Genomic DNA, 70,526 nt, shown 5'->3' with positions numbered 1-70,526 from the left:
TTTCAGATGGTGATAATCAGTATCTGTTACTATCCTAGGATACTCAGATGGTGATAATCAGTATCTGTTACTATCCTAGGATACTCAGATGGTGATAATCCGTATTTGTTACTATCCTAGGATATTCAGATGGTGATAATCAGTATCTGTTACTATCCTAGGATATTCAGATGGTGATAATCAGTATCTGTTACTATCCTAGGATACTCAGATGGTGATAATCAGTATCTGTTACTATCCTGGGATATTCAGATGGTGATAATCAGTATCTGTTACTACCCTAGGATATTCAGGTGGTGATAATCAGTATCTGTTACTATCCTCGGATATTCAGGTGGTGATAATCAGTATCTGTTACTATCCTAGGATATTCAGACGGTAATAATCAGTATCTGTTACTACCCTAGGATATTCAGACGGTAATAATCAGTATCTGTTACTATCCTAGGATATTCAGATGGTAATAATCAGTATCTGTTACTACCCTAGGATATTCAGATGGTAATAATCAGTATCTGTTACTATCCTAGGATATTCAGATGATAATAATCAGTATCTGTTACTATCCTAGGATATTCAGATGGTGATAATCAGTATCTGTTACTATCCTAGGATATTCAGATGGTAATAATCAGTATCTGTTACTACCCTAGGATATTCAGATGGTAATAATCAGTATCTGTTACTATCCTAGGATATTCAGATGGTGATAATCAGTATCTGTTACTATCCTAGGATATTCAGATGGTAATAATCAGTATTTGTTACTATCCTAGGATATTCAGATGGTGATAATCAGTATCTGTTACTATCCTAGGATATTTAGATGGTGATAATCAGTATCTGTTACTATCCTAGGATATTCAGATGGTGATAATCAGTATCTGTTACTATCCTAGGATATTCAGATGGTAATAATCAGTATTTGTTACTATCCTAGGATATTCAGATGGTGATAATCAGTATCTGTTACTATCCTAGGATATTTAGATGGTGATAATCAGTATCTGTTACTATCCTAGGATATTCAGATGGTGATAATCAGTATCTGTTACTATCCTAGGATATTCAGATCGTTAAAATCTGTAAAATTATCTGCAAGTTTGAATCAATATAAAACAAGATTTAACTGATAGTAAAAACAATGACAAGAATTGCTTCCTGATTCCTGTTACAATTTCTCGTACTACTAGTCTGGACGTTAAGCTCTACTAAGCCTTTGTTATCCAGTCTCATTATGCCACTAAGTCTCAATTAAGCTCAAACTAATCTCCATTTTATAAAGTATTAGATAGTTATTGATAGTTTTAAAATATTCTGATTTGTTTCATGTCAGAAAACATGTGTGGGATCAGTAACTGATATAAACTTTATCAGCAATTTAACAGTGAGCTGGCAATGACTGTACTCAGTTATCAGCCTCCCGAGACGAGGAGTACAAATAGGGGGCATACTGACATAATGGGGGGACACCTATCGAGATTGAGATTCAGAAAGCGGCAGCAATTCTTCCATGGAGCATCCATAAGGGTTCTTGCCAAGAAAATTTTTGAAATATAGAATTGATTAGGTGCATTCTGGCACATATTTTAGGACTAAAGGGTATAGAAATCGTATTTCTTAATTTGTAAGAAATGAAGTGAGAGTACAATTTAATGAATTACTATAAAATGTTGGTGGAAATCATATATTTTTGTGGATTTGTGCTCAAAAGTTGATTTCTAGACAACTAATTCTAATTGATTTACTATTCTATATTGATCGGCTAGAATAATCTAATTGTTTTTATAGCCATTTATCATCAAACCCACACAAATTGATTCATATAGTTAATTCAGAGGTTTTAGATTCATGGGGACTGATTGACCCCCAAAACCTTTAAAAAGTACCTTGACAAATCTAAATGATTTTACAGAGAGGCGCTTTTTTTCAGTACATATCTCATAAGATAATATATCATGTTAGAAAGAGGTCCATTTAAAACAAAAATTTAATTCCTACAATCCTTATTAGAAGTCATTTCTTAGAGGTAGGCCATTTTTTTCACCAATCATACTTTTGTCTCAGAAACAGGTATTTTTTAAGCTAAACCAATCAGTTATAGTGTTCAAAGTTCACCATTGAAATCTGAGCCTTCAAATCCATGTGTGTCTAGAATTATCTGCGATTGAAAGTTAAAATGACTTAACTTCAGTTAGACATGACTGGCAATTACAGCTTACATCAATCAAATGTAAATTTGTACATAATTTCTACTCCGTAACGCTCCTCACTCTCTCCTTTTTCACTCGATTATAAAATATACAGTCAGCAACGTCATTAGGGTGGGGTCTGTGGGAGTTGGGCCCCAGCAAGTGAAAATTAAGCCCCAGCAAAACGGTCTTCAGTTTAGCAGAGACTGATTCAATTACAGTGCCTTTGTACAAAATCAAAAACATACGGTTTTGGCACCTCAAAATTGTCAGAAATGAATTCTCTGGGCCTTTAATTCTTCATATTTTCTGAGTACAAAATCTGAGCCCCAGCACCAATTTATTCCTGGTGACAGGGCTGTATACAATATCTTATACAATATCTAACCTTTAAAACCTGAATGAGTTGTCTAAGTTTTAACTTTTATATAACTCTGAAAAATTGTTCAGGGAATTTTCTGGACAACTTGAAAGAAGAGAGGAAATATCAAAGTTCAAACTTTGCTGTAAACAAAAGAGGAAAGTGACAGATGGATAAGGTCAAAATATTTAACTCTTAAATTGAAACTAAAATTAAAAATAATGAATTACAATAATATAGCATGTCAATTAGACGTCTAACAAACTAAGATTTAGATGGGGGTTGAGGACAATATTATTACATGAAATAAGGATTCAAAGGTTCAGATAAACAAATTGTAGACTTAAGCAAAAAGTGCCTTTTTTCACTTTACAAGAGAAGCTTAAAACTGCCTCATTCAAATGCATTTCAATGGATTGTTAGGAACAAGTAGCTTATAGTAATTTAGCAACTCAAGACTTGGGTAAAATTTGTTTTTAATTTCTTCTGACTTAGGCAAAATTTGTCTAAACATCAGTGTAATGACATTCTAAACAATAAAGAGTTAAAAAATATCTAAATTGAAATTCTAGATAATTATTAAAATTTATTATGAAATAAATAAAACAGAGTTAAAGTTCATAATTTTCTGAAAATACTGAAGATGGACATGGTCAGGTAGTATGCAGTAAGGAAAATTACAATCCAAACTGCATAACGAAACCCAACATCTGAAATTACAGTTTGACAATCAATAAATTGATAGCAGCAATAACATCAGAAATAATTAATTGAACAAATAAATTGTTAAATCAGCAAGATACTCAATTCAATCAAGTATTTTAAGTATCATATAGAACACAGTATATCAATGTTAGCCAACAAAAGACTTCAAAGATTCAAGTCTGATCTGACAAAAATATATACCAACAAAAGCAAAAATCTAGCTCTGCTGAAAATCACAAAAACTAAAATCAAAACTTACAAATTAAGAATAACCACAAAATCCAAACACAATCTTGGTCACAGATCACCAAGTGTTTTTCAAGCTGGTTACAATTTTTGAATTGAAAATGTACCCATGAAATATTGTTTAAAACAAGGTACAAAACACTGTTAACACTCTAGTAAATGATATTGAATATAAATCAACTCATAATTATTGTTTTATATTGTTAACTCTGTCTTCGTTAAGTCCTTCTACGCTACCAGACTTCCCCAGATACCCGACACGACACTCAGCCTGCAGCTAGTCACTAATTAACCCTTCATACCACATTGTTTTACTATTCTACACATAAATCATATTAATTAACTCTAATTATGTCTAATTATCATGGAATAAATCCAAATTATTGTCATCTCTATCGAAGAATTGTTTATTTCCCTGATAGTTTATCATAATTTCATGATGATCATTACTTTTCTCTGCCAATAACTATGTTAATTCCTGGCCACAGAACAACAATATGGCACAAAAATAATATAAAGGTCGGTGGTGCAGTGGTGGAGTGATGGCCCCAGTGAAGGTTGTAAGTATCAATCCTACCTTCTTATCTGACACAGTGAAAAATATGATTTTTATATTTTTTGGCTCCAAAATATGTCAGAATGCAGCAAACCAATTCAATTTTTTAAAAGTTTTCATGCTGCAGAAACCTCTTAAACCCCCCGCAGCCTGTGCCTATGAAGCTCCAACAGTCTTCCCCCTATTTGTACAGGAGGCTGGCACTGCCAGTGTTAGCTAGTGATAGAAGGGGTCATGAACTGAAAACAATATGGTACAGTTTTACTAATGGTGGAAAGGGGTTGAGAGCAGATGTTTACGTTTCAACTGGCAGAATTCGAAATTAGATTTACTACCATTGCTGGCAACATTACCTAGCTCAAGATTCCCAATGCACCAATGACTGAAATTTCACAGTTGTTGTCAAATTAAATCTGGTATCAGTTGATCACTTTCATTAAATTTTGTTTTGTTAGTTCATTTGTCAAAGTATGTAATATAAACTAGCAGATGCTATGAATAAACAGTCTAAGTAAGTTTTACCATATTAATAGCATACTATACAATTTATAATGTAGAAGAAAATACCTGTATAAGTCAAACTTTCACTTAAAATTATATTATGCACCAGAGCAAATCTTAGTCTTGTGGCCATGGAAACCAAACATAATATCTCTTACAGCCCAAGTCTCTAGATGATTGTCCTCTTGAAAGTTAGGATTAAACCATCATCAGCATAATTTCTGTCCAATGATACTATATTGTTTATTATTCTTGAGGGACTTGTGGTGACACTCCTCGTAAATATATTGTCATTAACCAAGTCAAGACATTCATTACAAAATATTTACATTTCTACTATAAACAAGTTACAGCACATGACGTTTATTTTTCGATAAACTGTAGTTTTGACTGTTTATCATGTGTCAATATAGCATATGAATACACTCAACAATGATTCTATCGAAGATTTGTACTCAAAGAAATATAAGAAATAAACCTTGGTCTGAAAAACTTTATTGGCATAGCATGAAACTCTGAGTAACAACATGGTTTTTTGAGGTTCTGTTTTAATATTTCAAACTTTATTGTTGTGTAAACGCAATTGATCACGCAAACATATATAAAATTACTTCATCATTCATTCAGTTAGTCACGTGATCAACTGAGTTTACACACCAATAACTATTCAGACCAACGTTTATTCTTACATTATCTTTTTATCTACAGTTTTTTATACACATTTCCGTCAATCAGATTAAAATGCACAGATAGTTTTTTCATTTCCTGTTTTTTCTGACTGAGACTCTACTAGCAATCCAAGATTCAAGACAATTATTATGAATTATTATGTAACACATGTTACAGGTCATTAAAATATTGAAACAATCACATGCTGTGTTCAATGAAGATTAAACAGGTAATGTGAAATATTCGTTAAAACATTAACTTGTATTGTGTGACAGCTTTTAACCCTTATTATGACAATTTTTGAGACTACTGGGTTAAATTCGATTGAACATACAGGCAAGGTTGATGCCGTAAAAATTTATCAGAATAATTTTAGGGTATTGAATTTTAGTAAGGCAGACAACGTAAAGTTTTATCTATCTACCGTTAAAATAATTAGATAATTAAATAATATATCTTTATAATAAATATAGGACTATATACCTTGATCATGACTGAAGGACTAAATCAAGATGACTATTATAACTCAGTAATATTGAAGGTGAAGTATACTGTAATATTCAAATGTTTAGATGACTAGATAACTTCATTATATTTAGATGACTAGATAGCTTGGTGATATTTATATAACTATATACCTTTATTATATTTAGATAACTTTTGTCATATTGAAGGTTTCCAGTGATTGAAATCAGTAGACTGTAATATTTAGATGACTAGATGCTTGATAACTTTTTAAATAATTGTAAAACTTTATTTTAATGGGATGACTATATATCTCTTCAATATTTAGATGACTAGATAGTTTTAAAATATTTAGACGACTAAATAACTTTATAACATTTAGATAATTATATCACTTTATCATATTGAGATGACTATATAACTTGATAATATTTAGATGACTATATCACTTTATTATAGAGGTGACTATATAACTTGATAATATATAGACGACTATATCACTTTATAACATTTAGATAATTATATCACATTATTATATTCGAGATGACTATATACCTTGATAATATTGAAGATTTCCAGTGATTGAAATCAGTAGACTATAATATTGATTAGTCTCCTGTTTTATGACAATTAATAAACAATACATAAATATATTCTATTGTTCTTTAATAAAACTCTTCAACAGCTACTGTACTGTAACATCAAGCTACTTCCAACTAAAAATAAATCTAAATACTGTCATAACCACAGATCGCGGTGCAGACACATTGTTTTCAGTAGTGGCGACACAATATGGCATGGTTATGGCTCATATGATATTAAGTGCATGGTAAAATAGAAAACTAATACATGAATTTACTCCCAAAATGTGCTTCTATGCAATTTTAAAAAAACTTTTGGGAAGGCCCCCAACGGATTTATTGTCTATAGTAATAATAATTCTAATTTATGGCAGACTGGAGATGTAAGGTAGCTTCATAGAATGAAACTTGTTCAGCAATGAATGTAGCTTCAATATAGCTCCAGCTCTTGTTTTCTTTTTCAACATAATTATTGATGTCCCACAGGGAAATGTGGCTAGTGACATTAGAATGGTTAAAAAAGACTCTCTAGAAAAAAAGACAATAAAGGTTTGTTTATTTAGAAGAATCAATATGTGAAAACAGAGCGAGATGGTTGTATTGATATCGTGACAATCATATCGTTACTACATCGTGTTTCCTCCAGTGTCACTGACAATAATTCGATATCAAGTTTTTATTCCCAGATTTGATACTTGTTACATTCATATCATTCTGATGTCAATCTCAGAAGCCAACCTAGAGGAAATAAAGGGATTTTTAAGATGTTTTCTAAATTTTTAAGATGTTTTCTGTATTTTTTTAAGTGTAGCAGGAACACTTATCAAAGTGATTTGTACTATGCAAATTTCCAATCAGATGTCTGTGATTCTTTCAATTACACTTAAACTTGATGTCTTATGAAGTCATAATCGCAAGAACTGCAAATGATATATAAAAACCCTTTCATTAGTGACGTCATAAAATACCTAGTTTTAGTGGAAGGGTAAGAATCACAGACTTTTGACTGAAAATTTGAACAGTACAAATTGATCCTATCATCGTTCACATGAAAAATCTAGAAAACCTCTTTACAATACCTTTAATAAATTCAGACAAAACATCATCATGGCCATATTTTTTTATTCCGAGATTTGATAAATGTTACATTGTTGTTTTTCTCAAATCAATTCTCAATGTCAAGGGCTATAATTTCATCATAGCATTAAGTCAGGCTAGAGGATGCTAAGGGCCATAAATTTAATTGGATATTTAATTTAATATGTAGTCATTGTTATTTCATTTTTGCTAGAAGGCAGCTTTAGTATTATCAAGATAAAAGCTAATAAATTCAGTCAAGTCAACAGTTAAGAGCTGTAGTCAGATAGGACTGGTGAATACAGTCAAGTTAACAGTTAAGAGCTGTAGTTAGATAGGACTGGTGAATACAGCCAAATCAACAGCCTAAAGCAACAGAAAGACAGTAAATTCAGTAAATTTCCAAGTATAGAACTGTCAATTAACAACAGAATTAAAAAATAAAAATAAAACTAAAATCAAACTTTTTGTCCTACCTCATCTAATAATCCGTCCCACATTTTGGAATTCTTAGTCCAGAATAATCCAATTTAACACTTTGATTAATGAAAAATGTTTACCACTAACAATTATCAATAGGGTAACTCTAAAATATTGGATTTCTAGATGGTTGTTCTTTTCTTAAAACTGTCGTCTGAATAAATTAACTCTTGTAAGGATTTACTCTAAACTTAATTCCAAGTGAATGCGAAAAGGATGATTTGGATATAAGTTTCAACCATTCCTGTGTAACATATCTTTTTGGAACATGAATTACCAAACAATCTTTGTTACTTAACACTTTTGTTAACGTTTGTTCCTGATGCATCAAAGTACTATGATGCTACAGCTTTCTCCAGGTGAGCTATTACCAACTTTTATAGTCCCAATAAAATCTCTCAGAATTTACAGCAGAATATCAAGACTTTCTTTAGATGTGTTTTTACCAATGTCTTTACATAGAAAACAACAATTGTTCTTCTAAAACTGTATTCCAAGAATGTTTACTCTCTATAATATGTCATTGTTCTCCCGGAATCCATAACCTGCTTATCCTAGTCCTGATTAGTTTCCACACCTGCCTGTTCCTGACGTTCTAATTAACACTTTAGTCCTTAATATATCATGAGCTCAAATCGTAACATCCTTAAAACATCCAATACAAACTGTTCCTCAACATATAACACATATAATTTCCTTAGTATGAACGAACAGTAAGGAATTATACAAAAACTAATCCAATTGTTACTGTAGAATTTAATAATCAGCTATCAGGAATTCATCAAATTCTTAAAACACCCAATACAAGCTGGTTATCAAAATAATATGCCCACTACAAACTGGTCCTCAAATTATAACACATACAATTACCTTAGTACTATAGAGGAGTAAGGAATTTATACGAACATTGTTCTAACTAATCGAATTATAGTAATTTAATAAACATTAGAATTGTCACATTTGTAAAAACACCCAACACAATCCTGTCACCAACATGTTATTCAACATAATATATTTAGTTCAGCTCCAAATGCTATAAAGTTATAAAATAACTCAGTGTTAACACATTCAGATTGTCATATGCTACAGGTATGCAATTCAATACAGCTCATAAAACAGCTTATATTCCAGAAAGGTTTTTTTAATGAACAGAATGCCTTTTACTTCAGCAAAACACCTTTTATTTCAGCAAAACACCTTTTATTTCATATTTCAGCAAAACACCTTTTATTTCAGCATAACACCTTTTATTTTAGCAAAACACCTTACACCTTATATTTTAGCAAAACACCTTATATTTTAGCAAGATTCTGTCAGATTTAACACTGATACATCGTTCTATCAGCCTGATTGTTCGAAGTTGAATAAAAACATGTTAAGGATTGTTGGGATACCTGGAAGACCGCTGTCAACGTACGTCAATATCTCACTTAGTCTACCTCGTTACTAGTTCACCGACAGTTTCCTGTTCAATAATTATATTAACCATATTGTCTCAACTTTCTATTTCTATTGATAAATGATTTTTAACAAGGGAAGAGGGAGTAGGGGGATAATTTCTTGCAAATAAAGAATAAAAAGGCCAAAGAACTAACAAATTTTGGAAATTTAACCACATACCAAACCAACCAGTGACTTGGACTTTTGCTCACTGACATTTGGGTATTGACTTCAATCTTGGTATTAAGGTGTATTGAAATGCGTCTCAATGAAAGCACTTGCCTTGATCACAGATTAATAGATTAATTATGTGAAAATTAGTTAGTCGTTAGTATGATTTTAGACAAAGATACTGTATATAGCAATGGCACCAGTTCTGAAATGTTTCTGGAATAAGTATGTCCTGAAATCTAATTTAGAAACTGATTAATCCATTGATATAACATGATACATTTATATGAAGAAATATCCACTTATAGAATAAATGAGCATCGTCCAATGGTTCAAGTCTACCGTGAACCAGAAATTTGCTCAGAATTTGATTTTTCTTGTGAGCTACAACCAAATGTTTTGTGTATACATGGGGAAATTTGTTTTGAAGTTCTGAATAATGGCATTAGACTATTATGGAGGCTTTGTAGCTGTAGAATCAAATGTTGTTACAAAGGGGTTAATCTGGTTATTATGTTGAATGTTGAGTCCATTTGGAATCACAGAAGGCTGTTGTAATATCTTTAAAATTTTAAACCCAATTTCCCCTGTCATTGATGTAGGTCAGAGAGACTAGTCGTTGAGATGGGAAATATTGGGGCTCTGTATGTTACAGACTGTTTAAGATGACACTATTAACATTTCTCCAACATTTTTGCATTATTTGTTGTTTTAACGCCATGTTGGAGAATTCTTGGCAGGCGTAGACAGAATTGGTGCTTGTTGGAAAATGTTGATAGTGTATACAGGTGAAAACAAGGCTTCCAACTTTTCACCAACATTCTGCCAACCTCAGACTGGTCATGTGATTGACAATTAATGGCAGCCATGGAGATAGAGAAGTGTGACTGGAGACAAGAAAACACTGAGTTTTCATGTTGTTTGTATGTTGGAGAAATGTTAAAAAGTAGGACAAATATTGGTGAAAGTTGATCTATCTTTTATAGATTCATTGACAGTTGGAAATAAAAAAAATAGAAGTTTAATACCCCACACAACCTTATGGTGTCTTTATTACCCCAATCATATACAGAAAAGTAAGACATAAAACTTCTTCATTGTGATGTTCAGGTGTTAATATGAATTGATAATAGATTGACAATCCTTCAATAAACATAGTCAATCTCTAGAGAGACAGGGTCTATTGATTTTATGATCTTACACTGACAAGTTGATATATCCCTTCCTTGACAACATTTCACCAATGTCCAGATGTCCACTACTTCTCATATTACACAGCCTAGAAAGATCAGGTACCATAAAGCTCAGTGCATAGTAGGTAAAATCTTAGTTAGTGAGTTAGAAGTTTGCTCGCTTACCTGAAGGTTCAGGTCGAGATGATACCTTTGAATTTTTCAACCCAGTTTCCTTCTGTTATGATGCAGGTAAGAGGGGCTGACATGGAAAAAGCATTGAGTCGTTTGGATGGGACAAAAACTGTGGTCCCTTGTGCTACAGGCTGTGCAAGTTAAAAGATCCCTCGACACATGGAAATCGAAAAAGGACAGGCTAAATGGCAAAATTTCCCTCATTGTACCCTGCATGAAACTGCCCGTCTTGATTAGCCCAAATGGTGCAGAAAGTAGGACGTAAAACTTTATTCATTTCATTTCATTTAAATATTGTAACCAATTTGAAATTTTTATATTCTATGGGACATCTGCTTTCACCCATAAATCACAAATCAAATTCTGTTGTCAACAATTCAATGTTTCCTATATGGTATATCATATTTATCTCCCTTTATCTCCTACTATATCACATTAACGTCTAAACATATTTCTATTTATAGAACTGAAATGAAGCCTGCATTTTACACATTAAAAATACATAAAAACATACACATTGCTATATATATAATGGTAGTATAAACAAGTAAACACATTAAAGGGATAAAAATAGCTGTTTTTGAGTTCGAGTGATATATCTCTGTTATATTCAGGTTACCTACTTATAATTCTTTACATCTACTGTATTTTACAGGTTTGGACTTTCTGAACTCGAGGCAGGTTCGTTGATCTTAGCTGAATTAGCCTTCCTCGGTTGATAAGATATTTAAAATGTTCTATGAAAATTTTTGATCTATTTTTGAAATATATCACTTACAGTGACCCAATATACACTAAAATATTTATGACACGCCTCCAAATACAGAAATTAATTGTTAAGGTGCCATTGATTGACAGGTACTTGCCAATTGAAGAACTTTTGCTTTCAGCACATTTTTATAGGCTCATCAGAAAAACTATATGGAACTAAAGTGAATCTTTTTATCATAATGAGGAAATGAACACTGATTTATCATTTGACAAACCTTCATGATCTTCCTGAAATAAATATCATTGAAATATATTGTATTGACCAACATTTTTGTATATTAAATTTGTCTCCATTAAGTTATCTGTATCATGTTCCTTCTTTCATTGCGTTTGATAATTTTTATGATTTCTGTAGTTGATGTAGAGAGGTTGAATTTTTTATCAGCTGCAATTGTAAGTTTGACATAATTCAGCGAGCAGAACAATAGAAAATTTGGAACCTGACCAAAAAATTAGAGAGAGTAATTAGGCCTAATTAACTTAACTTCGCTAATTAACTAAACTAAAAAATCTAAATTACTATTTGTCTGGAGATGATTAAAAAAGATATTATAAAACAAAAAAAATAGATGCAGTATTTATTATCTTTTACTTTCTATTATTGTCTGAAGTCATATTTAACGGAAAAAAAATCACCTCTGCATAGAAAACTAAGACCTTAAACTGGTCCCCATTCCATCTAAAGCTTCATTTGGGTTCCTAGTTGTCAACGCTAAATAGACGTCTCGCTATATCCCGTTGTAAAATTTTGACCGTGAGATTTAGTCCATACCTGTTGTTAGTGTAGCGATAGGGGTATCAGTTTACTAAAACCTTTGATATATATAAGTTTACTAAAACCTTTGATATCTGTAAGTTTACTAAAACCTTAGATATATATCAGTTTACTAAAACCTTTGATATATATCAGTTTACTAAAACCTTAGATATATATCAGTTTACTAAAACCTTTGATATATATAAGTTTACTAAAACCTTTGATATATATCAGTTTACTAAAACCTTTGATATATATCTAAGTTTACTAAAACCTAAGATATATAAAAACTCATTTTCTACCCAGACCACAGAAAATATAACATTCATTTATCAGTTTCTGTTTAAATATATATTGATATTGCTCTACAATTTATGTATTGAGTTATTTTTTTAAAAGTGAAAATATTTTGTTATTTTAATAATCTTATACAGAAAATGTTTCTCTAAAAACTGAACTAACTAAATCAAAATCCTAATATGAAATATACAGAATTCAACCAAACAATGAGCTCTTCATACATGGAAGTGAAAATCAGAATTGTTCTCTTTACCAATGCTGAAAACTATCATTCATAGGACTTAACCCTTAACAAGGCAATTACATGTAAAACAGAGAACCTTGGTGGAACCCAGTTTGAAAATCTAAACTTTGCTTCATCTAATTAGAAGCTAGGTACATTGTCCATTGCAAGCTTCATATAAGAAAATTCCATGAAAAAAACACATACAAAAATTAATTCATATCAACAAAATCGTTATTTTCAGAAAGTTGATTAGAAAAAGATCTCTTCAAAAAACAACATGGGACAATGTTAGGTATATAAATTGTACATCCAAAGATGTGTTCCATTAACTGTACTGCACAGTGGAGAGCTCTTAGTAATAAACAACAGATTCTGTTTTCAATTTGTGATAAGAAAAGTGTATCCCATGAATATCTAATCTTGTTTCTGAACTGAAAAATTACCAATGCATTATATTCAACAAAAACAGTAATTCATTTAAATCTAAATCCCATTTGTGATGTTCTCATTTTATTTTTTGAAAATTTGGAATTCGAGATTTAAGAAAAAAATCTTTATCATTTATCATTATTTTACAGGAAATACAGGTAATATTTTGTTGAGTTTATGATTATCTGTTTACACTTCCTGTGTTCTGAGCTGTTACCCCATCTTTATCAGATTTGAACGACATATAGAAGCGAGGAGCACAGAAGTGTGTTATATTCCATAATATTGTCTTGTGTTTTTGCCATCTTTATCAGCCAAATCGGAATTAAAATAGTAGGGTGTAAAACTACAAATCATTTTCAGCTTCCGGAGCAGTTTAGTGAGAAGTAAAACTCTAATTTCATTTCTGGGCTACCCATCCATGGGCATTTGGAAATCAAGTTTTATATCCTTTTATTTGCTCAAGATTGAGCTAATGAAATCAGCATCATCATGCATTTTGCTATGAAAGAAATTTTGCCAGAGTTCCAGATTGGACTAATGAAGATGATGGCAAACACAATGTAGTAAATGATCAAAATCTCAGCCAACTATTTTCAGCATCTATCAGTATGGCAAATACTGCAAAAGATGGCAAATGACATGCTATATTTACTGAACACTGGCATTAGTTTACTCTTTAAGTATGGGTTCATTTATTTTCATTTATGAAAATGAGCAATCTAATACTTATATGAATAGAAAGTAGAGATGTTCTAATGACTTGGAAAAATAACAGTTTGTCCAACATGTCTATAATTAATTCAAAATTAGCTAAATAACAAGAATTACCAACAGAATTCCAAAGAGTGACCGGTCAAGAAAAGTCTTTTTTTGTTGTTTTTCCAGATTGTACATACATGGAGATTTATGATTGTTTAAAAATCTTAATCATATGCAATGAAAACATGATATGATTAAGAATTCATGATTATTCATTAGATACACTAATTAATCAAATAGTTTGCTTGATTTGACAGAAAAAATAAGGAAGCCCACCTTTGAATAAAAGATGTTTATAGATGATAGACGTGATTGGCAAATACATCAAAATTCTTAACTTTTTGTTAATCAGTTTTCAAATTGTTATTATAAACAAACCTTCAAAGAAATAAATAGGTGAGTTCACATAAAAAAAACAACTGCCCCACCCAGACCCATCCTTGTTAAATCACCCCAGGGAAAAGTGGCCAAGAAGATAGAATACGCCTAATGATCTACATATTATAACTAAGTTTATTTACCCATATAATATACTACACCATAGGGACTCAATACCTGTTTATTTACAAATATATTATATAGCAGTGTTTAGTTCCATAGGGGCTAGATAGATACAAAAACAATAGTGTAATCTTTGGTAACGTTCTGATATTAGAGTTATGATTAGAGACAGAAACTAACTCTTATATAGTGACTTGATAAGAGGGTAAAAATCATAGTATAATTTGTTGGTAACATTCTGATATAAGAGTCATGATTAGAATTGAAGTTAAAAACTATATATTTTTTTTTAAAGTAACATTCTGATATTGGAGTCATGATTAGCAACAGAAATTAACTTGGATATACTTACCTGATAGAGGATAAAAACTATTCATGAAAACATTCTGATATTAGAGTTATGATTAGAAATAGAAATTATCTCTAAAATAGTTACATGATAGAGATAAAAACAATAGTATATTTTATAATAACACTCTGGTATCAAGAGTCATTAATAGAGGTAGAAATTAACTCTGATATAGATATCTGACAGTTAAAACGATATTTTTTTAATAATAACATTCTGATTTAAGAGTTCTGATTAGAGACAGAAATTATCTCTAATATAGTAACCTGATAGAGATAAAAACAATAGTATATTTTATAATAACATTCTGATATTAGTGTCATGATTAGAAAAAGAAATCGACTCTGATATACTGGTTGTAATATGTCAGCGACTGAGTTGGGAATCCAATACCAGTTCAAATATTAGGCTACTATTAATTAATTAAACAGTAAGTTTCTTCTAATCAAAAATACAGATAAGATAGACCGTTAGTAGTTTAGCTCTACTGAGTGGTTGTGTCTGGTAGAAATATAACCTATAAAACATACTTGCAGAAGGAAATGAAGTAAACTTCTTAAGGCAGTTTGAGGTAATATCTGTATCAACCTACAGATTGCTCAGAATGTTTAGATACTGTAACTATATTCTCTCTATCTAGTAATCTACTACTAATTGCAGTGGGAAATGAGGTAAATTTCTGTAAACATTGTTAGTCAGTTTGAATTATTTAGTTCAGAATGTTTAGATACTGTAATTTTGGCTGTGTCTGCTAGAAATATCACCTAGTTATCACTTGCAGTATGAAATTAGGTAATATTTCTAAAATCAATTTGAGTAAGTTTCTCGATTAACCTACACCAAGTTCAGAATGTAATTTTATTGGCTGTGCCTGCAAGAAATATCAACTGGTTACCATCTGGTCTCTAGACGGTTCATTTCACCTCAACCTAATCTCTAGATACTTGACCCCAGGTCATCCTCAAGTGGTGGCCAATCAGCAGGTTGTGATATCAACAATCTGTTAGATGTAGCACCACAATACAACAGAAATATAAACAAATATATCAACTAAACAATAGAAGCTATGAGGGCAAAGATATGCTAAGTCAACAGACCTGAATACAAAACAAAGAAAGGATACAAAGTTGACAAACCTAAGAACCAAACAAAAAATATCAGTTATGGGGACCCTCTGAATGGGATGATGAGTTGACAAACTTAAATACCGAATAAACATATTAATTATGTGGACACTCTGAAAGGGACGTTGACAAACCTAATTACCCATCAAACATTATAAGCTATGTAGACTCTCTCAAAGGGATGGTAAGTTTACAAACCTAAATACAAAATAATCATATTTACCTTTGTGAACTCTCTGAAAGGGATGATGAATTGTTAAACCTAATTACCTATCAAAAATTACTAGTTATTTGGATTCTCAGAAAGTGATACTGCATTCTGCAATGCATTCTGCAATGGAGTTTTATATCTTACTTTCCTGCTTGTGATTAGGCTAATGACAGTCAACACTAGTCAGTGGGCAATGAAGGAAATATTTCCAGAGAAGTGGTATTAGTCTAAGGTTTTTTAACTTCCAACTGTTAAGGGATATTTAGTATGCAAAGCCTGTAGTGCACAGTGCCTTAGTGAGAAAGAAAATAGTCAATAAATATTCCAATAAGTCTCAGAGAACTGATTAAACCCAGTACATGGGGAAAAAAGACATCCCATTAAATTCTTTAAATGTCAAATAACTTGAGAAATAATGGAATAATATTTCAATTCTTAAAAAACCTTTTATAATTTCAATACATCACGTTTGAAACATTCATTTCTCTTCAAAATATTTTTATTTCTTAAAAACTAATCAAAACATGTTTTTCCAACATGCTAATGAAACATAAAATACTTTCAACTGCAAATAATTTTCTCAATACTTTCATAATGTATTTGAAGAGGTTGTTAAGAGATATCTAGATTTTATATTTCTTGGACATTCATGGTTACTATTTGCAGTATTCAAATTTTCTGTCCGATGTCTGGCTCATGTTACTATAAAAACACTAAAGTTAAGCGGCTTAACCATATATAGCTACATCACAAATCATCTAGTTTGTTTCAGTAGAATTTCAAGAACCACTGACATATAGGTATTGTGCAAATCGATGATAGTGTTCCTGATAAACATAACATGTTAAAATATTGTATTCCTTGTTCTTTGAAGTGTGTTATACTGTAATATCAGTAGCATATTAAGGGGGGCCACTGGGTCATGACCAATTATATCATCAACACTGAAAGAATCACTCATATTATAAATCTTCAATGGATCACTTATATTAGAAATGCTAAATGAACCACTCATATTAGAAATGCTAAATGAACCACTCAGAGAGACACCTCCACCTCAGGGATTTTCTAGATACGCCCCTCCATAATATATACTTAATTTTTTTTGTTATATCGGCTCTCTGCTTCTAAATGTCATTCAGATCTTATAATTAGATATTTAAAAATCAACCCACACACTGCCTCTTTCAAATAATTAATGTATAATGCTATTTAATCTGAAACGCTAGATTATAATTAATTCATAACGATATTTTAGTTGCCATGGTAATTACTTCCACAATCAACACCACGACATAAACATCAAACAGATTTTAAAAATTATCACGTTTTAAATATGTGACAGTACAGATATTGTTAACCATGCATAAATGTTTCATTTTTCTATATTCCTCTATAATTAATGATAAATGAACTCATAGGTTTGATTCCAGATTTCTGTAATAAATTCTATTTAATACAGTATACACTTTGTAATCCGTCATACACTGGGACAATTATGAAATATTCAACCTTCAGTCATACACTTCTCTTGAACTTATTAATATTACCAGGTTTTGTCAAAATCTGTCAAGAATTGGGCCTTCAAGAGTGTTTACAGGCTAAAAATTGAACACATTTTCAAGAACAAGGACAATAACCCATACTAAATATTACTCAATTTTTCTGATTTTCAATAGAGTTCATCCTGGGGTGGTTACTAACATACCAAGTACCAAGCTTCCTCTAAATCCATCAAGAATTGAACCTTCTGGAATGTTTACGAGCTAAAAAAAACACGTTTTTTAAAGAAACAAGGGCAATAACTCATACTAAATATTTTTCGATTTCTCTGATTTTCGATTGGGATCATCCTTTGGTGATAACAACATTCACACCAAGTTTTTTCAAATTCTGGCAATAACTGAACCTTTTAGAGTGTTTACAAGCTAAAATTGAACGTGTTTTCATGAACAAGGGCAATAACTCATACTAATTACTTTTTACGATTTTTCTTATTTTCAATAGGGTTCATCCTTTAGTCAAAAATTTTGCCTTCTAGAGTGTTTACGAACAATTGTGGACAGACGGATGGAAATGGGTGACACCATATACACCCCCCATTTCATGTGGGCGTATTAAAAGTCACAAGGGTTCTTTAAATCATAAGCTTTAACTTCTTTCAAAAAAACCTACTTATTTTGTAATATCATCAATACTCTAGTTTTTTAAGAAAAATTTGTCTGATGTGACATTTTCTGGGAAATAATAAATAATAAATAAACCACATAATGATCAATGTTTTCTCTACAGTGGAGAAAAATAGAAAATAGACATTAAATATTGAGAGGTTTTAAAGGTTATTACAATGTATTGTCTAGAAACAATGTATCACATCCTTCTCATTCTATTGTTTTATCTTTATTGTTTATTGGCTGTTCTTTTAAAGGTCACATATACTGATAATACACATGATCTTAAAGGGATATCTTTATTTAAAATATTTGCTTTACCAGCTGATAGAGCTGAAAGGGTTAGTCATTTTAATGTTTATTTTCCTAGCTGATAGAGCTGAATTTCAGCTATCTGTAAAACCGTCTGAATATCTAATTTATGAATATATTTCCAGCTCACAGAACTTGATTTCAGCTATCTGTAAAATCGTCTAAACATTTACTTTACTAGCTGATAGAGCTTAATTTCAGCTCTCAGTTAAACTGCCTAAATATTTATTTTACCAGCTGATAAAGCTCAATCTCAGCTTCCAGTATAGTCATCTGAAAATTCATGTTCAGTTGTCTGTAACACAATTCAAGTATAAGATGTGGGGGTAAAAGTTTAGACCATTGTCATTTCCGGGCCATAATAAACACCATCCATGCAAATATTGGTGACATCATAATTAGGTACAAAAATAATGAATTATTGGCAGATGTATATACAGTGAATGATTATTGATCTTATTTTGTTTCAATGCAGAGATATAGAGTGTAATGTAGGTGTGTCTAGCAGGGCTTATTTCAGGTTTTACAAATGGAACCTTTGGTTCTGAACTTCTGAATTTTATCGTGCATGCGTAATTCCAAATTCCTAAATTGACTATCTATATTTCATAAAAGAAAATATATGGGAATCTCTTAATATGTAAATGTTTGAAAAGAGATTAGTATTGGAATTGGTCTTATATTTAAATTAGCCCTGATTGTGCTGGAATGGTTATAAGGTCAACATTTGGATTTGTCAATACCTTGAAAAATGTTTTCATGTAATATTATGTGCAAAATGAACTGTGTAATGTAATTTGTGATGTTAACAGTGAGTTGTATACAATAAGGCTTACCTGAGCCCTGATGGCTGATAATTGCATACTAGCAACCCGTATTTCATTTCGCTTCCGACATAAATCCTCTTGAGTTTCGTATACTTTCGCATATTGATGATTAGCAAGATTTCTGTAAAAATAAAATTTCAAAATATTAAAATAAACATACCTTGTTCAGGTCATCACCTTCGCTGTGTGTACTGCGACTTTTTTTCACACTTCCTGAAGATTTTAACTTTCCTTTCACACTTCCTGATCGTGATTTAACACTCCCAGATTTCGACGTCCGTTTTTTCACGTCAGCATCACCAATGTGTTCTGCTAATTCCCCCATGTCACTCGTAGAATGGCAGCCAGTTACTGGCATGTCAAAATATACACAGAGAACTAAATTTTACATAAAATTCCTATTTCTTCAATGTCAAAAGATATTGATTATTTCAGTATTTAATAGAATCCAGAATTCTTCTGGAATATTTTATTGTGCTTATTTGATTATGTTCAATATATATTCAGATGCAATAAAACTATGTTCAAAATCTGTCAAGTTGTTCGAAAAATCAATTTAACACGAACAGGTAAAAACTGTGCTTGTTGTCAACTTAATTCAAAATAATAAGTGCAAAATTCACAGAATGGTAGTCCAAAATTGTTGAGTTGATCGAAACTTAAAGAAATATTCAACACAAAAATGTATTTGCGATCAATTTATTCCAAAACTATGACATCAATATTCCTATATAATGCTGTGTTCCTTTCTTTTCTTTTCCAGATTTTCAATTAAAAGTTAATTATAGTTATTTTTGACTACACATCATCCGAAAGCATAATCAAATCAGAAATTCTATTTCTAGTTCTTCATGGCCTAACATAATGGTTATATCCAACGCAAACTGTCCATTTGTGTATCTAATTCCTGCTGCTCTGATTGGCCTCGATCCAATATCTATCAGTCTGTGATTTAATCCAAAATAAAATATATCACACAAACTGTTTGAAAATAATCAGAAGTATATCCAAAACAATATTGTTCAAATATCAGTTTATGAAATGGTTATTGATATCATCTGAAGATGTTCTATAGAAACACCCACAACTAGTGTAAAATATTACTTAATCCGAGTGTTTATCAATTCAGAGTCCTTGAAACTTATTGCCGCATTAGGTTTCAAAAAGAAAGTTAATTTTTACAACATTTCAATTCATCTCTCGAAAAACATACACTTTCTAGAAGAAAAAAAAAGAAAGACGATAAAAAAAATGTTACTATTGACAGAAGAATTCAACAAGTCATTAAAATTTACAACTAATTTTTCGAAAAGGATCTTTACTTCAACACAAACTCAAACTTTTCAACATATATTTTTCAATTTACAGCTGTTTTACGAATTCTAGATGGAATCACAGTGGTAGAACTAGCAAATGGAATAATCACTTAATTACACTAGAAACTCTAAGTAAATAATCCGAATACCACTTTTCTTCAAGATAAGTTATATGCATAGAAAGAAGTAGGCTTATGACTTGTGGACAACCTTAAAGGGATTGTAAAGAGGTTTACTATATTTTTAATGTGAATCGGCCACTGATAGCGTTGATTTGCACCATTCCAATTTTCAATCAGACATCTGTGGTTCTTGCAATTCTACCAAATCTTAGCAGTTTTATGATGTCACTATCGCGAAAGGCCAAGTTTTAGTGGAATTGAAGGAACAATGTCTAACTGGAAAATGAAAATTGTACAAATTGACGATATCAGTGTCCCTGCTACACGTAAAAAAATTCTAGAAAACCTCTTTACAATCCCTTTAACTATTACACTAAAAACTCCACCAAAATTACTTCATTAACCAATTACACTTCAAGAATATATCAATTCAAAACAAGATAGAATTTAAAATAAAAATGGTAACTTTATAAACTCAACAAGAAACTGAAATCACAGAATTACACTTAACCTAGCCTGCACTTTTTATATTCTCGGTTCACTCTAATAATACAAAAGCTTAACAAAGTTACTTAAAAGTTAATTCAGAGCGAAAAGAACACCTGTTTTACAAAACTAACAAAGAACTATTAACAAATTAACTTTAAATCAGGCCAACGTAGAATTTCTATTTTCAATTTCTATTTTCACGTTAATTGGAGCTAGAGATAATATTGAGATAGTTTAAATCTTAAAAATAGTCAAAACATCTTTAAACAGTAATCTGAAACACTGACAATTAGTTCTTGGCAGATGTAAATTAGCTACAGCCAGAAAAACTACTAGCTTAAACTATATTTACTAGTGCTGGCACAATATATCGGTGAATTTCTACGTGTACCGTATCGCGAAGTCGTGTATCGATACTTGATGATACCTATCACTCCATAAAAAGTGGAGGTTGGTAAATAAAAACACATTATTTTTTTTACAGACTCGACTAAAATTGTTGAAACAGTGTTTAATGTATCAATTTTCTGCTCATTTTGCAAATGAAGATAAGCAATACCATGAAATTTTTGTGAAACACCGACTTTTTGTTTTCTGACTTGCAGAGTCTGTTTCACACAGAGCTTCTATATATTGTTCCATCCAAAATTGCCAATATATCTTTCTAGATTATCCTAGTTTTTCTTAAATCTCCATAAGACATGAACCTGGTTCTAGCTGTCTGACATCTATCACAGGTCACAAAATCAGTATCAGACTAATTTCATTTTGGTTATGCAACTTAATGCAATTATACATTCATGTTCTGGCTCTAGCTGGCTGACATCCATCACAATGCAAGCATCAGAGGGACCAGATAAAAGTCAGTGAGTTTCAGACTAATTTTTACTCTAATGAAACTACATACTTTCACTTTAGTTATAAAATCTTGTTGGCAGGGCGATTTATCGTAAAACCTAGTGATAACAAAATGTTCACTTTATTAAAACTCACACCTCCAGCTGTGTTCTGAAGATGTAACACATAAAAACATCTCTCACTTTCAAAAGATTTGTCGAAGTGAAATACAAAATAGAATACTGCATGGCATTGTCTGCCTTTATTAGCTCAATAAGGAGCAGATCAGAAATAGTATATTCATGTATCTTACTTATGCCTATTTCTATACGTCTTATAAACAGTACATATCAAGTGAGACCTGGCAACGTATTCTCGCAAACACCTTAGTGCTAGGATGTCCTAGTAACAGTGTTAGAAGTTAAGAACCTAGGATATCCTAGCACCAAGATCGTTTCGAGAATACATGGCCTGACCTTTCCTAATTTCAGTTTGTAAATTTTAAAATCCAAACTTTAACAGACCAACCAAACCAACAACTTACTTGTCGGCTTTTATCATTAAAATTCTTAAGAAATTTCAGATTCATAAAGTTTCTTCATCAATAAAATTATAACCAATCAATCAGACAACTTATTAAAAAAATATTGATAAATTGATCGTTAATTACATCACTCATGAAATCAACTGGGATAAATTTGTTAAAATTATGAAAAACACCCACTTTGAATTTTGTTTTGCATTTAGTTTAACATATAAGTTAGAAAATATTGCATCATTTGAAATTAAAATTGGATCACATTTGATATTCAATACAAAGAACTTGATCATCAAAAATCGTTGAAAAATTCTCAAAAAGTTAACTAATCAACCTAAACCAATTCACTAAAATAAAATTTGAAATTTAACAAACAGAAGAGGCAACAGGTCATCATCTAAAATAAAACTCGATCAAATAAGCAATTACAACTGCTAAAATCTAAAGTTCATCTAAAAAGCAATATCCGTTCAATAATCAACACAAGATTACACGTAAAACAAGTGGTAAATTGCACAACAAAAAATAGAAAACCTGTTAACGAAAATATCGTATTTCAAAACTTGAGTTCTGCCAGAAAATACATCAAGAGATTTATAACGTGTAACAAATCGTAAATAGCTTTCATCATTTAAATTTACACACTGAATTTAGTTCTTCAAAAAATAAATCCCCAAGATATAAATATATACTACTTGTTTTGATAATAGTAATCATATGCCAACAGCATCTGAATGGAATTTGGTCAAAATACAGAGAACATAGAAATACAGCTGATAACAGCAAGTGACTAAATCCATACAAAATTTTACTAGATGGTAAAATTTCTGGCATTCGAATAAACTTAAAGTTTCAAAATCATTGTTTTATGTGTTGATTGAAACTGAGAAACTGCTGACAACAGTAAATTACTACAAATGGGGTTCATTTCTATAGAAATCATTAGATCTTCACTTTACTTTAAACTGTCATCCAAGACAAGTTTGTTCCAAACAAAAATACCTGCTATCCACCGCACACAATACAATCCAAATAGTGTTTCATTGGTCAGTATGCTACATATATAAACACAAAAAAAATACTTCAAATAAATCAAACAAAATGCTGATTCACTGACATTTATATTTACAAGTTCCTTAAGCTAGTTAACAGAAACAATACTTCCTTTTCTGCCAAACTGAAAAAATGAACACAGAATTTCAGTTTATACCTTGATAACTATTAGAAACTGCTGACAACATAAATAAATCCAAATGGTGATTGACCGAGCAACAGGGTATATAAATTTTACATTAAAGTAAGAGAATCACCACAATTAAGTTCCAAATTACACTATAGTAAAAACAATGACTTTTCATCAAAAAATAAATGTAACTGCTAACAATAGCAAATAAATGAAATTTTTGGTTCAAAAAAGAAAGTCAGAAACACAATATCAAAGTTTTAAATGACACTGCAGTAAAAACCAAAGACTTTTCGTCAAAACTAGAAAGAAACTACTAAGAACAAATAAATACAAACAGTGGTTCAAGAAGACCAGTATAACTTCCCAATGAAAGTCAGAAACACAATATCTAAGTTCTAAATGACACTTCAGTAAAAATAATGAGTTTTCTTCATAAAAATCAAAAACAGAAAGAAACTGCCTACAACAGTAATAAATAAATCAAAACAATGGTTGACTGACTAGTAGACTATATAAATTCCAGTAGAAAGTGAGAAACTCACAATATTTAGTTTCAACTGACACTGAAGAGTAAAAACAATAGACTATCACTATCTAGATTGTTTAACTACCGACTCTAGAACAGACTTTAATACTGCTAACCTTTACATATTCTCTATACTCTTACTTGACACTTATACTGCTGTCTCAATCCAATATCCTCATGGAGACAGGTGCTTTGGAATTGGAGGTGTAAAAGGACTGAGCGAGGATAATCAAAGTAAGACAATTCACTGAACTTGATTGAAAGTATTCCACAATCATCCGAATTGTATAACTGATGTGGAATCTGTAACATACAAAGACTGTAGCATATATGGCCTTGGTTTATTGTACAAATCACATCACTTGATGCTATCATTCAGAGACCTGCATCACTATCAGAAGGAAAACTCTTTGAAAAATCTGACAGATACTATCAAATTCCAGACGTTTAGGTTAGCATGCTCAAAATTCAAAATACACCAATAGTGATAATCTCAGAAATCCTACATAAAATTCTTTTGAAAGTGTGCAGACTTTCACTTGATATTTGCACTTAGTTCAAAGCTTTTATCAAAGATATAGTATATATTTGTTCTTTTAAAATCTAATGACAGTGACAATATAAAAAAATTCTTTGCTCCACATGCTATAACCTTCATTATATTAAAATACATTATGATATAAAGCACAGACACATCTATTTTTCTGAAATTATAATCAAACCACAGGGTAAATCTAAGATCCAACAGAATGATGTTCAAGTTTGCAGACTTTCATTTGATTATCCTGTATTGTTATCCTATAATTCAACAATACTGAGACATGAAAAATTCAATAACCACAGTGACAGAATGCCTTTTAAAGTTTGTAGACTTTCACTTAGTAACCTTACCTGGTAATTAAATATTTTTTACTAGCAATATAAAACGCATGCCAGTTGTGCAGCGAGCAATGTCAACTCGTGTAGAATTATTGGAAAAAGATAAAATTATAAATCTCGTCAACATACAATAGAATAGAAAGATTGAAACTTCAATCGTGGTAGATTGTACTGCTTATAGCTGACAATTTACTATCAGACTATAGAAATTATAATTATAAAGGTATATAATCCTCTAGAAGTATATAGCTGACAATTTACTATCAGGCTATAGAAATTATAATCATAAAGGTATATAATCCTCTAGATATATATAGCTGACAATTTACAATCAGACTATAGAAACTATAATTATAAAGGTATATAATCCTCTAGATATATATAGCTGACAATTTACAATCAGACTATAGAAACTATAATTATAAAGGTATATAATCCTCTAGATATATATAGCTGACAATTTACTATCAGACTATAGAAATTATAATTATAAAGGTATATAATACTCTAGATATATAAAGCTGACAATTTACAATCAGACTATAGAAATTATAATTATAAAGGTATATAATACTCTAGATATATATAGCTGACAATTTACAATCAGACTATAGAAACTATAATTATAAAGGTATATAATCCTCTAGATATATATAGCTGACAATTTACAATCAGACTATAGAAATTATAATTATAAAGGTATATAATCCTCTAGATGTATATAGCTGACATTTTTCTATCAGAGTATAGAAATTATATACTCTAGATATTTTTATATTAATTATAATTTTTATAACATCTGTAGAAATTTATACTTTTATCTTGTGTGAAACATTGTTATAATCATTCAAATATTATCTACAAGTTTAAAGAATTTGAAATTAGATATTTGATGTTATGTAAAGGTATATTACCATCTAATTATTCAAAGTTTAAAGAATTCCGAATAAGACTGAAGAGAATTATAATCATATCTTGTGTTAAAAAATATAATCATCTTAATATTCATACAAGTTTAAAGAATTTAAAATAAGAAAATAAAATAGAATTTCAAAGATTTTAAATTTTAAAAAAAGACTGTAGAAAATTATTATCTTATAGTTGTTCATCTTAATATATTTTTCAACAAGTTTTAAGAATATTTGGTACCAGCAGACAATCATTGTATGGAAATATCATACAAGTCTTATGATTTCAGTGAAAAATATAATTATTTCACACTACATAAGAAGAAAGTACTAAATTATTAAAATCTGTTTTGCGGTTCTTTCCTGCTTTGATTGTTTTTCTAATTTGGTCTGTCACAAGTATTTCTCTTGATCTTTTTTTTTAAAGAAAATATCAGAAAAACTAACCATCATTAGAATCTTGCTAGAAGTAATTCTAAATTGAAAACTCAACAATAGTTTTTGTGTGGAAAGGACACTTAAAGAAGTTTCTATCTGGTACAAAGCCATGTAAAATTATCACGAGATTTCAGATTGTCATCCACATCTGAGTCTTTTTTCTTGTATTTTTTTCTTTTTTCTGTTTTTTTGTCTAATATGTCTTTAGGCATGTCATGCACTGATTTTCAGAATACCCGATGCCATTTTCGCACTTTTAAAACAAAATAAAGTGTCTATATTTTGAAAAATGTTGGTATCCTTCAGAGCATGCTTTTCTTCTGAAACACCTTAATCCACTCTGTGACTGGGGTTTTGTCAAATTGGCAATATCTTCGGAAAATCTGCATAATGCATATCTGCTTCTCTTGGCATCACTTTCAGAGAGTCTACATAGCTAATAAAGTTTATTTGGTATATTTACTCATTATCATCAACAGTTTTGCCAGTTATTTTTCTCTAATACACTTAAAGTGTTTCCAATTTTTTTTTTTCATATTTACTTATTTTTTTTAGAGATAAAACTAATGAGGTTTTTGGTCTTTGTTTTTTCACCTGATTTTATAAAAAGATAATATGAAGAAAGAGAAACCTGCCAACTGGCAACTATTGTTAGACAATAGTGTTTAAAATCAAACTAAATCAGAAAGAAATATGTTGAAACTGGTAAATAAAAATAATATAGCACTTAACTTGTTACTTCCGTGTCAAAATCATTTACGAAATTTAAGCCAAATCAGCACATTGTTAAATTTCACTCAGAACACTGTAAATGTTTTTATTTGATTGGTCTTAGAATGTCTTTGGGTCCATAAAAATATCTAGTTTCTTGATTTAACATCAGAATTAAAATTTTTGGGTCTGAATTTTCAAAAAACACTTATTTTACCAAGAGAAAATGGCAATAAATATATCTGAACCCAAATCTGCAAGTTCAAAAGCAGACAAAACCTATGAGAGCAATAAAATTTTTAACATTATCTTTATCATCCTAAACACACATGTAGTACTAGTAATGTTAAGTTGAAAAAACTAATCATGATATAAAACATGGAAAAACACTGTATGTAGGTGTATTAATCACAGAATACACCTGTTTTAAATTAGACCTGGACTCATTAACAGTATGATATTAACGAATCTACTGCAGGTAATAATTATATTCTATACTTCAACTATAGTCTATTTACAATAATATAAAATCTACTCACTCACAACTGACAGAAAAGAAAAATAAAAATTTATCCTATTATTAGAGTGCTAATTTCTGAAAAAGGTCTTGAAACATGTAAATGTTACAAAAATGCTTTGGTAACAAAAATTGCCAAAATTGTCCAAAATCACAAAAATTAAGGGAATAAAATGATCAGATCACCAATTTTTAAGCAAAAATTAATAAGCAGTGTTTATACCAATATATAAATATTACACTATATAAAAACACTTTTCCACCACCAAATATCAAAAATCTTTGAAAATCTCAAAAAAATTCACACAATTAAACACAATTTAAAAAACTTTTGTACCACAAAATCTCAAAAATCACAAAATAAGAAAAACTCCTCTAAATATCGTAAGTAGATTACACAATAAAATTTCCAACTGAAGACAATCTCTGAAATTGCAATATTTACAGAAGACATCAAAATAAAAACAAGAAACTAGAGATAACAACCACTGTAGTAAAATCTTTTTACACCAAACCTTGTATCTCACATTTATGCAACGCAAAATCGTAACAATCTGGAAAGAAATCACTAAAAAGTGAATAGATACAATAAAAAACACTTTGATATCACAAAATCTCTGTAATTCCCAGAAAATTCACCAAAAAATTAAAAAAAAGTTTTGAACCTCAAGATATGAAACCACCGTAGTAAAATCTGGTAAACTACTTTACTCTCACAACAAAACAACTGTGTTCTTCAGTTAGACAGTTGGTTATTTTCAAAACACGGCAATAATTTAGTACCGCAGCAAATCTTCATTAAAAATACTGGTTCATTATAATACTCGTAAATCATATGGGGAAAACTGACAGGTTGTCAGACAATATAACATATACCAACCATTATAAATGAATAAAAGATTATTAGCTAGTGGTCTCTCTCTGCATGGGGTTTCCAATTTAACTTAAAACAGCTTGTCAGACAATATAACATACACCAACCATTTATTACTTATAATATATTATTAGCTGTGGACACCCTGTATGAGGGTACATGTGGACAATGAAATACCATGACAGGTTGCCAGACAACATAGCATACACCAACCCTTATAAATCAAAATACCAAATGAACATTATCAACTTTGTAAACTCTCTGATTGGGGGTCAAAATAAACACTGAAAATCAAGACAGGTTGTCAGGCAACATAACATACATCTACCACTATAGTATTATAAACTATGTGAATTATCAGAATTGGTATCAAATTTCCTCAGAAGGATATACAGAGTTCACACACTTAAATACTAAAGTCAGTTATTCAGTCTAGGTAACATACATTCATACTTGCAGATATAGCATTGGAGATAAAGTCAAATCAACATTCTACAGCTCTAGATAGATATGACTAGTAAATACATTGCTGACATTATCAGACATGACTGGTAAATACAGTCTAATCAACTACCCTGAACAACAATTATTTAAAGTTGAAAGATGACGTGTAGTTAATTATAACAATTAGAAGATATAAACCAGACTGGTGCTGTGAGAGACAAGATATTCTAATTATAATATATCTAGGTGTTTTACAACATTGAACAGCACCTTCCTATAGTATAGTGCATGTTCTTTACAGTTAGTTAATTTCACCTCAATTTCCCCTTGTCTTTCATCCAAATATTGGAATCTTAAAAAAGCAACTCCAAGATCTGTTAGGAAGTTTAAAGATGAGAGTCAAAATATTAAAGAGCACACTTCTAATAGTGCAGCCATTACTAGTAAAAGTTATCTATTTTTTAGCAAGTTTTCTTTATTGATACCAAATCTGAATATTGAAATTTTCCAAATAACTCACAATAAGTAATCATAAATGTCATTAAAAGTCAGCATATTATACCAACAGTAAGGTCATTCAGCACGTTCACTAAGTTTTTGGTGGTTCCTCTAAACTTTTTGCAAAACTTACATTGATATAAAGTAAGATCTTTGTCTATCTTCTGATCAATTTTAATGGCAGCTGTTTTAGTTGTTCAGATTCTTAGTGTAACCTGATGTAAATGAGTATCACATACAGTATGCAATGAGGGAAATTTTATTATGCAGGCCACATAAGCCAACTCTTTCTGATTTTCTGTCAATAGTCTGTTCTGAACAGAGAAAAATCTCCAGTCTCCAAACTCCAAAAGCATTACTGACTGAGAGAACCATATAACTAATGCTGTTTATAATAACATTCTGTATTTGTATATTATCTAAAACAATGGTAAGTGAAACTACAGAAAACCTCCTTATTATGAGTATAATGGGATAATTTAGATAAATACCACAGAAACTGTTTTAATTTAAAAACATATACAAGTAATTAAGGCTCAACAATAATTCATACATATACTTCATGTAATAGCTTTAACAAGTTGTTCAGCATGAAACTTGAATAATAAAAACTAAGATATTTTAAAATATATTAAGTAAATTGGCACATACCCCCAATAAAGCTTTATTTAGAAGGGAAACAATGACGTGAGTTACGAGATGTGAACGTATAAATGTGGGACTGATATCGCAGACTAGGTAGTTGTTGGTAATGTCCGCTTTCAGCAGATGCTGATATTGCAGACTAAGTAGTTTGTTGTCAGATGACAAGTTAACGTCTGCTTCCAGCAGATGCTGATATTACAAACTATGCAGTTGTTGATAATGTCCGCAGATTAGGTAGTTTGTTGTTAGATGACAAGTTAACGTTCGCTTCCAGTGGATGCTGATATCACAGACTAGGTAGTTGTTGGTAGATGACAAGTTAACGTTTGCTACCAGCAGATGTTGATATCACAGACAAGGAAGTTGTCGGTAGATGACAAGTTAACGTTCGCTTCCAATGGATGCTGATATCACAGACTAGGTAGTTGTTGGTAGATGACAAGTTAACATTTGCTACCAGCAGATGTTGATATCACAGACAAGGAAGTTGTCGGTAGATGACAAGTTAACGTTCGCTTCCAGTGGATACTGATATCACAGACTAGGTAGTTGTTGGTAGATGACAAGTTAACGTCTGCTTCCAGAAGATGTTGATATCACAGACTAGGTAGTTGTTGGTAGATGACAAGTTAATGTCAGCTTCCATCAGATGCTGATATCGCAGACTAGGTAGTTGTTGGTAGCTAACGACTGCTTCTAGCAGATTTTATATCACTGAGGTAGTTGATGGTAGTAAGATTGGTTCAATTAGATTATTCTGCACTGTTAGTTTGGTAGATGATAATAGATAAGATAATAACCTACATCAAATATATACCAACAGGTGAGAAAATTGTAGCCTTGATCAATGTAAGAATCTACTCATCTCAACAGTTTTATAGTTTCATTTTCACCTTTAGTCAAGGTGAAATTTAGATTTACGTTCAACAGGTGAAGATTTTTATAAAATAAACCTCAAAAAACATTTTAGAAGATCAAATCAAAGAAAATAAGCTGAATTTAGAACTAACTAACCTTTTCCTTTGATTTGCAGGTATTACAATTTTGTGCATGTACGACTTGCAGCACATTCTAAGATTTTCTAATTGACTCAAACTGAGGTGGTTGTTCTGATCCTTATCATGTGATAGGGATTTTTGCATAAAAACTTGCACCACACATGTAGCCCGTTTCGATGTTTTGCATTGGACACACGCACGTAAAACAATGAATTATAGAAGACCTACACAGGATATTAAAAAGTCTCTCCCACTGAGATCTATTTCTTCATTCAATTTCATTACTTTAGAGATTTGAATAAATGTTTCACCGTCCTGTTTTTTTAATCATAAAAACATACTACACTTGGCCTTATCATGCATTGTTCATATTACAGTGCTCTGTTTCACCTTTATAATTCCACAAATTTTGAAATCAACCCAACCACTTAGACCTCAACATCTCTAATAAGTTCTAATATAATGGATTGTGGATCTACTGGGCCATCAGGTACTGTAGGTTCGAATCCTGCTCAAAAGTAAGAAATATTCTGATGTCTGTGCCAGTGCTTCTGAGAGTTGACTCAGTATTGGTTCCCTCCCCCCAAATAAACCCCACTCCACCCCTATTTAATATAATATACAAGAAAAGAAATAAAACAGATGGCTGTTATAATGAACAAAATTATCTATTAATCTTTTATCATATAATAACATTCAAATATTATTACTCTACACGCCATGCCATTTTAAAGCATAACTGTTTACTATCATATAACCAATGTATTCTTTCTGTATGATGGAATTTTTTTTCCATTTAAATATTATTAATTTAGACACTATAACATTTTAAAGTACAAGTGTAGACCTATAAAACATTATCACTTTAGACGCCACAACATTTCAAAGTACAACTCTTTCTATCATATACCAAATTATTTTTCTTTATGTACAACTTTATCATTAAAACATTATTACTTTACAAGCTATACCATTTAAAGTACAACTGTAGACGTATAAAACTATCACTTCAGACGCCATAACATTTCAAAGTACAACTCTTTCTATCATATACCAAATTATTTTTCTTTATGTACAACTTTATCATTAAAACATTATTACTTTACACGCTATACCATTTAAAGTACAACTGTAGACCTATAAAACTATCACTTCAGACGCAATAACATTTTAAAGTACAACTCTTTCTATTATATAACCATAAAGTATATTTTCTATATGTTGGAATTTCTTTTTCATTAAAATATTACTAATTTAGACCCTATAACATTTTATAGTACAACTGTTTAATTTAATACACAGTATTCTTTAAGTTAGAACTTTAGTTGGAAGGTCTTCATCATTAAAATATTATACTACTTTAATCACCATGCCACAGTACAACTGTTTGTAGACCTTCATCATCAAAATATTTAACTCCAGATGATTCTCCATGTTAGAGCAGGGATAATTACCTTAAGACAACTTTAGATTCAGTTCTTAATGGGATTCTTAAACATTCACAGCCTGTAATTTTCTGGGAAATTATTTTTGGATTTCCATATTTATGATCTATTTTCACTGCAGTCTTTACGTCACGCCATCTAAAACTGTCGCATCACTCATGTCAGGACTCGAGAAACTATTGCTTCTCCAGGCAATATTTCCGACAGCTGTCCGATAACATGTTGAACGTGTAGTGTATCACCCAATTACTTCCCCTATCCTCTCTGCCCAATCAGTGGAAACAACTTGTATCACATAACTTATATTCTTGATTGCAGCACAACATAATTTTTTTTTTTACACTAATATATTGTTATAGTTCATTCTCTTGATCGGGCTACATGTGAAATATTGAGCTAATAAATTAATAAATGGTGCATCTTTATATCTAGAAAACACTGTCTGTATAAACATGTAAAACATTGAGTTAATAAATTCAGATATGAATCTTCTTTATATCTAGATATTTAGTTATAAATTTAGAAAAGATTATCCATATATCTCGTGATTCTTTACTTATCATGCCTGTACTATAAAGATAAAATATCACATGATTCCCAAAACCATTACTGTCTATTTCTATTTTAGCATTGACGTCATGACACTCAACACTGTCGTGTCACTGACTGACTGACTTGGCATCTGATAAACTGACATCACACTGTTGACATTTGCCTTGACATTTGTAACGACAAAAGTAAGATGGAACAGACAACTGTCATTATCATCCAATTCTACAAGACCATTAAGACAAATTAATGAGTTTTATGTCCTACTTTTTACCACTTGGTTGTACAAATAAATGAGCACCATGCAGTATGCAATGAGGAAAATTGTGCCATGACTGTACACACAACCTTTAGCACTTCCTGTCTTACAAGCTTTGGGCACAGAACAGTAATTCTATTTCATTAGTCCAATAAGGAATAGAACAGTAGGATATAAACCCCATTTTATTTCATTAGTCCAATAAGGAATAGAACAGTAGGATATTAACCCCATTTTATTTCATTAGTCCATTAAGGAATAGAACAGAAGGATATTAACCCCATTTTATTTCATTAGTCCAATAAGGAATAGAACAGTAGGATATTAACCCCATTTTATTTCATTAGTCCATTAAGGAACAGAACAGTAGGATGTAAAACACCATTCTATTTCATTAGTCCAATAAGGAACAGAACAGTAGGATATAAAACACCATTTTATTTCATTAGTCCAATAAGGAACAGAACAGTAGGATGTAAAACACCATTTTATTTCATTAGTCCATTAAGGAATAGAACAGTAGGATATTAACCCCATTTTATTTCATTAGTCCAATAAGGAATAGAACAGTAGGATATTAACCCCATTTTATTTCATTAGTCCAATAAGGAATATAACAGTAGGATATAAAACACCATTTTATTTCATTAGTCCAATAAGGAATATAACAGTAGGATATTAACCCCATTTTATTTCATTAGTCCAATAAGGAATAGAACAGTAGGATATAAAACACCATTTTATTTCATTAGTCCAATAAGGAATATAACAGTAGGATATTAACCCCATTCTATTTCATTAGTCCAATAAGGAATAGAACAGTAGGATATAAAACACCATTTTATTTCATTAGTCCAATAAGGAATAGAACAGTAGGATATTAACCCCATTTTATTTCATTAGTCCAATAAGGAATAGAACAGTAGGATATTAACCCCATTTTATTTCATTAGTCCAATAAGGAATATAACAGTAGGATATTAACCCCATTCTATTTCATTAGTCCAATAAGGAACAGAACAGTAGGATGTAAAACACCATTTTATTTCATTAGTCCAATAAGGAATAGAACAGTAGGATGTAAAACACCATTTTATTTCATTAGTCCAATAAGGAACAGAACAGTAGGATATTAACCCCATTCTATTTCATTAGTCCAATAAGGAATAGAACAGTAGGATATTAACCCCATTCTATTTCATTAGTCCAATAAGGAATAGAACAGTAGGATGTAAAACACCATTTTATTTCATTAGTCCATTAAGGAATAGAACAGTAGGATACAAACCCCATTTTATTTCATTAGTCCAATAAGGAATAGAACAGTAGGATACAAACCCCATTTTATTTCATTAGTCCAATAAGGAATAGAACAGTAGGATACAAACCCCATTTTATTTCATTAGTCCAATAAGGAATAGAACAGTAGGATGTAAACCCCATTTTATTTCATTAGTCCAATAAGGAATAGAACAGTAGGATATTAACCCCATTTTATTTCATTAGTCCAATAAGGAATAGAACAGTAGGATATTAACCCCATTTTATTTCATTAGTCCAATAAGGAATAGAACAGTAGGATATTAACCCCATTTTATTTCATTAGTCCAATAAGGAATAGAACAGTTGGATATAAACCCCATTTTATTTCATTAGTCCAATAAGGAATAGAACAGTAGGATATTAACCCCATTTTATTTCATTAGTCCAATAAGGAATAGAACAGTAGGATATTAACCCCATTTTATTTCATTAGTCCAATAAGGAATAGAACAGTTGGATATTAACCCCATTTTATTTCATTAGTCCAATAAGGAATAGAACAGTAGGATATTAACCCCATTTTATTTCATTAGTCCAATAAGGAATAGAACAGTTGGATATAAACCCCATTTTATTTCATTAGTCCAATAAGGAATAGAACAGTAGGATATTAACCCCATTTTACTTCATTAGTCCAATAAGGAATAGAACAGTAGGATATTAACCCCATTTTATTTCATTAGTCCAATAAGGAACAGAACAGTAGGATATTAACCCCATTTTACTTCATTAGTCCAATAAGGAACAGAACAGTAGGATATTAACCCCATTTTATTTCATTAGTCCAATAAGGAACAGAACAGTAGGATATTAACCCCATTTTATTTCATTAGTCCAATAAGGAATAGAACAGTAGGATATTAACCCCATTTTATTTCATTAGTCCAATAAGGAACAGAACAGTAGGATATTAACCCCATTTTATTTCATTAGTCCAATAAGGAATAGAACAGTAGGATATTAACCCCATTTTATTTCATTAGTCCAATAAGGAACAGAACAGTAGGATATTAACCCCATTTTATTTCATTAGTCCAATAAGGAATAGAACAGTAGGATATTAACCCCATTTTATTTCATTAGTCCAATAAGGAACAGAACAGTAGGATATTAACCCCATTTTATTTCATTAGTCCAATAAGGAATATAACAGTAGGATATTAACCCCATTTTATTTCATTAGTCCAATAAGGAACAGAACAGTAGGATGTAAAACCCCATTTTATTTCATTAGTCCAATAAGGAATAGAACAGTAGGATGTAAAACACCATTTTATTTCATTAGTCCAATAAGGAACAGAACAGTAGGATATTAACCCCATTCTATTTCATTAGTCCAATAAGGAATAGAACAGTAGGATATAAAACACCATTTTATTTCATTAGTCCAATAAGGAATAGAACAGTAGGATATTAACCCCATTTTATTTCATTAGTCCATTAAGGAACAGAACAGTAGGATATTAACCCCATTTTATTTCATTAGTCCAATAAGGAATAGAACAGTAGGATATTAACCCCATTTTATTTCATTAGTCCAATAAGGAATATAACAGTAGGATATTAACCCCATTCTATTTCATTAGTCCAATAAGGAATAGAACAGTAGGATATTAACCCCATTTTATTTCATTAGTCCAATAAGGAACAGAACAGTAGGATATTAACCCCATTTTATTTCATTAGTCCAATAAGGAATAGAACAGTAGGATATTAACCCCATTTTATTTCATTAGTCCAATAAGGAATAGAACAGTTGGATATAAACCCCATTTTTGTCCATTAGGTGTAGAAAAGTAAGATGTAAAACTTCATTTAATTTACAAAAAGAGTGTAAAAACAAGAATTTGACTTGTAACTTGTTGATAGAACATCTTACTTCATCCTTCAAACTTAATGAAGCAGATTCTATCTCTTGGCGCAGATTGAAACAACAACTTCAAGGTATATTTGATTACTTTTCAAGTCTTCAAAACATAATCATTAGCCAAAACATGGAAAGGATATGAAAATGCCCACTCATTCAGAACTGGTAGTTATTCTACAATTTTCTATTAAGTTTGACCACCTGCGTCAACACTCATTAAAAGAAACAACCATATTGAACTATCTTAGATTTTCATGGTACATTCTATCAGCTGGTCCTTGGCCAAACCTCTTGGCAATGATTTTATACACATAACAACTTAGATTCTCCAGGATTCTGTCTACTTTTAGGTCTTTTGTCAACCTCTACGCAAGGTCTTATAAGGATAACAACTAACATTTTTTAAGGATTGTCTACCAGGTCCAGCTTTTACTTGGTCAAACCTCATAATAATGATATTACAAGGAGAATAACTTAGATTCTCCAGGATCCTGTTAACCTGTTGATCTTAGATCAAACCTCTTGAAATTATTTTTAAATTAAAAAAACTTGACTTTTCAGTTGCTTATTGCCCAAACTATAAGGTACTCAAAGATCCTGTCTATCAGTTGCTTATTGCCCAATTTATAAGGTACTCAAAGATCCTGTCTATCTGTTGGCCTTTATTCATTCTTCTTGAGATTTTGGAAGTTAAAAATTTCTTGATTGAAAAATAAACCTATTCCTGTAAAATGTAACAGAGATGGTTTTTCATCTTGATTCTGATAAATTAATCTGAAAACACTTTGATTATCGTGGTTTGAGAAGATAAGTGAGAAATTTTTTTTTTTTTTTATTAACTTACAAAGCCTAGATAACATCTCACAAGCTGGTAAGTTGATAAGATCAGGGATGATGATTCACCACATTTACCAGTAATGCCTGACTACCTCTAGACTGTTGATTTGACCCTATATCCCGCATGTCTGACCTTCATAAGGCTGTATTTACTTGTCACATTTGGCTAGAGCTTTAGGCTGTTGATTTGGTTATATTTACCTGTCACATCTGGCTAGAGCTCTAGATTGTAGATTTGGTTATATTTACCAGTCATGTCTGACTAGAGCTCTAGACTGCTGATTTGGTTATATTTACCCGTCACATCTGGCTAGAGCTCTAGACTGTTGATTTGGTTATATTTACCCGTCACATCTGGCTAGAGCTCTAGATTGTTGATTTGGTTATATTTACCAGTCATATCTGACTAGAGCTCTAGACTGCTGATTTGGTTATATTTACCAGTCACATCCGGCTAGAGCTCTAGATTGTTGATTTGGTTATATTTACCAGTCACATCTGGCCAGAGCTCTAGATTGTTGATTTGGTTATATTTACCAGTCATGTCTGACTCAAGCTCTAGACTGTTGATGTGACTGTATTTACCAGTTTTGTCTGAATAGAGCTCTGGACTATTGATTTGGCTGTATTTACCAGACATTTTTGACTAGAGATCTATATCATTTCAAACAAGAGAAATATAGATTTACATCCTGCTTTTCCACTAGATTTGGTACTTGTTTCCTGTAGGCCTTTTTGAGTCTTTGTAGTAGTCACAAGGTATTCAGGCAGTACTAATTTTGTGCAATGAAATACAGGGAAATTTTGTCTGGACAGTTTATTTTATTTTATTTCAATATCTAACTGATTGGGACTATCAACTATAAAACTTTAGACAATTAAACAGAATTGGCCATATCGAAACACAACTATTTTCTTTATTAACAGTGTTAAGGTGAGTTTTAGGTTAATTTTGTTGTTTCTGTTAACACCTGATGCTTCCTCTAACCTTTATTTATTTTTCTTTCTTTTTTCTCCCATTTATTTCCATTTCAACTGGAAATGACCCGTATCTTAGATAAACAACATAAAGAGGCAAAATTTTCATTTTAGTAGTACTTCATACAACATAGTTCTTCCATTTCAATCATGAAAACAACATAAATATTTATAGCTGTCTATTTATTTCAAAATTACAGAAATTTCTTAGAAACGGATGAAAAAGAGAAGCTTCAAGCATAAAATTTCTTATATTAGCCTACAACCTGAATACCTAGTGACTACAAAGAGGCCTTCAGGAAACAAGTGCCTAGTCCTTGGACCGGAAAATATGCTTCAAGCTGTGCAGGTTCAAGATTCCTTGATAAAGAAGGCTAATGTCACTGTCCTGAACATTAAACAATTTACCTTCATCTCACCCCTATTATTCAACCACCAGCATTAAAATGCCCCATACAAACTCTCTTATTCCTCATCATTCACCATAGAGAAATGCTAGTCAGTTGTAAATGTTTACAAAAATAGAAGTAAATCAGAAGACAAGGGGTATGACCCACCCCGAGGAACTGCCCCACCCCAGCCAAGTCAGATGTTAGCTATACATCTATTACTAGCTAAACACTATGAAATGTGTTAACCATTGGAAACCAGACAATAATCTGGATAAGTCGAGAATTGAGTTTCCTAACACTCATTATCGCTGTATTTATTGTGGTTTAACGCGAGTTATCATCTGGTATTCATACACCATTCTATCGCACAATTCCCTACACATTAACAATTTTTGAACGAAAGGTTAAAATCATGTACACGTTACATTAGAAGAAACACGATGCAGGTGTGAGTTTGGTTTCGTTTTGACGTGATTAGGTCCAGATTCATACAGATTAGTTGAAATGACGCTGTATCAGTTGGTAGAGTACCTGTACATAATTTAGCCAGCTATACAGATAGCTTAAATTGAGCTATATCAGCAGGTATAACAAATATTTAGACCACTATACAGATAGCTGGTAAAGTAAATATTTACACAATTATACAGATAGCTGACATGGAGATGTATCAGCTGGTAAAGAAAATATTGAGATGACTATACAGATAGCTTATATAACGCATTATCAGCTGGTATCGTAAATATTTAGATGACAATACTGATAGCTGAAATTGAGTTCTATCAGCTGGTAAAGTAAATATTTTGACCACTGTACAGATAGCTTAAATAGCTCATTATCAGCTAGTATGATAAATATTAACATGACAATACAGATAGCTTAGACTGAGTTCTATCAACTGGTAAAGTAAATATGTTGACCACAGTACAGATAGCTGAAATTGGGCATTATCAGCTGGTAGAGTAAATATTTTGACCACTGTACAGATAGCTGAAATTGGGCACTCTCAGCTGGTAGAGTAAATATTTTGACCACTGTACAGATAGCTGAAATTGAGTACTATCAGCTGGTAAAGTAAATATTTTGACCACTGTACAGATAGCTGAAATTAGGCACTATCAGCTGGTAGAGTAAATATTTTGACCACTGTACAGATAGCTGAAATTGAGTACTATCAGCTGGTAAAGTAAATATTTTGACCACTGTACAGATAGCTGAAATTGAGTACTATCAGCTGGTAAAGTAAATATTTTGACCACTGTACAGATAGCTGAAATTGAGTACTATCAACTGGTAAAGTAAATAGTTTGACTACTATACAGATAGCAGAAATTGAGCACTATCAGCTGGTAAAGTAAATAGTTTGACTACTATACAGATAGCTGAAATTGAGTTCTATGAGCTGGTAAAGTAAATAGTTTGACTACTATACAGATAGCAGAAATTGAGCTATATAAGCTAGTATATTACATATTCAGACTACTATACAGATAGCTGAAACAGATCTGTATCAGCATTGTATCAGCATTTAAAGCAACGTTTTGTGCATCTATACAGATAACTGAATTTGAGCTGTATCAACAACTAGTAATATAAATATGTATCATATTACAATATGCACATCGTATTGTGTGGTCGTGTATCGATACTTGATGTTACCAGGCATCCTAGACAAACATTTATACACATATAACAAAACAACATCAAAATGCAAATGTTCAATTCATGAATGTAAATGTGGCAACATGACGTCAGTTGTTTTAAACCACTCTGCAACAGAACTAATATATTATAATAATAATAGTAATATTTTGATTACACGACCCAGGGTTCACAAAGACTCGGCGATAATTTCCCTTGTGTATCAATTATAACAATTTTAACTTGGAACTCTTCCAACCTCACTTGTCTTAGTTCTTACAGGTGCTTTTCTATCGTAGAATTATTATATTTTACTTAACACCTAGAGGAAACTAGATAAAGATAAGTCTCCTTTATTTCCAGGTGGTGTAAACAGTAATGGACAGAATAAGATCAAATTGTTTGTTTTAAATCATATTTGTATTTGAAGTAAAGTGGTCTGCTCATTGTTATGTTTTCAATTGGACCAAAAATGACCTAACTTGAATATAACTGAAAAAAACTCTCTTGTTTATTTTGTTTATACTTCAATTGTTGAATCTTGTTCATACTCAGCAACTGCCTTACTTGCCCATATGCAAATTGTCCAAAAATGGAAAGCAAGAATATGGTTCCAAAACTATCTATCTTGATATTGACAGTCTTGTTCATCAGAATATTTTCCTGGTAAAATTAAACTTTACTACAGGCCTCCCATCTTCATTTGCCCATCAGGACCAGAAACGCAGGGTGTAGACTCAATTTATTTAATTTAATGTCTAGAAAAAATTTCTGGGAGAGAGATTTAAGAGATTGTAAAACATTGTTGAAGTCATATAATTATTTACTAGAGGACAATTAGCTGATAGTTTAGATTAATTAGGGGATAATTACTAATAATATTAATTACAGGCAATTACCACAATATAATTATCAACACTAAGCTGCTTCAACTATTATTGATAAATGTCATCCAGTTAGAGACAAAAAAACTATTGTTTCTTTAATCATTCAAGAAATATACCCAGCAACATTGAATGTGTGAACTCTGCAAAGGGATTGTGATTAGACAAACTTAGTCACAGATCAGATCAGATGCTCTGAAATATTCAACATGCCCTGTGTAGCAAACACAATTCAGCACAATACCTATTTTATCAGAGCTTATTAAAAATAGTAACAATTTCCTTTCATAAAAGTACACTGGCACAGATAAAAGGGCTGTTTTTTTAATATTATAGAGTAAGAGCTAAGGGGTGGCTGAAAGTTATATTTTTCATAGCTTTATTGAATATCATATAATTGCATCATTAGACTGTTTGAGACAGATAATTCCTGATCAAGATAGTATGTTATGGAGGGGGAGGGGGTATTCCTTATCAGTCGACAATCGAACTTCTTTCCTAGAACTGTGTCAGTAGGTAGACTATAATAACAAGACTCTGTAGACAGTTACAGACTGATCAATAAAAATAATCAACTTACAAATGTCAACACAATATGCTAATAGTTGGGAAAATAATTGTCTTCTTTTGCTAGAAGAAATTCCATCTTTTTGAGGTTTGATATAAAGTAAGGGATCCTTAAACCTGACAAGAAAAATCCCCAGCAAGATGCATGATGCCATGTGGATCAGTGGCTCTCCTGAACCACTAACCTTTTTTATACTTGGCTGAGATTTTACTCGTACTTGAAACAGCTATTTCAGAAACATTACTGATCGTATTAAAGAAACAACGACATGTACATCAATTTATTCCTTGTACACCATTTTGCTTGTGATTTTTACCTTTCCTTGGTGTTAAAGTAGAATGAGAAACGTTTTGTTATCCTGAGGCCAGGTAACAACACTGTCAAGGTTGCCCTCACTTGAAAACCCCATTTGATCAGTGTCCTTTTATCAACTAAATAAACTTTTCTGTTCTATTGTAAAAGCCTGACATCAATCTTTAATTTTTATAATGGTTTCAACATATGTCTCGAATTCATTTTGCATATTATAGGTGGAGTAATCAAATGACAGTATCACATGTAGAAATATAGACAGCAAGGGAGTGACAAGGGTTTTCAATGGAACAATTGTACAGTTTCACTTAGATAAGAAGGATTGTGTAGGAATTCATAGTTAATGTAGTAGGAGAAATGAAACGAGTGAAATGGGTTTATAGCAGAACACCATCAGTCCATTATCATCAAAGTCTATGGATATTTCAATTCTAATTTCCATAAACCTTAAATTAAAGTGTTTTCTCATTGGCTGAAATGATGCAATTTTGTGTATGCATAAGTGAACACTGATATAGATAGAAGTGATCTCTTTATTGATATGTCAAAAGCAAAGTTCATCATATGAAGGTGTTAGGCATAGAAAATGGGGCTGTGGGGGTCCAATAGATACATTTTTAAGCAGCTATCAGAAAAATCTTAGACAAAACAATAATATAATATAATATAAAATGTGGGACTTAAAAACTTTTCAAAATTTTCAGCTCTTACTGTATTATCTAGATCTTGCTTCTGAACAAAATCATGGAAACAATGAAGAAAGCATAAAGAAAAAGTTTGCCTTACAGATAGTTTCAATTTTCTGCTCCTTCATCAATGACCAATGACATAAAACAGAGTTGCCTACCTTTGACAGACGTTAATGAGTGTATTAGTAGTATCCTGGTTCTGTTTCATGTACGATGCCAGACCGATTCCTTCACGTTGAAGAACCAGACGCTGTTCTTTCAGAGAATTTTCTGTACCTCGATCAAATATTAACTGATTCTGCATAGATAACTGAAAATATAAAAAACAAGATTTAAAAATCTTACACCAGGATAATGCCATCCAGTCATGCAGTGTGCAATGAGGGAAAGTTTGTCAAGATGAAGAAAAAGTTGGGTTTGCATCTTTTAGATGCATTTTCATACAGTTTGAAAACTTAAAATTGGAAACAGAAATAAGTTATCCAAAAAGTTTTTATTCAATTTCAATTCAAGTATTTGTAACTTCGTATAAATGTGTATAGTCTTCACAGCAACAGACAATACATACTGTTAAATATTATAAATATAAAGGGGAGTAACTACAATGTAGAGTATAATACATACAATTCTTTATTTGAGAGGTAGAAACAATTCTTACTTCTGAATGTAGAATTCAATTGTAAGCATTCAATAGACAAAGACAACCTCTGAGTTAGATTCAGCTAGTTAAAAGTAAAAGAATTTGCCTCTGTATTAATGCCAGCTGGTTGATCAATTACAGTTTTTAGAGAAAGTCGGTTGGAAGTTATAGAACTTACCTCTGGTTTGCTAAATGCTAGTTCTATGCAACTTACCTTATGCTCAGGGCCACCTCACAGCAATTGAAGCATGGATAAATCATAAAAATCTTTCTAACTAATACTAACATGCCACGGTCTGGGAGATTTTGGCTTCAGTGAGCTATGGACTAAAGTATGTCAGCACTCAAAGGGATATTAAGATCAACAGTAGATTGATGACTTATCTCCAAATTAGGCTCAATAGGTTGATGACCTACCACTTAATAAGGGTCATTTTGTTGGAAGCTGTAGAACGTACCTCCATATTGGGGTAAGTGGGTTGATAACTTACCTGTGAACTAAGGTTGGCTTATTGCAAGTTGTATGCAACCTACCTCTATATTAGGGCCAAAAGGTTTATAACTAACCTCTGGATTGGCTGGTTGATAATTTACCTCTATTTTAAAGCCAGAAGGTGGATAACTTACCTCTGAATTGGGGTCGGCTGGTTGGAAGTTATAGAACTTACCTCTGAATTAGGGTCGGCTGGTTGGAAGTTATAGAACTTACCTCTGAATTAGGGTCGGCTGGTTGGAATTTATGTAACTTACCTCTGAATTAGGGTTGACTGGTTGGAAGTTATAGAACTTACCTCTGAATTAGGGTTGACTGGTTGGAGGTTATATAACTTACCTCTGAATTAGGGTTGACTGGTTGGAAGTTATATAACTTACCTCTGAATTAGGGTCGGCTGGTTGGAAGTTATATTACTTACCTCTGAATTAGGGTCGGCTGGTTGGAAGTTATATAACTTACCTCTGAATTAGGGTCGGCTGGTTGGAAGTTATGATAAGATAATTGGTGAGTAGGAATATCTTGAGCTATAAATTTAACGAAGTAAGAAATATCAAGTTGAGGATTGACTTGACGACAGATACACAATAAATCATCAAATCTTCTATGTTGTTCATTGGCCTGAAAATACATATGATATACAGTGAAAATATTTTATTATTGTATAATATTTATATAGTATTAAGTTCAATATTTTCAAATACTTAGATATAGTCTTAATTAAATCTGATTGTCCGAAAAGGCAGCATCAACTTGGGATGGTCAAACCCTAATCAAAGAATATCTAGTTTCTAGTTGTAGTCATTTCTATAGACAATCGGATGAAAATTCTTACAGCCTTACAAATAATGATCCTGTGAGATGAGACAGTCTAGGGGAATAACATCTAACTAATACAAAAAAGAGAAAATTCTGATGCAATGCCCACTGCTTTTGGGAACAGTGGCATTCCTTTCATTGATTTCTTAAATGCCTGGTGCTGTGGCCTCTTAGACAAAACTGTGGCCCCTCCACCTATAAATTCATTGGTTGGGAAATGACGTAACACCTGCAGGCTATATAAATAAGATATGAAACTGGGTACCTTGGTAAGTAATAATAAAGCCAGAGATTCTATAGCTACATTTACTGTATTACTGGTATCTATATATATTTCTTCTAATTCCTGAAAAATACAGACATAGGTTTATAATTCTGATATTTCTTTCAGAGATTTCCAGACAAAATTGATTTCAGCTCCAAATATTTTGGAAGCATTTATCTAACTAACAAGACCATTGCCAAAACCAGGTAAAGGAGAGTCTTATTTGGTATGAAATACATTATTGATAAAGGAAAACACTTCTAAAGATTGCCTTGTTTGCCATCAATCCGCTACAGCCTTGCATGGGTCTGGGCACCACATTTCATATATTTGTCCTCTGAGACATATTTGAAATTTCCTATTTTCAGAAAAACATTTTCATATAAGTTTGTATATTACATGGGGACATGAACATGTCTATCAGCTAAATATTGGAAAATTGAGAATTTGTAGTAGAGCCAGAAATAAAACAGCCGTGTTTAGATTGACTTATTGTGACAAATATGAAAATTCAGAGATACATTTTGAACATAGGGTAGGAGTTGCGTCACATTTACAAACATCCAATACAAGTATGTTATAATTTCAGTTAATTCCTTCTAAAACTCACGGAACTGTGTACTTCTCTTGATGATTTAGACAATTGTTTTTGACCAATATCACTGAACCTTTATTCACTGCATGAAAAGCCCTAGATGAGCTGATATGGCCTGCTTGCCCCACTCTCATTCAAAAAGGATTGTCAAATAATATGCTACTAACCTCTAAAACTTGTGGAACTGCTGATTGGAATTCTTCTACTAGTCTATTGGCAGCTCGTAGTTGTAAAACATAATCATTATGAGCTGTATATACATCACATTTAGCCAGATCTTTGACTCCATTACTACTGTCATTGTACGATTTATGTGCTTCACGATAGCAGGACTGAGCCTAGAACAGAGACAAAAAAAACTATATTAAACTGCTGATGCTGGTTAATCAAATATCAATGTTTTTATCTCTTTAAATCAACAAAATATGACAAGAAAGATGTCAGTCCTGAAACTTTCAATCATTCTTTAATATCAACATCACAAAAAGAATTTAGTTTATTTTAAAAAGTTGGTTATCTCCCTTCACTATAGCCAATACTTTCTTATTACAAACCCAAACCTTGGTTCCAAACTTTAAATATTTGTACCTCCTGGGGTACCCAAAAAGCTTCTGAGACAATATCAAGCTCATATAAACATAGGTAATTGAAACATGTCTGGTGGAAGTACTATAACATAGTGCACAACGAACAGGAAATATCAAGAACATGAAAGCTAGGGAACCAAAAGCCAGATAAATCTAGACAACCAATTGTTTGAATTCACGAAAATCGCAACTTGAAAAGATTTAAGTATTCAATTCATCTGATTGGTCTATTTCTATAACCAATGTTGAGGCTGACTTTATCAACCAATCAAATTACTTTATTTCTTAAAATCAGCATTTTATTTTTCTTAAAATTTTGTTAGGGAATTAAATCCAAAAACTAACTTACAACATTGACTTTGGTGTCTGATTTGTGTAAAATTGTTTCAAAATTTTCTCGGAATGAACAGATACGTTGAGCTTGACTTCGTTTATGTTCAGCCACAGCTTCAAGAGGCTGGTAGACATTTTTAATCAGGAGGCTAGCTGCATCTAGATGGGCCTGAAAAAAGACAATACAGCAAAATTAAGGCATTACAAAGATGTCATTAACTCAAAGACATGGATGCCAAAAAGGGACCTAACTTAAAACAAGCCTAGACAAATAAGTAGGAAGTACAGTAAAATTAGACAACTGAAATAAAATCATTCAAGAGCCTCAGAACCTTATAGTCTTTTTCTCAATGTTAAAAGCAACATTGTATTTTAAATAATAATACTCAAGTGGAGGCTATATATTTCAATCTCCATGTAACATCTCAATGGTTTTGCAATCAAAAATTGTATGGATTAGACTACATCATGGATTTTAAACCTTTATTTTGTATTACCCCTTTCAAGATCTTTGATCAATCACATTACCCCCTATAATCTCTACTATTTCATGATTTTCTATCAGGTTTTCCCTGCAATCCTTTCCAGCTGACGGTTGACTTAATATAAGGATTATAATTATCAAATTTCATGCTGGTCTACAAAGAGCCTCATTACCCCCAAAAAACCCAGGACTACATAATAAAACTCAATCCAGTACAATTTCAACCAGATTAGTTTATTTTCCTACCTGTGCATCCATCTCAGAAACATTGAGTAGAGTTTCCCATGCTTTAAATACTGTACTTTCAGTATCTACTGGGCTGAAATATATAAAATATAAAACTAAACTTGTTTTAAATCATACAGTTCTGTACTTTAAATTATAAAACAAAAAAAAACACCATCAAAACCCCAAAAGGAAAACTGAAATCCAAATAGCATATTACAATTACATTGGCAGTACCAGTGGTGGCACCAGCCTCTCGAGACTGGAGGTACAAATAGGGAGCAGATTGACTAAATGGAGAGTCAACTGTCAAGGTTGAGATTCAAAATCTGGCAATTCTGTGGAAGCTCATAGACACAAGCCTCTCATGGAGCATCAGAGAGAGTTCTCTCTCAATAAAGAATCAATTTAATGAATTCTGACACATATTTTGTGACAACAAAATTTCAAAAATCACATTTTTAGGTTTGTCAGAAATGAAGTGGTGGTACAAATGGGTATGCAAACCATTTTTCTAGGGGAGCTAATGCCCCCTCTATATCCCTGCTGTCACTGACAAAAGGAAACATTGTTGAAAACGAGTTTTGATCAATCTACATTTATTCACATGTCTGACTTCAACATAAAGACTTACCGTTCTTTTTTTAATTCATAGTTCCGCCTCCTGAATGATGATATCACAGACTGAATTTCTTTAGAGAAATGTTCGTGGGCGGCGGCCATCTGCTGAGCAAACTCTGCCACTGAAATTACAAAAACAATTCAAAACGTCTGTATGTATGTTTTTTCAGCATGAGATGAGCTCTTTTCAATTATAATGTCCATTAAATGTAAATGCCCTCACACAACAGCAAATTTATTTTTGTCAAGTCAAAATCTGTAAAAGGATACAGACAATTCAGGAGAGATCAATGCCAGGAGATTTGGCCTGGAGATTTGGATCCACTAACAAAATTGTCACCCTTATACAAAATGGATGTTTTTTTTTCATACAACACTTTAAATTTAGTGCAACTTTGTTTAAATAAATAATCAGCATTTGGATTGACAAATAGGTCAAATTTTAATAACATTTCAATAAACCAGGTTCCTCGCTGTTGCAACTCTGGCAACTCGTCATTAAAAGTTATATTTGCTGTCACATTTACAAATATGCCAAAGTGCTACTCCATTAAAGGGCAACAAGCAATTTGAATTGAGTGGAAATTTGAGTCAATAATCACATTTTACTCAACATGTTACTAGAAAGTGATTACTATTTGAATAAACTAAAATCTACAGTGAGATATTTACAATCGTGATGCTTCAGACTCCTTCAACTTTCATTTGATTGGATGTTAATGAAGTTGAAACAGGAAATGAAGAGAAAGTGAAAGTAGAAATAGGAATCATGTGGCGTGAAGTGTTTACCATAGCTAATAACACTACCATCTAGTTAGCACGAGAGACAAAAGTAGAGAAACTTTTCAGGAATTCTCAATTGCCTTTATTCTATTTTAATGGTGTTTTGTCTTCTTTGACAGTGGATGAACCCCCCATCAAATTTTGATAGGTCCCTTCAACCACTTATACTAACTTGTATGCTGTCTCAACATTGTCAAATCTACAAGTATCTATCTAAGAGACATTTCACTTATTCTCAATTCACTTTATTTCATCATAATTTTTAGTTTTGTTCTTCATTGACTTCAAATCTATCTTCCTATTCATGTACCACAAACCCCAAATTTTTATGTATTCTTTGATTCCTTAACATTAAATTCTTGTCTGTTCTCTTATTGATATTGTCCATCAGTGGACTGTAAACTAAAATTTGTGTCCTTTCAACCACTGACATCAACTTGAATGCTATCTCACTATTGGTTGCGATGTTCTATTTTGATTTTTGTTAATCACTTGTATTGTTTTATTGTATTTGACAGCAGTGCTGTTTCAAATTACTATTGAATTTTTTGTACTGATGTTGTCAATTTCCATAATGAATATTGTAAAAATCCAATAAATACTTTACAAAATGTCATTAACAGTGGTGATTTAGTGTATTAAACTACATGCTAGCACTTACAGAGAGAAATATCTATATTATGACAGCTTTGATGTTAACTTTACAAAATATCAAAAGAATTTCTGACTGTAGGGTGCCACATATTTTCTTGTTATTTCCATTAATGTCAGGGAGTGAACCTTGTTTTATGTTCATAACTTTTCTTACAATGGTCTGATTTTCAAATTTTGTCACTATAACAAATTTTGTCACTATAACCATCAGTTTTAACTCTACTCTTGGACTACAGTATATGCATTGTTAAATGACAAACTCCCACTTCAAGCTTGTTTGATTATCAGATATTAAATCCACAAATCAAGGAAGAAAAGGCTATGTGCTTCAAAATATACAAATGAACATAGCTGATAAAAGAACCAAGTGGATTGTCCTACTTTTCTGCTTCTGAGTGGGTTAAAAGCAGATGGCGAGAGAGAACTTTAGCCAGTACAGGCGGATTACTTTTTTACTATTTTCAAGTATTGAAGCATTTCACATTTGTGCAGACTGTAGCACATAGAGCCATGGTTTATATCCCATCCTAATGTCAGCCCCTCTCACCTGCATCATCGAAAGGAGGAAACCTGGCAAAAAATCTTAAGGTACTATCCCAATTTATAATAAAATGTTCTCCAATCAAAAACAACCATTAACTCAAGCACTGTATTATAATCAAATTGCATTAAAACTGGTCTAGTAGTTGAGATGTGTGAGAAATAACAATCACATCAACAGCTCTGGTAAAATCACCAATCTCAACAGGAACAAATCATCAGTATTCTAAACTTAAACTTAAATCTTTCAATTATCACAACTTTTCTTTATTGATCCAAACCATTTTAAAAAATAGTTTACACTGAATGTCAGAGTTTAACAAGAGATTTAAAAGGTCTAATGGAAGTGGTGTTATTTTGTCACTGTCGGAAATGATGATCCAAGTTATTTCCTGGTAATTGAATCAATAGTTCAAATCTCATGTTACTATTGTTCTTTACTTAAAATATCACTGCCTTAAATCATTCTACTCAGTTTTCATATCAAAATAGACAGACAATCCAATTCCTTTGGGATCTTAATCCATTATAGAGCAGCAGAACCAGCCACCCGAGATTGGGGGGTACATATATGGGGCAGACTGACTAAATGGGGAGACAACTGTCAAGGCTGAAATGCGTCAACTCTATGGAGCCTCTGACAGAGTTTTTCTAAAAAATTGTGCAAGTTTGTGAACATCTTTTATCAATTGTTCAACCTAACAATAATACCAATAATTCTTATCTTTATTTCACATCATTGTTTATAACAATATGACAGACACCATTAGAAAAGCCTAATTACCAAGGTTACCTTCTAATTACAAAGGTTACTAATTACCCAGGTTACGTTCTAATTACAAAGGTTACTAATTACCAAGGTTACCTTCTAATTACAAAGGTTACTAATTACCAAGGTTACCTTCTAATTACAAAGGTTACTAATTACCAAGGTTACATTCTAATTACAAAGGTTACTAATTACCCAGGTTACGTTCTAATTACAAAGGTTACATTCCAATTACAAAGGTTACTAATTACCCAGGTTACGTTCTAATTACAAAGGTTACATTCCAATTACAAAGGTTACTAATTACCCAGGTTACGTTCTAATTACAAAGGTTAATGATTACCCAGGTTACTATTACCAACACATGCTGCTGACATGTTTCAGCTGTTTTTTTTTAATGAGAGACACTAAAAATTTTATCCATGTAAGCAAATTAAGAAAACAGGGACAAAAGGTAAGTATTGATGAAATTCTCTATCAGTACGAAAACAGACTGATAAGTTAAAGATACCAGTTCAATCTATACCAGAATCAAAGTCTGGACCCCTGGTATTTCAGCTAAGAGAGCAGGATATTAAGGACAATAAAATTCACAGAAAAAGAGTCAAATTTCTTTATCAGTAGGGACACCTTTGTCAGTAACAAACCCTGGCCACATATTCTCGATACAATATTAGGATGTCCTATCTTTTAACATTGTTTCTAGGACATCCTAGTGCTAAGACTATTTTGAGAATACATAGCCTGGACTTTTAGATTATCAGCTATGAGAACAGAGAAATTAAAACAACCCTCTCTTTAATATATAAGATATTTTAAAACCAACAAAAAATGAGTAAATATTGATAAACCTCTGTATCAGTGTTGATTTTAGAACATCCCGGAGAAAGGAAACCAGAACAACGGCTTCCGTGCTAAAAATTCAATATTTTTAACCAGAGTTGATATTTACTCTAAAGATTTCTAATGGAATTTTTCTTTTGTAGTTAATATCAAAGACTTATGTTTACTTTTCAAAAGTGCTCAACTTTGTGATAATGCTACTTTCTTTCTATAGATTCACTATAAAGCAATTGCACCATTCATATACCTACATCTATCTGGGGCCTAATACGATGTTATTGCATATGCTACAGAATTGTTATTAAATGTGAATCATAATCTTAATTAATTAGCCAAAATTGAACCCTAATTGAACGCTACATATTCAGCTCTGACAGTCAAAGTTTGTTTAAATGAATCTACCACTTAACAAAGTTTCAAAAACACTAGCCCAGATTTTCAACTGTTTATGATATTATCATGTGAGAAGAATAAACCCTTAATTTTTATATTGAAAATACACACAGAAAGTGCAATACTTGAAGTGCAAAGTAAGGGAAATTTGCAACTGCAGAATATAAAAGCTATAAGTAGTGAGATAGAGAAGAAAGTTAGTTTTTACCCTGTGATATTTAGCCGACTATAAAAATGTAAATGATGTGTTTTATACCATAAAAATGAAGAATAGAAATGAAATGAAGTTTTATGTCCTACTTTTCTGCACATGGGTTAATGAAAACGGCAAAGCAATGCTGGGTACAATGAATGAAATTAGCCTACAACTGTCAAGGGATCTTTAAATTTCAAAGCCTGTAGCACACTCGGCCTTGGTTTATTGTCCCATCCCAAAGACTTCACACTTTTTCCATGTCAGCCTGCATCACTGACAGGGGGAAACTGGGTTGAAAAATCTGAAGGTATTATCACGACCTATGGAGAGATTGAACCCTGGACCTTCAGATTAGTGGGCTAGCGTCTAACTCACTGAGTCACCGCAGCTCCCAAAAATGAAGACAGAACTCCACATAGTGTGCAATGAGGTAATTTCAGACAGCAGAATAATATCAGTAGAAGTAGTGATAAGTGAAGTTATTTTTTACCCTGTGATATTTAGCTGAGTATAATAAAGTAAAAGATAATTATGTGTTTTATTCCTGATAATAGTCCGTAATAAACCACGATTACATCAAATTAATCATCTAAAACCATCAACTCGACTTAATACCTCATTATATTTCTATAAATACAAGATTTAACATCATATAACACAACAAAAAACTTGATCTTATTAGATACAATCTGTATCAACATTGTTATAACATGTTTTAATTACGTAAACAATCTTTTTATATCATTACTTCAAAATGAAATGGATTTTTATAACTCATTTTTTTTAGCCTTAATGAAGACTTTCTGATGTCATTTAGTGTACAATTCAATCATTTTTATCAAAATATATGGATTGAATATTTGCTGATCAATTTTTCTACCCTTTTACTGCTAATGAAGACAGGCAATGTCATGTAGTTTGGGAAGAAGACAATTTAACAAATTTGTATCAAAATTCAGTGAAGTTTTACAGCCTTATTTCTATCCTTTCACTGCTAATGAAAATGAATAGCAATGTCATTAATGTCTAAAAAGGGAAATTTGTTAACTTTTTTACCAAAATAAAATGAAGTTTTGTTGTCTATTTTTTGACCTTGATAATGAAGACAGGCAAAGTTTTTTTTTGTTAAAAAGTTAAATAAGCAATGGTTTCAGAAACAAGCCAAAGCTTATATTAATCAGGCAATATTACACAGTGTGAAATGGTGGAAATTATCTCTCCTGCCCTGCTCTCTAGTCAATCTTCATCAACCCAGATAGCAGCAGAAAGTTTTATTTGATCTCATTACCTACATTTTTGACATACATGACCTGTAAAATGTTTTTCCTATCCTAATGACTAGAAACTTCTTTCATATCATCCTTATTATCTCTACCTGGGCAGGATTGAACGATTCACATACAGATGAGCAAGTTCCTCACAACTTGGTCTCCAACACCCCAACACAAGAGACCAAACATCACGAAAAAAAATCAGATACTGATTAGGTGGGAAATTTTAATAGGCAAAAAACTTATACAAGGAAGTGAAAAATAAATTTTACATTGATTTTCCTTTATAAAGAAAAAATAAAGCTTGATGTCTTCGTATTTTTAAGAAAATCGGTGAAAACTAAGTTAAATTGACAAGCCATGGGCTAAAATGTCATGAGTGACGTCATTTATACAATTCCTAATCAGGATGACAGTTTTTACAATTTTCTTAAAATAAACTCCATTATTATGATGTCTGTTTTCTTTGCTTTCAGGGGAATTGAAATGAAAGGAGCTTTGTATGTTAATTATCAAGATATTTCAGATAGGGTCAAGAATTGATGTGCAGTAAAAGCCTGTATGAAGTTTTTATTTATCTTTACATAAGCGTGCCAATCAATTGCTTAGTTCTGCAGGATTCATGGAATCAAGCAGATAAAACACCTTGGAACAGAGTTTAAAAAAAAGGGTAAATATAGACAGAATTCAAAATGGGGGAGAAAGGAATAGAAGGCAAGATTTTTAATGTGACACAATCTGATTCTGAAGCATTTGATTAAGGCCAGAACTGGAACAGAGCTAAACAACAACCATGTGTCAGTTCAGATTAAAACTAATGCCTCAGGATCTTTCATTTTGATCCCCCTTGATACATGTGTACTTGACTTGACATCTCAAAAGTGTTAGCCACATTTCAACTTTTCACTGAGATAAAATTGTTATAAAATTTTTGAATTGGGTTTTTTGGACTCAAATATTAGAATCTGTCACATGCTGCCACCTACTAGCAGGCATTGAAAATCCAGCTGCTTTGAGAATCTGTTGAATTTAATGTCACTATGAGCCCGACTAATAAATACAAGAAAGGTGGCTATAGACCTTATTTGCCATATTGAATCCAGAACGAGGCTCATAATGAAAACAAACAAAGGAAATGTGGTGTCACTGCAGTAAAATTGTCACCTTTAAAGCCTCCTTCTCCAATCCTAGGTACTGAATATAGCATTCAGTACCTCAAAAACAAGGCGGGATTAAGGTCTATTGCTGTCAAGGTATAAGACTAAGTTTGTAATAGCTTGACATTGCACTAATGGACATAGAAACCAAAAGATGTCATTTCTACAATAAAATATTATTGTCCAGAGAAACTGATGGCTCATCGTGCCAGGTCTCACAAGGTCAATTAGACTGATTGTCATATTATGAAATGGTTCAACTTTGTTACATTATATTTCCCTCGTGAGTAATTTAACTTAGCGCTATAGGTTAGAATTTCATCATCTACAAGACACAATCACTCTAATCATGTCATAACATATAACAATGATATAGATCTTCTCGTAAATCTTCACTGATGGACATTTTGATACTTCTATTATGGCATCTGGCATTTTGTTATGACAATACAATAAATCATATTGAGAGATCACAAAAGGACTGTCACGATTAACATTTCGCTGATGGATCAGCATTGGTTTGAACCCAAAACTAGAAACATGTTCCACTGAAACATTTATTAAAAGCATAATTTCAAATTTTCTGAAAAAGATATTTTATTTCAATCCATAACTTCAACAATTGAAATCAAATACTTCAAATGGTTTTCACTGATAAAATAATAAAACACCTTAAATTTAGATATTTGATTTTTAATTAATGTGAATGCAAGTTTTAAACAAATATTGGCAGACGCTACCAACACTAAATCTTCCTGACAATTTTTTAATCATTCAATCCTGAATGTAGGATTAAAGAGATTGTAAAAAGTTTTTATGTATATTAAGGGCAATAATAGCATCAATTTGCACCATACTAATTTTTAGTCAGACATCTGTGGTTTTCACTAAAACTTAAAGCATTTTATAACTACTAGCAAAAGCCCTTCGATATTATTACCAGCTAATGCAATAGTGACATCATAATCTTTCCACTTATTTACGTTATTTCACATTAAAAGGGATAAAAGATTCAACTACACCGATAGAATAATTTTCTGTAATAAAAAGATATTTTAACAATGTAATATTGAAATGATCAATATAACTATCTTCTATATTTACATTGTCATTATATTCTTCTACTTCAAACTCTTAACCAATAATCCAGTTTATCAGGTAAGCTTCCAGGCTTCAATATTCGATCACTGCATAGGTCGAGATAAAAGATTTTTTCCATCCATTTTTCCCAGTCAGTGATGCAGCCTATAAGAAGATGACATGAAAAAAGCGTCCTGTCCGTGGGATGGGACAATTACTTGAGGCTTTTGCAGGCTGACCAATTCCATTACTGTAACTAAACACCATACACAATTGCCCCTCCAGATATATTACAGCCCTTCCAGATATATTACTTGTCCCTCAGAAAAAGTAGTCTGACTACGGCTCTGAGCTCTTATAGAACAGACAGCATGTTAAAGATCCCTAGACAATTGAAAATTTCTGTGTTACTTAGCACTAAACTAGAGGATAATGTTTTTGTTACTTTATTTGGCAGTATGACCATAATTCAGATTCTGTTTTAATATCTCTTAGAGATACATTGGTATATCATAGAAAAAAACATCTACTATCATTGAGCAGTTGATGGAAGAGAGTCTGTCATATTTTTCTGTCAGAATTGAACCATTAAACAAGTATACATTTACACCAATATCCATTAATTTGAACCCATACACCAAAATAACCGACCTTTAAAATATTTCATATGTTTAAGAATAAAACTTGAATCCAAAAAAAACATTCCAACTTTTGAAAAGTTTTATATTTTATGAAATTAAAATTCAAACCTTTACAGAAATTTCAACCTTTAAAGTTTCTAAATAATATTTTAAATTAAAAATCAAACCCACAAACACCAAAATCACAGCATTTCAAAAGGTTTTATATTTTCTGAAATTAGGCTTTGAACTTAATACCACTAAGATGATAATCTTTAAATGGATTTAATTTTTCTGAAATTCAGATGACCTTTTAAAATTAAAATTCCAATCTTTAAAAAGATTATGGTTCAATGTTAACCATTAAATGGTGCAATATATTTTTCTAAACTGAAGATTTGAACCCTTAAAAACCAATATTTGTGATGTATAACCTTTAAAAGGTTTTTTTATAAATCTTCTATCAGAACTGAACTTATTAACTCTGTTTACATTTCTATTCCAACTAGTGACAATCTCCTGCTTTGACATTTCACCAGTTTTTAAAGGGATACTACCTCTCCGAACGACATCAAATTTAAAAATTTACATATTTATCAGTTGGACTTACTAGATGACATGACTAAAGAATAGAATCTCTATATAAGACAATATCTCCATTAAACTAAATAATTATTGAAACACACTTCTAAGCATGTTTCAAAATTACCAAGGAATCATTACTTAGCTGTAGGGAATTATTGGATTATAGAGGGATTCTGTTGTATATTTATCAAGTAAGTCCACTGATGAACAAAGACTTTCAATTTTGTTGTCATTCTAAGAGGTAGTATACCTTTAAAAAATTATTAGAGCTGTTGATTTAGCCTGGTTTCTATCTGTCCACTTGAACAGCGGAAATCTCACCTCCTATCATCCTGTACTATCGAGAGTCGAGAAAATACACACATATTATCAATAATGTAAAAGGCAATTATTTTATTCATTGATTTTCAAACATGCCATTTAAAACCAGGGACCTTATTCTTGAAAACTTATATTAAGATGATTTTAGTGTTCCGGTCATCCGATTGGTCAATCACTAAAATCAATTTTAAATTAGGTTTTGTTAACCAATCAGATTAATATATTTCTTAAAATCTGGATTTTATGGAAGTTAAGTTTTGGAGAATAAGGTCCCAGGCTTCAACAGAAACACTTATTTACGCCTGAAAATTTTCTTGAGAGAACACTCTAGGGCGCTCTATGAGAGGCTTGCAACTATGACACCACCACAGAGTAGCCAAAATTTGAATTCAGCCTCAGCAGTTGTTACCCAATTGAGTCAGTCTGCCTCCTATTTCTACCCCCAGTCTCCGAAGGTTGGCGCCGCCACTATTTTAGATAGTCTTCACCATCACATTAGGAGAGTCCTCACAGCTCATTAATTGGGAATTAAGTTTATTAACGCAACATTTCTTTCAGAGAGTCCACACAGCCAATATTTAGTTATAGTTAAATGGTATTTGGGTTTGTCAACTCTGCATCCTTTTCAGAGAGTTAACATAGCTAATAATGATTTCTTGAGGTTTTTTTTCAGTGTCCACACAGCTCACATTTTTTTTTAATATAAAATATGGTGCTCTGTTCAGCACTTGCCGATATATCTTTTATATTTCCTCAGATTAGTTTGCTTTTAGCTATCCAACACAAGCCTATAGGTAATAGAAACCATTTTCTGCCTATGGAATCAAGACGTCTCTGGGCCAATATTGATATTGAAGAAAGTAATAAAGATATTGAATAGAAACTGAGATTTTAATTTCCAGTTGATCTGATTGGTGTATAAACATGGAGAATAGCGCCGTATTAATCTGGTCTGAACCCATCGGCTATTACAACCATGTAATCTGGTTTCACAGAGAAGAAAATAATGTCATCAATGTTTTACTTAAAGTAAATAAACGTATATTTAATATGGTATTGCTAACACGATCTATCGGTGAATACATGCCTCAATATGCGTATCGTATCCACAGATCATGTATTGTATTTAAAAGGGGAAAGATAGACATATTTCCGTAAGAAAAAAAAAAATTTATATCCTACTGTTCTGTGTCTAATAATGTTTAAAGGGTATTTAGGTTGATTAACTCAGCATCTCTTTTATAGAGTTTACGAAGCTAATGTTTTTTTGTTAACAGAATCCTTAAACAATATTGCCAGGTTTTATTTCAGAAGTCTATAATTTGTGGTAAAGTAAATAATATCCCACTGTTATATTTGAATATCTGTAAAAACAAGAAACAGGTCCTCACTGTCAGGGTTTCTAGAACAGCTCACTCACTGGAATTTCTATGAGTTATTTGTTAATGGGGCTCTGAGAAGATGTCACAGAATTGTCAAGTTGGGTTTCACAGGCAATTCTTTCACTACATTGCGAACTCGATTTAGCGGCCATCGCTTTGATATAATTCATAGCAAAAATAGAAAATTTCTCATCATTTTAATTTACCTGACCATTCCATTGAACACCTACTTATCATGCCTATTGAATCAATTCCTGACTCTGATCTTATCAAACCAAAAACCAAACGATTACAGAGAGAAAGCTACTGGATGGACCAACTCCAAACAGTGGCTCCAAATGGACTTAACATCCAGCATGATAATCAAATGATTCCATTTGTTGCCACCTTTAATCATACAGCTGCCAAAACCTCATCTATCGTCAAACAGTATTACAGTGAATTACAGAGCAGATTTCCGAATGTATATACCAAACGACTTGTAATTGCCTATAAGCGCAATAAAAACCTTAGTAATTTTCTGGTCTGTGGTAGACTCAATCCCATTGAATCCAATAATACTTGACCCCCCTCTCTATTTTCTAGCTCATTAAGTATAATATATTCTAATCCTTATATATAGATGTTTATCTTTTCAGAACCTATTCATACCCTCTTCTTTTAGAACTGGTAACAAGAAAACTTTCATATTATAGACTTTTGTTTATTGTAGATTACTCGTGGTTGTTTTTTTTAACTTAATACTAACTATGCTAACTTCACCTTATCTTGTATTGAACATTTATCTCTTTATTTGTGACCTTGGCCAGTGCTTTACATAGAAGTTTTTAGGAACTTCTTCACTCTTAACACTACATACAATGATAAAAAATTTGAAAATGGGGGGCCAAAGTGAGCCAATCTTTTTTCTCATGGCCATTCCTGGCTCCCTGGCGACTGCACTCACTGTTTCTGTCTATTACATATTTACAATATTTACTATTTTCTCATAATTTGTATTTCAGTCTAATATAAGAAAGAAAATTTTGGACCAGTTAATATATCTCACAGTTAATATTTGTTAAAATAGAAACATTTTACACTCACAATAACAATGAAAATATTTGAACAGTTGGGTGCTAATGACTTAGTTAAAATTTCTAGACTTTGTTAATATTTATAGAATTAAGGAAAGTGGAATAATACATTTTTAGTACTTTTGCAATTTTCCAAATGCTCAATCACCTGACATCTAGTCTATTCAGGTTTTTTGAACAACGACCACCATTGTAAAACAAACTTACAGGTTATATCAAAACATTCTTGTAGTTTCTAATATTGTGACTTTCTTAAAATAACACCAATAACTATCAAGACAACCTTATTAACAACACAAATACCAAATTTTCTTTATTCTAATTGACTTCTTGATTTCTTAAAAGGGAAACTAATCATTGTAACTCCAAGACAGTTTTAGATTTCAAAGTTTCCTGATGTTTTATAGGTAAAAATAATAAAACACGAAATCAGACTATGTAGAAAACTAACATTCAGAATAAACGACAATAAAACTCAACTAATATCCTGAAAGGAATGATTTTATTGGTTAATTGACTTTCAGACAGGATGATTGCGACTACCAACAAATTTCTTCATGGACAGTAGTATTAAATCAGGTCCACTGATTAGACCTTCATTACACTGAAACAGTAACTTAGCTCAAGGTCAATGGTTTTATTGTAGGACAGATTGATTGAGGCAACCAACAAATAGAAGTCTTAAATCAGGCAAAATGATTTGACCTTCAATAAACTAAAACTGAAACAGTAATTTATAACTTATAAAACAATTAGTAGATAACAATCTGACTTTATTTAATTCTTTTGTAAGAAAAGTTCAACTCATCAATGTTCAATTTCTATTGATAACAGAATAAACTGTAAATAGTCCAGGTTTTTAAGATGTGTCTTTCTGACTTGGGTTACAATTACATTACATTAGCATTAAAAGAATTCAATCTTGCTTAGTTGCCCCTGAAGAGTTCAACCTGAACTAAACCAGTCGGGCCATACACATCAGATCAAGGGTGTCCCAAAGAAAAGATCGTCTTCCTTTGTTCTTATCAACTCCATTAACTACATTTTCAAACTTCAGTGATACAAGAAAGGTGACTATTGTAGTCAAGGTATAAGACAAAGTTCATAATAGCTTGACATTGTGAAGATGGTGTAATTGTAACCCAGGTTTTCAGGTTGAACTCTTCAGGGGCAACTAAGCAAGATTGAATTCTCTTAATGCTCTAATAATGTGGAGGTGGTTTGGGTTAAATGCTGAGGCACCTCAAGTAAAATGCGGAAGCAAAATTGCCCTTTAGCGGAAGAGTGATAGGGTTAAATGTAGAGGTGCTTCAGGTCAAATGTGGTCATAAAGATACCCGCAGACTACAATACCTAGTATGCTGTCACTGGTTAAGTTTACTTCTATTTGATTGGATTGCATTGTAGCAAATTCAGACTAAGGCCTCAACATAAAATCTGTAAAAACTGTGCCAGTTTCTTGATGGTTGTGTAAAAAGATCAGAGCATTGCGTTGCAAGGTAACATACGCCCACTGGCAGCTATCAGAAATAATAAAACAGTCTTTAGTGACGAATTTTCTCATATTGAAGAAATTATTTATGCTGAATAATTCCACAAAATGTTTTAAAATCAATATCAATAACACAAATACAACAAACAATTAAATCACACAGCTCTAATCAAGGGCAAAAAACAACTTTAGACACGTGTTTAAAAAGTCAAGGGCAATAACTCAAAAAATGTTCATCAAAAATATTTCTTGTTAGAACTTGTCTGAGATCTTATCAATTCCAATGATCACACCAAGTTTCATCAGAATCGGTTGAAAACTGTACCTTCTATTGTGCTCACAAACAAATTTTGACGCCTTTTTCGTAAGTTAATGGCATTAACTCAAAAACATTTCATCGAAAATGCGTCAAGTTAGAACTTGTCCGAGATCTTATCAATTTCAATGATCACACCAAGTTTCATCAGAATCGGTTGAAAACTGTAGCTTCTATTGTGCTCACGAACAAATTTTGATGCATTTTTACAAAGTCAAGGGCAATAACTTAAAAACCGTTCATCGAAAATGCGTCAAATTAGAACTTATCCGAGATCTTATCAATTCCAATGATCACACCAAGTTTCATCAGAATCAGTTAAAAACTGTAGCTTCAATCCTGCTCACGATCTATTTTTAACAAATTTTGACGTTTTGGCGACGCGGACGGACGGACCGACAGACAGGGGCTACAACAATATACGACCACATATTCATGTTTGCGTATAAAAAGTTATTACTCTATTAAAAAAAATTTTTTTTTTCTCCTTTATAACATTATATGTAATTAACAAAATGAGAAATTTCATCAGGGAAAAATGACAGGGAATCTGCCAAACACTTTGACTACATTAACCTTTTCTGGTCCAATTTAATGATAGGAAGACAGTCAACTGTCAGATCTAGGATTGGAAATCTGTCGTCTATCAACTCGGAGGATTTTTAACTTAACTACTAAATCTAGCTGTAAATTATTCATGGTATAAGATCATGTTTTAAGATAGGAAAAAATTCTGATCAGTCATTGACAAGACCAACGAGAAGGTTTAAATCTAACTCAATATTTATACCTAAGCCGTAAGTCTGATTAAAAAGATTCCTGAAGAGAAAATTGATGTTGGCCCTTGCATAAATTGTTTTTTGGTCCAGGAAGATCATTTATACCTAAAATATTTTGATCAACCTTCAGAAAATTCTATTGTCAGTTTACCAGTTCATTGGGTCTTAAATTCTATAAGACCATCATAAAAGCAGGACAGAAAATTTGCATCCTTGCCTTTCTGTTAGCAATTTCTGCTTGTGAGACCACTTCACTCATTCCTTTTATTTCAGTTAGTAAAGGTGAGCACATACAGGGGTACTTTTAAAATCGTTGATGTAAAACCGTAATTTTCAACAGTGTCAAAACATCAACACGTGCAGTGAGTGCACATATACCAACTTTTTAACGCGCCTCTTGCAACCTTCTGCAAAGAACATGTAAACATATAACATCCAGATTGAAAATGCACTGTCAGAGGACGAGAAAACCTTACCGTTGTTATGCTACTTGAACACGATATACATGGGCAAGACAAGGTCAAAAAGACCTTTAGTTATCACAGTTGAAATAATTATCATTATAAATTATGTTTTTAAACATCAGCATTATCTGTCTTTAAGCAGTGAAAAAACAGTCTGTGGTTTAGAAGAGAACAACAAAGAAACCAAATAAAATTTTCATGAAATAAAATGTAGAATGAGGGAAATTGGTAAAGGCATCATTTTTACTCAAAGGATCCTTCACATGCTCAACTAGAGTACAAGCCACTTAGTAATAATAATAAATCTTTTGTTTATCTACATCATTATTGTCTATCTGATTAAACTTAAAGACGGGTTTCCTTATTAATTAGTGTCAAATTAAGCAAGCTATTTGATTAATTGGTGTTTGTAATGAATTATCATGTATTCTTAATCATATCGTTATGTTCTTATTGCATTTAATTAAGAATTTTAACCAATAATAAATGTCTATGTAAGTACAGTCTGGATAAACAAAAAGAGACTTTTTTTACCTTTCTTGATAGGTCACTCATTGGAATTCTGCTGGTAATTCTCTTCAAAGTTAGCTAGTTATCAATTAATTATGGACATGTGAGACAAACTGGTATTTTACCAAGTCATTAGAACACCTCTACTTTCTATTCATTTAAGTATTAGCATTTTTATAATAAGGGAAGCCATCTTTAAATACAAAATATTTCTTAATGAAAAGCCAACAAGCTATTCTATTTTATTAGATTTTTTTTAAATCATATTGTTATATATTCTATAAGTTGAAATAGTCTTTGGAGTTCATTTTTAACATTCCATATTGTGTAAGACTGTCTGGGGTTAAACAATATAAATATTTTTTCAAAAGAGTATGACAGCAAACTAATTGCATTTATTGTCTGTGTCTATTTGCTTAAGTCTGATGACAACAGTAAAAATCATGGATTTTTATTCATTTTCTAACACTTATCTGTTATTGAGTTTTTACAGCTAACTTTTGAACCAAAGAATAAGAAAGCTACATTATTAATTAGTTTACAAACCAATTTTATAAGAAGGTCACCAAACTAATTTTATTTATTGGCTCTATTCATGTGATTATTTTATTGTTAACAAGTTTAAAAATTTGATTTGTATATGATTTTCCCCAAACTGTGTCATAATGCACCAAATCAATTCAGTAATTATAAATTTTCTTGGGAGGCACCGCCATGAGAAGATCAAGACAATGAGGCTTCCACAGGGTTACCGTGTTTTGAATTTCAGCCTCTACAGTTGTAACCCCCTTCCCTACCCCCCATTTTGTCTGTGTGCCCCTTATTTGTACCCCAAGATTCAAGAGGCTCTCACTGCCACTGACATTACCTCGCAAGTTATTGGGAAATTCAGGTTACATTATCGTTACGGATGCGCATTATAGCAACAATATTAATTGAGGGAATGGGTTAGAAGAATAAGAATAAGCAGACATGACATAATAATCTGGCTTAACTATTCAAGGCAAGTCTGAAGCAGGAATAAGTTAAGGCAGCTTAAGTTTGGCCGGTTGAGTTCAGACGACTAAAAAAACCTGACTCGAAGAACAGTTGATCAGTTGATATTAATCTGCTTTAACTTTAATCATCTGAAGGCACTAATAGAATCAATTCAGCCACTATACCAATAAAATATATTCCATAAAAAGACCAATAAAATAATTTTATTTATTGACTGTTTTTGTCTGATTAGTCAAAATAGAAATAAAGCTGGTGTCTGTCTACAAAAATCATCTTATTTTAAAGATATATACAGAATCAATTCAGCCACTATACCAATAAAATTATTTATTGTAAGAAACGGCCAGTAAGCTAATTTTATTATTGGTTGTTTTTATTTGATTACAAGAGAAATAATAATAAAGCTAATGTTGAAACATCAATATTGTCTGCCTACTGTGTCGAATATCAGATATACAGTAATCAAATTGACATATTGATAATAATCCTCACTATATGATGTCTGTCATACATCAAGACAAATGAAGTTCATTAATCAAAAATAACCTTGGTCATATTGCCTGTGACATCAAAGGTGGCACGAAATTACATAAGTCAACTACTAAGTAAAAATAATAACATCTATTTCGCAAGTAACAAGTAAATTAACATCCTGTCTTAGTAGGATATATTTGTTGTTGATAATTGACAATGATATCAGCAGAGTAAAAAGAATCTTCATTGATCTTGATTGACTGTTGAAACCAGAAGTTACCGAGCATTTTTATATATTAAGCAGCATTGACGGATGTTGTGCCGGGCAGGGTATGCTGATACCACTTGTCTTAATTAAATACTTTCTCATTTATAATTGACATTCCTCCTCATATGAATTGTTTATCTCCTGCAACCAATGTTTCCTGCAACCAATGTTTCCAGCAAGTTTAAAGTTTTGTTGGCAGTACGGAATCTTTTGTACTTGTTTTCTAAGAAAATAAGTAGTTGTGACTGATGATACTTCTCCATAACACAATAAAGGGAACCAATAATTCTGCTTCTAGAAAATTTAGTAGACGTCAAGGCGATAAACCAACTGATCAAATATCGGTCAAATTCAATTATCTCCCCTTTTCTCGTGTCTCCTCAACATTCTATTTCCCTCGACGAATTAACAACAGTTTTGATTGGTTGTTGAACTGAGAGTAGACGTCAACTTTGAGACCTTGGATGTTTAACCTAATTTGATGATCATTATACAAACTATAAACCAATTGTTCCGATGAGCTGCTACAATTTTGATGAAGAAATTGGATTTTGTAATTCTTAATTCTTATAGTTCATAGAACTTGCCAATTGAGCAAAAGATTCTGTTGATTCTGAGGGAAATCCATCAACATTTTTGATAATCGTGACCATATTTCTTCATTTTATTGGATATTGACCAAAACTTCAACTCAATTGCCCAGTGTCTTTTTGTTTTTAACTTCATTTCCTGACAAGTATCTTTTTGATAATCATGACTATAGGGCCTACTTATACTACTTTAAGGTTATGAAACTGATCACGTTTCGATGGGATGTTGAGTCATCAACACATTAACTCAATTGCTCAAAATGGCTTCCACAGCTTTTAACTCAATTGCTCAAAATGGCTTCCACAACTTTTAACTCAATTGCTCAAAATGGCTTCCACAACTTTTAACTCAATTGCTCAAAATGGCTTCCACAACTTTTAACTCAATTGCTCAAAATGGCTTCCACAACTTTTAACTCAATTGCTCAAAATGGCTTCCACAACTTTCAACTCAATTTCCAGACCTGGCAACAACAACCTATTTGATAATCATAACCATATTTCCTCATTTTGTAGGTTAAGGAACTGACCAGGCATCCAAAATTTTTCATTGTAATTGCAGTTGCTAGGGTCATCCTTAAAAACCATCAATTTGTACCCTGCTGTATGTAGAATAAATAACATCAAGGTGCATCGCTTTGTACTCATGGTAAGGATTCATGGTCAAGGATGCCTTGGCTATTAATTACTCCCTGGCTGAGGAAAACTCCATTTGCGTAATGTTCAAACAATTTTCTTTATTTCTTATAATTCATGGATAATGTCTAGTCACCATAAGTTATGTTTCTATGGTGAATCCATAAAGTTCTATTCCGTCTAACAATTTTCTTTATGATACTGTTAGAACTAATTTCTTCTTAGAATTCATGAAACTTTTCCATTGAATCTCAAACTATTTCCTCTAATAATCCTTAAGCAACATTTAGAAATAGAGATCACAATGATGACAATACAAGTTGTTGCAACATTTTGTACAAAAAAACTAAGGAGTGGTATACCTTAAATTTGTGTTCAATAACTTACTTTTCTTTCAGTTTTACCATATTCTTAGAGTTCATGAATCTTATCTAAACTTTGACACATGTGACTTCATCCCCAGGATTGTGGAACAAAAACTGCAGGGTTAAGAAATTCCTGTCAAGATTCAATCCACTTGCCAAAATCATGACAAACTTTTATAAGATGTTTCAGACAATCTGAAGTATTTATTAATAGCTTGGTCTATTATCAAGTTTAGTTATTTTCAGTTTTCAATCTAATTCAACCCATATATAGAATCATCTTTAACAAGTAGACAAAATCAATCAGTTAGGTTAGAATGTTCACAGATTCAAGATCAAATTTAGCAAAAACCATAATGGAAGTTTTCAGGGAGTTTAACTTGTCAATCTAGAAGACAGTACAACTGACAACATTTTTTTCCAGATTTTTGTTGCATGACCATGATTTTTTTTTGTGAACCTACAATATTTCAGGTGTCATTCTAAAATTGTTAGGAACCAGACAGATTACGATCAAATTATGAAAATTAAAGGGATTGTAAAGACACTGATATCAATTTGCACCATTCCAATGTTCAGTCAGTCATCTGTTGTTCTTGCAATTCCACTAAAAGTAAGCCTATATATAAAGACCTTTGTGATAGTGACGTCATAAAACTTAAAGTTTAAGTGGAATTGCAGGAACCACAATCCAACTGATTGAAGTTGGAATGGTACAATGATACTATTAGTGTACCAGTACACATAAATTTTTGTAGGAAACCTCACTACAATCCCTGTAAGACATGAAACAATACACAAAGGCAATTTGGAAATTTCTACAATAGGTGTCAAATATTGCTCGATCAAATCAAAACATTATCAGTCTCTAATTTTAGCATTTCACAAAAACATTGACTGATAAACCAAAGACGTCATATCTGTGCCACATTGAGAGTATAAGGTGTGAAACAAACACTGTTAAACCACTCAGAAATAAACTTGTCTAGGAAATTTTCAATTGGTTGTCAGTATGACGTTTCAAATCGACATGTTACGATATCTCTAGTCTGATATTCATTCATTATTTACAGCCAAATGTCTCAAAATAGATAGAAATATTCATACCATTACTTAAAATACCACGAAGCATCGTCAAGATGACGTAGGATGATAATTGTGACTGGATAATCATTAACCATGTCTTGAGTGTCTGGGTAAACATGTCTAAGGTGATATAATGACCACTTCAGTAGCAATCCTCATGTTCTGGTCTGAAAATTTCTATCAATATTACTATGATATATCACTTTCATTTAAAAAGTTGCTTTTCCCAGGTAATTAGAATAAAAAGAATAAAAATTCAACATCTGGTTTGTCTCCAGTTCATTCATGAAATTGATATAAAAATAATAACAGTCTAAAAATTATTCTAAGATAATAATCAAATCCATTTGTTGAATTAGATTCAAAGAATTCTTTTGGTATCATTTAGATTATAAGATAAATATGATCTTATCTACAGTCCAAGTTTTAATGCAGTCAAATAAAAGAGACTATTTTGAAACTGGACAACACATTCTAAAGACCACTTTGAGAATGGACAACTCAGGCCAAAGATTTGCTTGTGGCTGAAAAATTAAGGCTTAAGATTATCTTATGTCTTAAAAATTTGGGCTAAGATAATCTTGCATCTGGACAGCACTGGCTGAAGATTTATTTATGTCTGGACAACTCAGACTAAAGATTCGCTTGTGTCTGGACAACTGAAGCTAAAGATTATGTTATAATTGTTTTAGTATCGATAATATTGCTCTTAACTGTCGTCTGTCAGCTTCATTTTCCCACCAATACATCACCGTGTATCTCAGCAACCGATTTCCTCGTTAACGCTAAGCAACTCTTCACAAAAACAGGTTCAAGTGACAAGATAGATTAAGCTTGGAGTAATTACTCTAGAGAAAGTATCGTGTTGATTGGAGGAAAGGCTCGAGAGATTAATGACTAAAAATACTAATGGTTAAATTGATCCAACTGAACCATTGTAAAACTAATTCAATCAACTTGGCAGTTTATTTCTATCATTCTCTAGCTCTTAGGGAGCTGCGGTGGCTCAGTGAGATAAACGCTTGCTCGCTAACCTGAAGGTCCAGAGTTCAATCCCAGCATAGGTCAAGTTAATACCTTCTGATTCTTCAACCCAGTTTCCCCTTGTCAGTGATGCAGGTACGAGGGGCTGATATGAATAAAGTGTCTGGTCGTTTGGATGGGACCATAAACCGAGGCCCATTGTGCTATAGGCTGTGCACGTTAAAGATCCCTCGACAGTTGGAAAAGAGCAGGCTAATGCAGCTGTCCTGGCAAAATTTTCCTCCTTGCACCTAGCATGGTGTTGCCCGTCTTCATTAGCCCACATGGTGCAGAAAAACCTCCACTCATTTCATTTCTAGCTCTTAGAAATGGCAAATTTTACTCATTGCACATTGCATGGTGCTGCCAATCAGCATAGTTGATCACCAAAACATTTCAAATCAGCCTTTCAATTGGCACATTGTACTGAGTTGCCCATCTTTGTTTCAAGTCATGACAAAGTTTCTTTTTCTATAATTTCATGACCTGGGCCTCTTTTCATTCATAAAATTTGATCATTCTGATATGTCATTTATGTTGTGCTGGAATTGACCACTTTCTGACATTTTAATTCCTATCATTAGTTCATGAGTTAGTAGTCAGGATCATGATAGTTTCCCAAGTTTTAACTGACCACACTGTAATAGAGAGTTGGAGAGTTAATACTGATATTTTATTGATCTATATTGGTCCTGGTGGTAACATTTTACTCTTTAACACTGTCTTAATATCACTCGACCACTTCATATAAATAATTGGTTAAGATCTTCACTGGCTCTAAATAACATTGATTGGTGAAAGACGACAATTGGCTGATTCTCGGAAGCACAGGCACAGGCATCAGAATTTTTTAACAACTACAAACTAAGCTATTCTACTGCTGCTCACTGAATTTTTGGGCTTCTCATTCTCTTGACCCATAGCTTTTTCACTCTACATAATCTAGACAGGGCTTGTATGTAGCAGGTGATTGTTAAATTGTTTTACAACTAGCCCCAGAAATGAAAAATAAAAGCAATTTTATGGCAGCTTTGAAATCAATTTCAGTGAAAATCATCACAAATTAAGTTAAGTAGAAAATATGGTGTAAGGAAACCAAAATCACCCTGAGGGAAGTTTTTGTGGAACTGGCCGAATGATTTATTTATACAGTAGTTAGTGAGACAAACATGAACTGACCTGGGAACACGAAGGATAGCTTCTATCTGTTATTATAATCATGATCAGTTCTAGATTCCCCGGTCTTGTCTCATTTAAATAATGGTTTCATCAACTTTACCATAATTTTATTGACGAAAAATAAAGACGTTGGCAATCTTGACGAGATCTATTGAACTTTAGCCATGACGGTCAGTTTCTGTCATTCATTACAGTTTCAGTATGAATACCAAACAGTTTGAAACTAAGTCAGTCAAATTATCTACAGAATTGTAAACAATGCTTCTGATTTTGCTAATTTGACTCTTCTTTTATGTTCATCTTTTAGAACATAAATGTCTCTATTGCTTTGTTCAGCTTCTTACTTTTAAAGNGGGTGTTCATTATCAAAAACGTTGTAAATCATACCTGCA

The 70,526-nt window shown here is 31.9% G+C and overlaps 1 protein-coding gene across 1 annotated transcript; it reads right to left on the bottom strand.

Annotated features, from left to right (window-relative positions):
• Window positions 1–19,491: 19,491 nt before the first annotated feature.
• LOTGIDRAFT_102170 (hypothetical protein) lies at window positions 19,492–48,403 on the bottom strand (the record flags this gene model as incomplete). The annotated part of the gene is made up of 8 exons (XM_009045415.1): window positions 19,492–19,672; window positions 43,380–43,561; window positions 44,817–44,975; window positions 45,439–45,519; window positions 46,201–46,365; window positions 46,973–47,122; window positions 47,684–47,756; window positions 48,297–48,403. Coding segments are annotated over 8 exons (1,098 nt in total), but the record flags the coding sequence as incomplete, so codon positions are not given.
• Window positions 48,404–70,526: the final 22,123 nt, after the last annotated feature.

Source organism: Lottia gigantea (genome assembly GCF_000327385.1).
Source record: "Lottia gigantea unplaced genomic scaffold LOTGIsca_1, whole genome shotgun sequence".
In the NCBI taxonomy this organism is placed as follows: domain Eukaryota; kingdom Metazoa; phylum Mollusca; class Gastropoda; family Lottiidae; genus Lottia; species Lottia gigantea.
Note: the sequence above shows the minus strand (reverse complement) of the source record. Positions and strands in the feature narration are given on the sequence as shown.